Source organism: Tamandua tetradactyla, chromosome 5, assembly GCF_023851605.1.
Source record: "Tamandua tetradactyla isolate mTamTet1 chromosome 5, mTamTet1.pri, whole genome shotgun sequence".
Classification (NCBI taxonomy): Eukaryota; Metazoa; Chordata; class Mammalia; order Pilosa; family Myrmecophagidae; genus Tamandua; species Tamandua tetradactyla.
Window position 1 is genome coordinate 146,186,606 of NC_135331.1, and position 51,571 is coordinate 146,238,176.

General features: G+C 42.2%; 1 protein-coding gene across 4 annotated transcripts; it reads right to left on the reverse strand.

Moving 5' to 3' along the window:
- Positions 1–856: 856 nt before the first annotated feature.
- GABRR1 (gamma-aminobutyric acid type A receptor subunit rho1) lies at positions 857–41,534 on the reverse strand. Of its 4 annotated transcripts, none has more exons than XM_077159280.1 (10): positions 41,413–41,534; positions 27,632–27,682; positions 25,517–25,623; positions 24,711–24,778; positions 23,486–23,709; positions 11,471–11,553; positions 8,612–8,752; positions 6,567–6,719; positions 2,296–2,492; positions 857–1,150 (listed from the first exon to the last, which is right to left on the reverse strand). In XM_077159280.1, the coding sequence occupies exons 1-10, from the start codon at positions 41,532–41,534 to the stop codon at positions 857–859; spliced, it is 1,440 nt and encodes a 479-aa protein (XP_077015395.1). The 4 variants fall into 4 exon arrangements, with proteins under 4 accessions (XP_077015395.1, XP_077015394.1, XP_077015397.1 ...); XM_077159279.1 differs by having other exon boundaries at positions 27,632–27,685; XM_077159282.1 differs by lacking the exon at positions 27,632–27,682.
- Positions 41,535–51,571: the final 10,037 nt, after the last annotated feature.

Sequence of the window (51,571 nt, forward strand, 5' to 3'; positions counted from 1 at the left end):
AGGAAGTCCCCTGGAAGTTATTCTTATGCATTATATAGATATCCCCTTTTTAGTTTATGGTGTGTTAGAGAGGCTAGAGGGAAGTACCTGAAACTGTAGAGCTGTGTTCCAGTAGCCATGTTTCTTGAAGATGTTTGTATAGTGATATAGCTTTCACAATGTGACTATGTGATTGTGAAAACCTTGTGTCTGATGCTTTTATCTACAGTATGGACAGATGAGTAAAAAATATGGATAAGAGATAAACAAATAATAGGGGAAAGAAAGCTCAAAATAAATTGAGTAGATGGAAATAGTAGTGGTCAATGAAAGGGAGTGGTAAGGGGTATGGCATGTATGAATTTTTTCTTTGCTCTTTCTTTTGCTGGAGAGACGCAAATGTTCAAAAAAATGATCATGGTGATGAATACACAATAACTGATGATACTGAGAGCTGTTGATCATAACCATATCAAGAATGTTTGGATGTTTGTTTGTTGGTTTTAATAAAAATATGTCTTTGAAATTCATTCATATGTAAGCATCTAGCATCTAAAAAAGGCTGAACTACATACGGCGTGCTCACAACACTGGCAGTGTGCTTTTCCAGGCAATCTGGAACTATCACCAGTTGCTATGGTGGCACATTCCTGCAGCACCCCATATAATGCTGTGCATGCAATCAATGGTTACTAAGTGCAAATTAAAACAGTGAATGTATTGTTAATATCGCTATGGATGGCTGGAGAAGGGATAGTAAAACCATGGGTGGGTACTGGGAAATTTTTTTTAACTGTAACCCAAATTATTTTTCATCATACAAGTATTTCTATAGTACATGCCATAAAAATTATGAAACTTACAGAATTACTGGCATCTATGAAAAAATAGACCAGTATATTAAGTTGAATAAAATGTATGCTGCTGGAAAAATTATCCTGGAGTATTTATCAATGGCATGGGTGTCGATCCTCATGCTCACATAGTTACTTCTCTGACTCTTTCTGGGTGGGGAGCTCCTCTCTGAGGCTAGGGTCAGCTCTACCATCATCCTGTCTGGCTTCTCGCCGTTCTCCGGCAGGTAATTTCCCAGGTCGTTCATTTCCCCATCGCTGTAGCTGCCATCCAGCATGACACCGCGGGGCTGAGGTGATCCACATGTGCAGGGGAGCTGCAACACAAGTGGGGACAGCAGCTTGGCCTCATTTCTGAAGCCCTTCAAAACAACTGCATAGGGGAGGGTGTTGTCTTCTTTGGGTTTCTTTTTTTTTTTGAAAGGAAGGAAAGGAGGAAGAAAGGGAAACATTTTTAAACATTTTCTTGTTTTATTATATTTTGTTTGTTTGTTTGTTTTTTACATGGGCTGGGGCCGGGAATCGAACCAGGGTCCTCCGGCACGGCAGGCAAGCACTCTTGCCCGCTGAGCCACCGCGGCCCGCCTTCTTTGGGTTTCTTTTATTCCCAGTTAGGGGTGGGGGTAAAAACAATGGGGGTATCACTGCAAACACTGTAAAAGAACAGATACCCATTTTTAAGATCTACATATGGACTCCTGGGAAGCAGCACAATTCATACCAGAAAACAAATGTCTATAGTTCAATAATTGCCTTGTTCTCCATGAAATCATAATCTAATATGACCCCCGATAAAAATGTTTACAGGTAAAACTACTCTGATAGAGAGATAGAGAGTATGTATGTAGGCATGTGTGCATGTGTATGTTGTGTCACGGGGGTGGGAGATGGGAAGGTGCAGCATTGTGGGGATACATTACCACTATGTAGTTAGAGTTTTCTGGAAGAGAAATCCATTGAGCTGCAGACTAGAGGAAGGAAGGAAGGTCAGGTGGACGGGAAGATAATCTGGGAATCAAAATGGGAGACCCACGGGGCCACATACGAAGGCACATTTCCTAGAATGGATTCTAGGAACATTCCCCAGCATGGTTGTGCTTCCATGGAGGGTTCTTTCACATAAATAACATGCTCCACCATGTTGACCTGTCATTTGTTTTTATCCTGGGAGTCCCTCATAAAGCTATCAACACTACCAAGTTTAAAGGAACCATGTCCACGATGACCTGACCTAGCAGCTCCTGGTATATGACAGGTGTTAAATAAACACTTCAGTGAATGAAAGATGTAGCCCAGAGTACGTCTCATGGTGTTTTAAGATATATTATTCTGTCTGCTCTTCAAAACAACCCTGTGAAGCAGGTGGATGAGATTTTACAGAGAAGCTCTAACCTGCCTGAGGGTCCAGAGCTAGACCAGGCTCCACCCCTGACCAGAAACTTTAAGCTCATGGGAAAATCACCTTCTCCCTCAGCTTCCGCTCCTTCCATTCCTGCACCGTGGTCAGGTAGTTGACGGCCGCGTACTCCAGCACCGAGAGGAACACAAACACGAAGCTGACCCAGAGGTAGATGTCCACGGCCTTGATGTAGGAGACGCGGGGCATGGAGGCGTTCACGCCCGTGATGATGGTGGACATGGTCAGCACCGTGGTGATACCTGCAGCAAGCACGGCGAGAGATCAGCATTTGCTTGTCTTTTGCCAAACACATTGGACGGCTTCATGTTTCTGCTTCTTTGTCCCTACTGCTCCCCCTGCCCAGAATGTCAACTCTGACACTCTCTTTAGTAAACACCTTCTCATCTTTCAAGATTCAGCTTCTGGGAAGCTTTTCTTGTTCCCCCACCCCTCATCCCCACTCTTGCCCTCCCATCTGTATACTTGTGTATACATCAGAACAGCTGTATCACTTTATCCTCTGAAAAGAACCTCAGACATTTTGGCATTAAAACATTTGTTTCTGCCCTGATAAATCCCAGAGTGATTTGAACTGTGAATAAAAAAGTATCTGCAAAGTCCCCTTCAGGGAATGGTGAGAAAGAGGGAAAATTCAACTTCCCCAAGTTGAATTCTTGATATTCTCACAAGCAGTGTGGACAACCAAAGCTATGGGCTGAGCCCCCAATATTGGGGTTTGTTCATATGAAACTTAACCCCACAAAGGATAGGTCAAGTCTACTTAAATATAAGCCTAAGAGACACCCCCAAGAGAACCTCTTTTGTTGCTCAGATGTGGCTTCTCTCTCCAACCAACACAACAAGCAAACTCACCACCCTCCTCTGTCTACATGGGACATGATTCCCAGGGGTGTGGACCAACGTGGAACAGAAATCCTAGAATGAGCTGGGACTCAGCATCAAGGGATTGAGAAAATCTTCTCGACCAAAAGGGGGAAGAGTGAAATGAGACAAAATGAAGTGTCAATGGCTGAGAGATTCTAAACAGAGTCAAGAGGTTATCCTGGAGGTTATTCTTATGTATTAAGTAGATATCACCTTGTTAGTCAGAATGTAATGGAGAGGCTGGAGGGAACTGCCTGAAAATGTAGAGCTGTGTTCCAGTAGCCATGTTTCTTGAAGATGATTGTATAATAATATAGCTTTCACAATGTGACTGTGTGATTGTGAAAACCTTGTTTCTGATGTTCCTTTTATCTACCTTGTCAACAGAGGAGTAGAACATATGGAATAAAAATAAATTATAGGGAGAACAAATGTTAAAATAAATTTAGTTTGAAATGCTAGTGATCAATGAAAGAGAGGGGTATGGGGTATGGTATGTATGAATTTTTTTCTGTTTTCTTTTTATTTCTTTTTCTGAATAGATGCAAATGTTTCAAGAAATGATCATGATGATGAATATGCAACTATGTGATGATATTGTGAATTACTGATTATATAGGTAGAACAGAATGATCAAAAGTTAAGAACATTTGTGTTTGGTGTTTTTTGGTATTTAAAAAAAATTTTTAATGAAGAAAACATTTATTCCACTTCAATTTTTTTTAAAAAAGATTGCATTTATGAGCAAGTATATATGTTTATTGTAACTACTGCTCCATCAAGGGAAATAAAGTACATAAAGTTATTTTAATATAGGTGTCCTTGCTGCTGTTGTAGAGTTCTGTAGTCCTGAGACTGTATTACCAGCTGGCAGAGCCTATTCTGGCAGCCACCCCTGTGCTGGGCCTGGCTGCCCATTCAGCAATGTCAACTTGAGGACCTAGAGATCGTTTTTACCAAGGATGATGATGTCAACCTCATTTATAGGAGACAGTTTTTTAAAACCAGAATGCATATTCATTTAACACAGTAACTGTTAAAGCTATAGAACTACTGTTAAAGAAGGGACAGGGCATCTGTCAATGGAAATTTGCCCAGGATTTCAAATTAAGCTCAGAACATTTTCTTGGCAAACATCACATCACAGGGGATTGGGGTCGTCTTAAGGGCCAGGGAAAATCCAGTTTCACTAAAACCTGATGAGTCACTTTCTGTGGTGGATTGACTCCTGCCCCCCACAAAGACATGTTCAAGTTCTGACCTCTGGGAAGGGGTGGGAGTGTGTGTGTGTGTGTGTGTGTGTGTGTGAGAGAGAGAGAGAGAGAGAGAGAGAGAGAGATCTCATTTGTAAAGAGCACCTTCAAAAATCCTATTTGAATTCCTATTTGAATTTAAATCCTATTTGAATTCCTGTTTGGATTAAAATCCTATCTGAATTTAAATTCAATTAGAGTGGCTCTTAGCCTAGTATGGCTGAAATCCTTATAAACAGAGGAAATTGAGATACAGGCAGGAGAAACCCGAGGAGCAACCCAAGGACACAGACCACCATATGATGGAGGGTACAGAAGGCCTTCACCAGAATGCTACAGACTTCAGGAGAAGTAGGACCTTGTGGATTCCTTGACATTATACTTCTAGCTTCCGAAACCACAAGACAAAAAACTCCTATCTTTAAGCCACCCTGTCATGTGGTCTTTGTCATAGGAGCCCTGGCAGACTACAGCACCCTCTTCCCTGAGCCCCCTGGCCTGTCTGACCAGTGGTGGTGGTGTGACTAAGTTGGTGTGATATTCAAGATGGGGAAGAAAGCTGATGGCCAATAGCCATCAGTCAAATGCTCAGTGATTCTCAGAATTGCTGAGAGATATCTTAGAGCAGCTAGAAGTAAAATCCTAAAACTGTGGAATTGTAACCCATACCAAACTCTGCAGTCTGTTCTACAACTAATTATTATGCTGTGCTTTGAAATTTATTGGTTTTTTGCATAATGCTATTTTTCACAAAAAAGAAAAAAAAAGCCAATTGTGATGATAAAAATTATTTATTCCTTCTAGTCTTCAGTGTTCTGGAGCAGCTAGAAGGAAAAATCTGAGATGATGGTATGGTAGCCCATGACAAACTCTGGGATCTATCCTGTAACTACTTGGTGAAGAGTGCTTTGAAAACTATTGCTTTTTTCTTTCTTTGCTTTGTATCTATGTTATATTATACGATTTTAAAAGTTAAAAATAAAACTAACAGTACTTATTTAAATGAAGGATTATAAACAATTTTATGCTCTCTTTCAAAATCAATTTTGTGATCCCAGTTTTTTTATAAAGAGACTATATTTCCTTATTATAAAGACTATATATCCTTATTTTATCAGTAAAATAATTTAATAAAAGCTTTACCTTAAAAAAGAAAAGAATTACTGAGAGAGCTTTTTAAAATGCAGATTCCTGGGTCTTCCTCAAGGATTCTGATATCATAGCTCTCGACGGGGCCCAGGACTCTTTATTTTAAACAATTTCTCTGGGAGATTCTGTCACAAGGATCCCTCGGGCCACCTTTCAAGAAACTCTATTATAGAATGAGATTTCCTTAGGCAGATGGGCAGAGAAAGCGTCCACAGAACTGGATTGCCCATACCAGAACAATGCTCTACCAGGACCAAAATGGACTGTTTCAATGGGCATTCGTGAGGACCCGGAGTCAGTTTTACTACACAGATTCTTTATAATGGGATTTTACCTGTGAGTACATATGGGTTTTTTCTAAGTTATAATGCTAAATGAGCTATAGGGCCAATTTTTTTGGGGGGGGGAGTTTTATCTGGAAAGAATTACCTGTATTTTCAGATGCCTGGTATGATATATATGTGTATGTGAGAAGTTCCTTACTGTGCTGTTTGAAATCTGTGGTCCTTTAATCCACATTCAATATTGTTGGGTGGGAGCTTTTTGATTGGTTCCATGGAAGTTGTAACCCACCCAACTGTGGGTAGTAACTTTTGATTAGATGGTTTCCATGGAGATGTGTCTCCACCCATTCAAGGTGGGGTTGCTCACGGGAGCCCTTTAAGAGGGAACCATTTTGGAAAGAGCTTTAGAGTCAATGCAGCCAGACATTTTGAGATGAAGAAGGAAAACGCTTCTTGAAACAAGAAGCTTCTTGAAACAAGAAGCTTCATAAAACAAGAAGCCTGGAGAGAAAGCTAGCAGTCATCTCCATGTTTGCCATGTGGCTTTCCGGTTGAGAGAGAAACCCTGAACTTCATTGGCCTTCTTGACCCAAGGTATCTTTCCCTGGATGCCTTAGATTGGACATTTCTATAGTTTTGCTTTAATTTGGACATTTTCACAGTCTTAGAACTGTAAACTTGCAACTTAATAAATTCCCCTTTTTAAAAGCCGTTCTGTTTCTGGTATATCGCATTCTGGCAGCTTGCAAACTAGAACACTTACCTAGGGGAACCCTGGCGGGCACAGCTCTACGATCGATCCAGAAGGACACCCAGGACAGCATGACCATCAGGGTGGCGGGGAAGTAGGTCTGGAGCAAGAAGAAGAAGATGTGGCGACGCAAGGTGAAGTTAATGTACAGACGGTTGTACCAGCCTGGGGGACACAAGGAAGAAAAGACAGTACATGACATAATTATGCAGTGCAGCATTTTATCCAGGGAATCATATGTCTTAGATCCTTCCATTCCTCCATAGAGTGGAAGTGAGAAAAATCATCAGACACAGTGATTATGTGATAAGCACACCACCCGGATGAATCCATTTCAGGAACTCTTTGGCTTCTGTTCTATGCAAAGGCAGCCCCTTGAGAAAGTCATTTAAACTCTTGCTACTGAAAGTATGGTCTGGGGCTCAGCAGCATCACTATCACCTGAGAGGTTGTTAGAAATGCAGACTCTGGGCCCCCACCCAGAACCTGCTGGATCAAAATCTCCTTTTTAACAGTATTCCTCCACATGGCTCGTACACATGTTAAATTTCGAGAAGCACTGATTTAAACAACCCCTTTGGATTTCATTGTGAGGGAAAATAAGTTAAAATAACAAGCTAAGCACAAACTGCATTTACGCACAGAGTGAATTGTGACAGGTCTAGCTATGCCTTAGCTGTGCCCTTGTGTTCTTTGCAAAGGAAAAAATGCCTAAAGGAGATGAAAGGAATGGGAGAATGATGAAAGGAAAAGGCAGAATATTCTTGAGATGACTAGGAGAGGAAATGGGAACTTGGAGACATCAACGGATAACTTGGATTCCTGGGTAATTAAAATGAAAGGGACATGCCTGTTGGTACTAGAAAGTGATTAAAAAGGGAATGTCAGAATGCTAAGGGCCAAAGGAATGGGGGTCTCCGGATGAAACAAAACTGAAAGGTGATGTATAGAGAAGATGAGTTGTGTTGGATTGTCGTGATATGTTTCGAGTAGAACCATGCTCTCTGTTATAGATTAGGGAGAGCATAGTGTACTTAAAAGGTTAAACTACCCTGTGTAGTCAATCATGCAATGATTTAGTGATAAAAACTGCATAATGATTTAAGCAAAGTCATTCTGAATAGTGACGGTCAAAAGGAGGCAAGGGGTGGGGAAAATTAACTACAGCTGTTTAGCACAAGTAGCTAACTGGAAGGAGTCCATAGAGCACACCCTCAAGCAACAGGGGTCACAACATGCTCAGATTTTTTTATTTACAAGGCAACAATACTGCCTACAAGAAAATGACTGATTGTTCCTGCAGTGAGGCTTAGAAGAGGGCACTAAAGAGGAGATACCCACACAGTATGGCAAGAGGGAATTAGTCAAGAGTGGAGCAGCCCCAGGGGGGCTGGCTGGAGGCAGGAAGAGTATCAGTGGAGAATAACACTCCTGAAGTCATTTCTTGGCTGTAGAGGAGAGGGCTCTAGTAATCATATCAGGGATAAGATGATTGTCTCAAACCTACTCACATGGCTTATGTATGAATCCTGACTAATACTTTCTAGGTTATCACTTCTGATGCTTTGGCAGTATCATAAAACCACTTCCATCCAATGCTCATCTCCCTTAGACTTCGTTTAAGATTCCCATCTTTGACAGATGAGTCAAAAATATGGATTAAAAAATAAATAAATAATAGGGGGTACAAAGGGTAAAATAAATTGTGTAGATGGAAATACTAGTGGTCAATGAGAGGGAGGGGTAAGGGATGTGGTATGTATGGGTTTTTTCTCTTTTCTTTTTAATTCTTTTTCTGAATGATGCAAATGTTCTAAAAAATGATCATGTTGATGAGTACAGAAATATGTGATGATACTGTGAGCCATTGATTGTCACATGTATGGAATTTTTGTATGTGAAGATTTCTCAATTAAAAAAAAAAAGATTCCCATCTTTGAGTTCAGATTCATGTGGGTAACAGGCTTCAGTCCCTTGGGGACCAATCCACACTTTTCTTAAAAGAATACAGCCAAGCCAATGACTGCCCCAAATCTCAGCCCCCACCCCAGGCTCGCCTGTGCTGCTGTAGAAGGCCAGTTTAGTGGTGGTGTGGAATTCTTGAATGAGGAACTGAGAGAGTGAGATCCGCTCATCTGTCTTTAAGGAATCATTGCCTTTTTTCCAGTACAGCATGAGGTCATCTTCTGTGTAGGCATCTGAGAAGACAGGAGACACCATCAAACTCCAACTGGTGGGAAGACAGGCTATGTGGAAGCCGATCCTGATCAGCCTTGCATGCAATTGGGACTGTATTAGGACAGACTGAATAAACAAACTGCACTCTAAACAAGGCAAAATAAAATCTGAAAAGACAAATCTAATTTTTCCCAGCCTTCCAAAAGTTATCAGAGCAAATGATTTAGCTCAAGCCTAAATACTCGATAATTACTGTAAAAGTGCTCACTCCACCATTCAGCCTGGATTTATTGGATTAAACACAAATGAAATTTCTATTTTCACAGTCAAAAGTGGTTGAGTATTGGCAATTTCATATGATTCAGACTTGAAAGCCAGGATCATTTACTTTCTTTCTTCATTCAAAGTGCAATGACCTATCAATTTAATGCAAATACTTTTAAATACTATTGGATGATAAACACTGCATTCTATCCAGAAAGAACCCATAAAGAAGCAGGAGCAGACCTCCAGTTGTTCCTGAAAGTGAGGTCATTGTCCCATGAAAATCACCCTTTCTGGGCTACCACTTCCCACAGCCCCACCCGCTTTGGGCGAGCACATATGTCTATTCATGTGCACAGTTATTCCTCCAGCTGATCAAAGTTACCTACAGCCTGGACAGAATTGAAATAATGCCTAACTGAGTTCCCAGCCTGGTCTGCTCATGTATAAGCAGTTCTTTCCAGACCTACCGGACTCTTCTCTTATTTTATTCCAGTCTTCTAGCTCTTGACCTGAGTGATGGTTAATTTTTTGGGTCAACCTCGCTGAGTTATAGTCCTCATTATATTATTCAATCAAACACTAATCTAGTATTGCCGAAAGGTATTTTGTAATTGTGATTAACATCTATAATCAGTTGGCTTTAAGTAAAGGAAATTATCCTGGATAATCTGCAGGGGTCTCATCCAATCAGCTGAATGGCCATAAGAACAGAACTGAGATTTCCTTTAGGAAGAAGAAATTCCACCTGTGGACTGCAGTATCAGCTTCTGCCTGAGTTTCCAAGCTGCCTTTTATAACAGTCTGCACTACGGATTTCAAACTTTCCTAGACAATCCCACAATTATGTAAGTCAAGCCCTTGAATTAAATCCCTTATATAAATATGAATATAAATATGATTATAAATACATACACCTATGTCTGTATCTATGTGCTTGTGTCTTTGTGTCTGGGTATACTCACACACACATATACACACACAACACATAATCTGCTGATTCTGTTTCTCTGGTGGATGCCTGACTGTTACAACCTGGGAAAAACTCCAGTACAGAGGCACAAGCTGCCTGGTTGTAGCAGAAAAAACAGGTTTTAAAGCTAACAAATTTAGCATTTCATTCTGGCTCTGTCATATCTTATCTCTGTGTCCTCAAGCAAGTGATATACTCTTGGGTGGCTGTCTGGCCATTGTATAGTAGGGATGTCCCTTTATATGATAGAGATAACAGTGGCCTCACAGGAATTTTGTGAGGATTGACCGAGACAGCAGATGTAAAGCTCTGTGCAGTAAGGAGTCACTCCCGTGCTCCTGGGTTACCGTATACCTTTTCCGCACCTTCAGTTCCCTAGGAAGCTGCCTTTTTAGCCCCGCAATGCATGCTGGTGTGCCCGCCCTCCTGGGCTCTGGAGGACAGGAGCTGGGTCACCTGACCCACCGCCCCAAGCCCAGCCCGGCTGACAAGGGCACCCGGGACCAGTGAGATCCCTCACTAGCACTGTGGCATCTTCAGGGAAGGGGCAGTGGGTGTGCTGTTTTGGGAGGAGTACAGGAGCAGGAGCTTTGGGGGAGCCCAGATGATGCCCATCAGAAGAAGCAGTTTAGCAGAGAGGAGAGTGGAGCAGATGTGCAGAGACGTGAGCAGCTCGTCCCTGACACCGCCTGGGCCTTGATCTTCCTGAGGCCTACATTTTTTTTAGGTTGCCATGTGTGTGCAAGTGTCCCAAGGCACTTTGATTGTACCTGAGAATCTCAACCACCATGTGCACTCTCAGAGGCAGTTCTCTAAGGCAACTGTTGCTAAATTTGTTTTTGCTAAGAAATCCTTTCTTTGACAAAAAATTTTACTCAGTAGACCAATAAACCTGATAAAAAACAGGGTACTCTCGATGGACAATGTTTGTGAGTGCTGGGCTGGGGCCTTGGAAGGCAGACCTGCATTTGCTTCGCCCACCTACTCCCCTCCTCCAAGCAGCTGCTACAGGGAACTAGGAGAAAACGCCACAGAGCATAATTTGAAAAACACTGCTATAGGGCATTAAAAGGTCAGCTATGGGAATTGAGGGTTGTCATCCCAAATTTGCTCATGATTTTTAAAATTACCCTAGACCTAGATTTAATTGAAGAAATCACTTTAAAAGTATAGGCATGAAATAAACAATAGAGGGGAATGGGGCATATGGGAAGTTTAGGGTGTTCTTTTTTACTTTTACTTATTTTTTGGAGTAATGAAAATATTCAAAAATCGATTGCGATGATGAATGCACAATCCAATGATGATACTGTGAACCACTGATTGTGTACTCTGGATGATTATATGGTATGTAAATATACACTATACCTCAATTTTAAAAATCTAAAAAAAAAGATCCAGCAGCATGAATGGAGTACAAATGTTATTCTTGCTACTAAGTATTAGAGACAGAATTACTAAGAGCTGGTTACTGCTGTCTGGGACAAGGCAGTATACTCACAGCTTTCAATTTCCAGCGAGCATGTTTGTGTGTCCAGGGGAAATCTGCTGAAGTCCATGTTGCACATTGCAGTCACTGTAACCCTAGGAGCAAAAAGACAAAATCCCAGCTTTCAGAGCCTGCAAAATACAAGTGCAAAATGATAAAGCAAATAGAAGAGACCTCTGCTGCCTTCCAATTTTATAATTTCTTCCCTCTTCTGATTCATAGGCAATGTGTCAGGATTTCGACCAGTAGTTTATGAAGTGATAAATTCATTGAATACTTTTGTGTATCTATGTTTAACCTGGGGTCAGTAGTGAGGCATTTTAAAGAAGCAATGGTTTCAGTCCATACAGCAATGTAAAATAACAAAATTATCTCATAGTTAAGGAAGTCTTTTGTTTCTTAAAAGAAGCCAGAGGAACATAGACTGTTTTCCTGTTTTAGACAAATTCAAGTTCTTTTCTTTTAATGACTTGATTGATATTCAAGAATTTGTTTATAATGTTTCAGAAATAAAGCTAACAAAGCACTTATGCCAGTTGCCAAATTCAGCGCCTTTGTTTTTACATAGAATGTTGATATTTTTGCATTAATAATGCTATTTACTAGCAGGCAGAGGTGCTTTTAGTGGAGAATACCATGGAGACCACATGGAAAAACACTGGAAGGTCTTATTGTACCAAAGTGCAAGAACGTGTTGGCCCCTGATGGTTTTGTTTCATAGTTTCATACAGGAAAATAGGCTCCTAGAAAAGAACAAGCAAATACAGACCATAATCATAAAAGAAAGTCCTCCTGTCCTGTGGGAGCCGCACAGCAAAATATGATTAAAGGCTGTTGGCTAGCGACTATACCATTTTTCCTCCAGCCACACACAATTTACATGTATCAAGTTGTGAAAATTATTTGGATAATTCCCCTTGAAACAGAATTATCTGGAGCCAAATATTGGCTCCATTTTTCCCATTTTCAGTGTGAAATGATTGCATCCCGCACGGATTGCTTGTGAAGAGGTCGTGAACTGCTGGCAGGCTGGGTAGAGTCTTATCTTCTCAGGAATTCCTGATCAACAGGGTGTTTGGGGTGGGGATGGGGTGGCCATGGCAGTCAGGTCGGCACGTGGCCTTCAGATATCATTTGGCTTGGACTCCCGAGGGGGTGACCTTCCATGGTTATTGGTATATCACCAGTGTAACTGCCCCAATGACATCATCAGCAAGAAAGAAGCTAGGAGCTAAGTTTGAGGACACTGGGAGCTAAATTTGGGGACATGAAATGTCAAATGCAGGAAGATTTTTGCTAAGAACAAGAGGATTGAATCTCTCTTCTCTTTTCATTAGATGTTACAGAAACAGAGATAGAGGCAGGTAGGGCAGGGCAGTTCTACTTTGGCTAAGTGGCTTTGCTATCTCTGGGCCTGCTAGAGGCTGGTTGTCTCCTGAGTTCTTTATTCCCGCTGCTGGGCACTTCCAGGCTGTATGTCTCCATTTCCCAGCAGCAACTCCCCACCCACTCGTAATTCACCCACCATCCACGCCACATGGACTCACATATTGCCTGTTCTGAACAAACCTGGGAACACAGACTGACCCTGGCCACAGCAGAAACTTCTCTTGGCTCCCTAAGGTAGTTAGAAAGCTCATCTCTCCCCCTCTAGCCCTCTAGCTGCAAGGTATCCCACAACTGCTGGCACACAAATACCAAGCTCTTCAGGTGGTCCAGTGAAGCCCTATCTCTGGGATGTGATTTTAGGACATGGTCCCCTTTCTCTCCTTCCTGCATCTCAGGGCTCAGGCTCACACATGGCCATAACTCTCTCCTAAGAAAAATCTCACAGATCTTTTCTTCTTCCAGCCCTCATTGACTCTTTCCAACAGTCATTGATTCTTCCATATCTTGAAGTTGACTAGGAGTTCAAGTGTTGTGGAATTGGTTTTTGAGCATTTCCTTAGTAAAATCTACCTGGCATAAAGAAGAATTTCACTTGGAATTTTACTTTATTGTAGGTGCTCAGTATATTTCCGTTTCAGCATCCTGTTACCTGTCCTTCCCTTTCCTCTCCACCCACTCCCTGGGTGTGCACCTCTATTTACATCTGAGTCATTTGGTCCCATGTCTCTCTCCGCCCCCTTCCTGCAACCCCTCTCAGGGCAGTGACTTTATATCATTCATTATCATGTCCTCAGATGATGGCAAAGGTTTTCATTTGCATCACAGCAGGAACCACCCTGGTGCCTAGAAGTTTCTTAATAAAAATCTACTAAGTCAACCAATGAGTGAATGAGATGGGAGGGCACTTATTAGAATATATTTTAAGAGCTGATCAGGTGCTGACAGGCTTGGTAATGCCTAAGTGCTCCATGTTCTTCCCAAAATAAATCTCAAGGTCATAATCACAGTAACCTTGGCCTCTTTTCTTGTCGGCTTGTTTTTTTCCATTGAATAGCAGATAAACCCAAGATTTTATTTGTAATGAAAAATCAGACTATCTGTTTTTAGGCACAAGAATTGAATGGAACTGTTTCCCCTGGTGGGTGAGGCTTACTGATGATTTTTGTCCTGAATACATAGGAGGTTTTCCACTCCCTTGTTTCCTCTGTTCTGCCTTCGGTGGTCATGTCCAGTGGTGTGCTGGAGTAGATTTCTCCTGGCTCATCAGAGCTGATTGTTATATTTTCAGGAATTTTGCAAGCCAGTTGTTAAAAACAGCCATTATTAGAAATTAAATCATATCGACTTGCAACTAAATAAGTTACATGAAAAGCAAAAATAATACCCAGAGCTCATCACTTTCTAATTATTTAGAAATAATCAGTACACTTTACTATATAGTATACTTTACAATGAATCTATGCTCTTGAGGTTAATTACCTCTACTGTACGTGTGTGGTAGAAATGTTATCTGATGGTGAGCTGCTGCACGTCTTCCCCTCTCCATGTTCACTGACATCATGTTGGTGGCTTGAAATTGCCCACAATGGGAGTATTTGCACTACAGAATTGTTAAATGTTACAGATCAGGGCTTGATTTATTGTTTTGTTTACAATCTAGACTTAAGAAAATGATTGTACAGCCTTAAGAAAGCAGATTAAACTTCAAAGTATGCCATGTCTATAGTCATTGCACAGTGAATAGTATTAAAAATTGAGCACACACAGGACTTCCTGGAAGATGGCGGCTTAGTAAGACGCGCGGATCTTAGTTTCTTCTCCAGGACACCTACTAGGGGAGTAGAAACGATACAGAAAGCGCCCAAAGCCACAACAGAGATAAAAAAGACAGCGTACCCCATCCTGGAACGGCTGGCTGGCTGAGAGAAGCAGCTCGGGTGAGATCGCCGAGGCGCGCGGGCCTTACCGGGCGGGGCGGCAAGCGGCCGGAGTTACTCCCTTCCCCCTTCCCGGGCCGGCTGGGAGAATTGGAGAGGTGGTCCCCTGAAACCAAGGCGACTGGCACCCACACCACGCGCAGCCCCCGGACCAACTGAGAGAATTGGATCGGAAACCCCCAGGCCGCGGAGAAAGGTGACGGGTGGGGGAGGCCCCTTCCAAACCCGTGACTCCCGGGGAACGTGCACTCTCTCGGGCGGGCCGCTGCCGCTGGCACCCTCCCGCCACGCTTGTTGCCCAGGGCCGACTAGGAAATTCGGACGGGCTCTTTCCCTGGCTGCGGCGACCAGCAACCCTCCCTGCGTTCGGACCCCGGGCCGGCTCAAGCCGTTTCGGCTAGCGAACCCCCAGGACGGCGAGAGTTTTCCAAAGTTTAAGGTCCCACAGCACCTTTTACTGGTGGGACCCGCAGACAAACGGGTGCCACGAGCGCCACCTACTGGGCAGGATAAGAAAAACAGAACCCAGAGATTTCACAGAAAAATATTACAACCTTGCTGGGTCCAACACCAAGAGAAATCTGAATAAATGCCCAGACGCCAGCAGCAGAAGATAACTGTCCACGCTCAAAAGATTGAGAATATGGCTCAGTCAAAGGAACAAACCAATAGCTCAAATGAGACACAAGAGCTGAGACAACTAATGCTGAATATACGAACAGAAATGGAAAACCTCTTCAAAAATGAAATCGATAAATTGAGGGAGGACATGAAGAGGACATGGGCTGAACATAAAGAAGAAATAGAAAAACTGAAAAAACAAATCGCAAAAATTGAGCACACAATTTTCTAGTATTTAATCTATTACTCAATTCAGCAAAAAAGTCATGTCTGACGAATGTGTGAAGCTCCTACATAGTTCTTTGCTGTTTCGCTTTCATCTTATCCATTAGCAGAAATGAAAATATCAATCAACATTTATGTGAGATCTATGTTTGTTTCTCAATCAGGTGGGCAAACAAGTGTTCATAAACATTTTATTTATAGACTGATTTTGTTGGCAATAGAATTATCAAAACTGATAGTGGGCTTTATAAGAAATAGCAAATTCTGAATGTATGGAACTTATAATACAGAGTATTGAATATTTCATTTCACTTGTAAATCATGTACTATGCATCCTTTATTTCAGTAATGTTTATAATAGACTTACAAATGTCTATACCTGCATATTTTTTTCCAAGACAGCCAGCTGTTAAACATTTACTAACACATCACCAGTCATTTTGCCTTATGGTTTAGGAGTCTTGGCAGTGCTATTGAGTTGGGTTGTTTTGTTGGTAGTTTTTGAGTCTTAAGGTACCTTGACTACCTGCCTCAGAAGTAAAGACTCCAGGGAGAATTAACCCAAAGTGGCTTGGGGAAAGGATTGCATATCCTCAACCCACCTGGTTCTTCCTGTGGGAGTAGGCATTTCAAGCCATGGAGATGAAAAACCCATATCCCCACTCTAAGTCTGGTACCTAATTGCTTAGGTTCCAAGTCAGGATGAGCACTGAGGAATCATTATAAATATTCCTTTGAGGGAGGGAAGAAATCCAGTTGTAACATTGCTGGAGATGTAGAGGGATGTTGGCCCATCTCTAACTCAATGGATGCACTGTGCAGCTGTGCAGGCATCCCCTCCTTACACAAATGGTGTGGGGATTCCTCTTTACCAGTCAACATGTAAACCAAAACAAAGTCTGTAGGACTGAAATGCACCATCTGTACAGCACAATGAGGAGAATATCACAGCGAGTAACCAGGTCCCTTCTCTGTGAAGGCCAGCAGATCTTCTGCACACCCTCTTAAGGTCAGCTCAAAAGAGCAGCAGAGGTTCTCCAGAAATCAGGTGTCTGGAAGAGGCGGTTCTCCGGAAGTTAGAATAGCTACTGGGGGAGTGGAGACGATACAGAGCAGCTCCCAGAGCCACGACAGAGATCAAACGGATGGCGTACCCCATCCTGGAATGGCTAACTGTCTGGGAGAACCAGCTCTGGTGAGATCGCGGAGGGGCACAGGCTTTCCCGGGTGGGACGGCAAGCGACCGGAGTCCCTCCCTTCCACCTTCCCAGGCCAGCTGGTAGAATTGGACAGGCGGTCCCCTTAGGCCGCGGCGGCTGGCGCCCCCACCACATGAGGACCCCGGACCAACTGAGAGAGTTGGGTCGGAAATCCTCAGACCGCGGAGAACGGTGACCGGGGGGTCCCTTCCAAACACCTGACTCCCCGGTCCGGCTGGGAACGGTGCACTCTCCCGGGCTGTGGCGGCTGGTGCCCTCCCGCCACGCTTGGCACCCCGGGCCGACTAGGAAATTCGGTCAGGTGCTCTCCCGGGCTGTGGCGGCCGGCGACCCTCCCCGCGTTTGGACCCCCGGGCCGGCTGGCACTCTTCCAAGTCTCTTCGGCTGGCAAACCTCCCCCATGGCGAGAGTTTTCCAAAGTTAAAGGACCCACAGCACCTTTTACTAGTGGAACCCGCAGACAAACGTGTGCCACGAGCGCCACCTACTGGGCAGGATAAGAAAAACAGAACCCAGAGATTTCACAGAAAAATCTTTCAACCTGTTGGGTCCAACACCCAGGGAAATCTGACTAAATGCCCAGATGCCAGCAGAAGATAACGGATCATGCTCAGAAAATTGAAAATATGGCCCAGTCAAAGGAACAAACCAATAATTCAAATGAGATACAGGAGCTGAAACAACTAATGCTGAATATACGAACAGAAATGGAAAACCTCTTCAAAAACGAAATCGATAAATTGAGGGAGGACATGAAGAAGACATGGGCTGAACAGAAAGAAGAAATAGAAAAACTGAAAAAACAAATCAGAGTTTATGGAAGTGAAGGATAAAGCAGAAAAGATGGAGAAAGCAATGGATACCTACAATGATAGATTTAAAGAGACAGAATATAGAATTAGTGATTTGGAAGATGGAACATCTGAATTTCAAAATAAACAGAAACTATAGGGAAAATAATGGAAAAATTTGAACAGGGGATCAGGGAACTCAAGGACAATATGAACCGCACAAATATACGTGTTGTGGGTGTCCCAGAAGGAGAAGAGAAGGGAAAAGGAGGAGAAAAACTAATGGAAGAAATTATCACTGAAAATTTCCCAACTCTTATGAAAGACCTAAAATTACAGATCCAAGAAGTGCAGTGCACCCCAAAGAGATTAGACCCAAATAGGAGTTCTCCAAGACACTTGCTAGTTAGAATGTCAGAGGTCAAAGAGAAAGAGAGGATCTTGAAAGCAGCAAGAGAAAAACAATCCATCACATACAAGGGAAACCCAATAAGACTATGTGTGGATTTCTCAGCAGAAACCATGGAAGCTAGAAGACAGTGGGATGATATATTTAAATTACTAAAAGAGAAAAACTGCCAACCAAGACTCCTATATCCAGCAAAATTGTCCTTCAAAAATGAGGGAGAAATTAAAACATTCTCAGACAAAAAGTCACTGAGAGAATTTGTGACCAAGAGACCAGCTCTGCAAGAAATACTAAAGGGAGCACTAGAGTAAGATATGAAAAGACAGAAGAGAGAGGTATGGAGAAAAGTGTAGAAAGAAGGAAAGTCAGATATGATATATATAATACAAAAGGCAAAATGGTAGAGGAAAATATTATCCAAACAGTAATAACACTAAATGTTAATGGACTGAATTTCCCAATCAAAAGACATAGATTGGCAGAATGGATTAAAAAACAGGATCCTTCTATATGCTGTCTACAGGAAACACATCTTAGACCCAAAGATAAACATAGGTTGAAAGTGAAAGGTTGGGAAAAGATATTTCATGCAAATAACAACCAGAAAAGAGCAGGAGTGGCTATACTAATATCCAACAAATTAGACTTCAAATGTAAAACAGTTAAAAGAGACAAAAAAGGACACTATCTACTAATAAAAGGAACAATTAAACAAGAAGACATAACAATCATAAATATTTATGCACCAAACCAGAATGCCCCAAAATACGTGAGGAATACACTGCAAACACTGAAAAGGGGAATAGACACATATACCATAATAGTTGGAGACTTCAATTCACCACTCTCATCAATGGACAGAACATCTAGACAGAGGATCAATAAAGAAATAGAGAATCTGAATATTACTATAAATGAGCTAGACTTAACAGACATTTATAGGACATCACATCCCACAACAGCAGGATACACCTTTTTCTCAAGTGCTAATGGATCATTCTCAAAGATAGACCATATGCTGGGTCACAAAGCAAGTCTTAACAAATTTAAAAAGATTGAAATCATACACAACACTTTCTCAGATCATAAAGAAATGAAGTTGGAAATCAATAATAGGCGGGGTGCCAGAAAATTCACAAATACATGGAGGCTCAACAACACACTCTTAAACAACAAGTGGGTCAAAGAAGAAATTGCAAGAGAAATTAGTAAATACCTAGAGGCGAATGAAAACGAAAACACAACATATCAAAACTTATGGGACGCAGCAAAGGCAGTGCTAAGAGGGAAATTTATTGCCCTAAATGCCTTTATCAGAAGAGAAGAAAAGGCAAAAATGCAGGAATTAACAGTCCACTTGGAAGAACTGGAGAAAGAACAGCAAACTAATCCCAAAGCAAGCAAAAGGAAAGAAATAACAAAGATTAGAGCAGAAATAAATGAAATTGAAAACATGAGAACAATAGAGAAAATCAATAAGACCAGAAGTTGGTTCTATGAGAAACTCAATAAGATTGATGGGCCCTTAGCAAGATTGACAAAAAGAAGAAGAGAGAGGATGCAAATAAATAAGATCAGAAATGGAAAAGGAGACATAACTACTGACCTCACAGAAATAAAGGAGGTAATAACAAGATACTATGAACAACTTTACGCTAATAAATACAACAATTTAGATGAAATGGACGGGTTCCTGGAAAGACATGAACAAGCAACTTTGACTCAAGAAGAAATAGATGACCTCAACAAACCAATCACAAGTAAAGAGATTGAATTAGTCATTCAAAAATTCCCTAAAAAGAAAAGTCCAGGACCACACGGCTTCACATGTGAATTCTATCTAACATTCCAGAAAGAATTAGTACCAACTCTCCTCAAACTCTTCAAAATAATCGAAGTGGAGGGAAAACTACCTAATTCATTCTATGAAGCCAACATCACCCTCATACCAAAACCAGGCAAAGATATTACAAAAAAAGAAAACTACAGACCAATCTCTCTAATGAATACAGATGCAAAAATTCTCAATAAAATTCTAGCAAATCGTATCCAACAACACATTAAAAGAATTATACATCATGACCAAGTAGGATTCATCCCAGGTATGCAAGGATGGTTCACTATAAGAAAATCAATTAATGTAATACACCACATCAACAAATCAAAGCAGAAAAATCACATGATCATCTCAATTGATGCAGAGAAGGCATTTGACAAGATTCAACATCCTTTCCTGTTGAAAACACTTCAAAAGATAGGAATACAAGGGAACTTCCTTAAAAATAATAGAGGGAATATATGAAAAACCCACAGCTAATATCATCCTCAATGGGGAAAAATTGAAAACTTTCCCCCTAAGATCAGGAACAAGACAAGGATGTCCACTATCACCACTATTATTCAACATTCTGTTGGATGTTCTAGCCAAAGCAATTAGACAAGAAAAAGAAATACAAGGCATCAAAATTGGAAAGGAAGAAGTAAAACTATCACTGTTTGCAGACGATATGATACTATACGTAGAAAACCCAGAAAAATCCACAACAAAATTACTAGAGCTAATAAATGAGTATAGCAAAGTAGCAGGCTATAAGATCAACACTCAAAAATCTGTAGCTTTTCTATACACTAGTAATGAACAAGCTGAGGGGGAAATCAAGAAACGAATCCCATTTACAATCGCAAGTAAAAGAATAAAATACCTAGGAATAAATTTAACCAAAGAGACAAAAAACCTATATAAAGAAAACTACAAAAAACTGCTAAAAGAAATCACAGAAGACCTAAATAGATGGAAGGGCATACCGAGTTCATGGATTGGAAGACTAAACATAATTAAGATGTCAATCCTACCTAAACTGACCTACAGATTCAATGCAATACCAATCAAAATCCCAAGAACTTATTTTTCAGAATTAGAAAAACCTGTAAGCAAATTTATCTGGAAGGGCAGGTTGCCCCGAATTGCTAAAAGTATCTTGAGGGAAAAAAACGAAGCTGGAGGTCTCACGTTGCCGGACTTTAAGGCATATTATGAAGCCACAGTGGTCAAAACAGCATGGTATTGGCATAAAGATAGATATATCGACCAATGGAATCGAATAGAGTGCTCAGATATAGACCCTCTCATCTATGGACATTTGATCTTTGATAAGGCAGTCAAGCCAACTCACCTGGGACAGAACAGTCTCTTCAATAAATGGTGCCTAGAGAACTGGATATCCATATGCAAAAGAATGAAAGAAGACCCGTATCTCACACCCTATACAAAAGTTAACTCAAAATGGATCAAAGATCTAAACATTAGGTCTAAGACCATAAAACAGTTAGAGGATAATGTAGGGAGATATCTTATGAAACTTACAATTGGAGGCGGTTTTATGGACCTTAAACCTAAAGCAAGAGCACTGAAGAAGGAAATAAATAAATGGGAGCTCCTCAAAATTAAACACTTTTGTGCATCAAAGAACTTCATCAAGAAAGTAGAAAGACAGCCTACACAATGGGAGATAATATTTGGAAATGACATATCAGATAAAGGTCTAGTATCCAGAATTTATAAAGAGATCGTTCAACTCAACAACAAAAAGACAGCCAACCCAATTACAAAATGGGAAAAAGACTTGAACAGACACCTACCAGAAGAGGAAATACGGATGGCCAAGAGGCACATGAAGAGATGCTCAATGTCCCTGGCCATTAGAGAAATGCAAATCAAAACCACAATGAGATATCATCTCACACCCACCAGAATGGCCATTATCAACAAAACAGAAAATGACAAGTGCTGGAGAGGATGCGGAGAAAGAGGTACACTTATCCACTGTTGGTGGGAATGTCAAATGGTGCAACCACTGTGGAAGGCACTTTGGCGGTTCCTCAAAAAGCTGAATATAGAATTGCCATACGACCCAGCAATACCATTGCTAGGTATCTACTCAAAGGACTTAAGGGCAAAGACACAGACGGACATTTGCACACCAATGTTTATAGCAGCGTTATTTACAATTGCAAAGAGATGGAAACAGCCAAAATGTCCATCAACAGAAGAATGGCTAAACAAACTGTGGTATATACATACGATGGAATATTATGCAGCTTTAAGACAAGATAAACTTATGAAGCATGTAATAACATGGATGGATCTAGAGAACATTATGCTGAGTGAGTCCAGTCAAAAACTAAAGGACAAATACTGTATGGCCCCACTGATGTGAACGGCCATTCGAGAATAAACTTGGAATATGTCATTGCTAACAGAGTCCAGCAGGAGTTAGAAACAGGGTAAGATAATGGGTAATTGGAGCTGAAGGGATACAGACTGTGCAACAGGACTAGATACAAAAGCTCAAAAATGGACAGCACAATAATACCTAAGTGTAAAGTAACCATGTTAAAACACTGAATGAAGCTGCATCTGAGCTATAGATTTTTGTTTTGTTTTGTTTTGTTTTACTATTATTATTACTTTTATTTCTTTTCTCTATATTAACATTCTATATCTTTTTCTGTTGTGTTGCTAGTTCTTCTAAACCGATGCAAATGTACTAAGAAATGATGATCATGCATCTATGTGATGATGTTAAGAATTACTGATTGCATATTTAGAACGGTATGATTTCTAAATGTTGGGTTAATTTCTTTTTTTTCCGTTAATTAATAAAAAAAAAGAGCAGGAGACGTTTCTAGAGCTGGCCATGCAGTGAAAGCCACGTTGTGCTGCTTGTGCTTAAGGAAAGCCTCTCCAGTTCACAGCTTAATGAGCAATTAAGCATTTTTAAGGCATCTGAGCTTGTGAGAAGGAAAACATTTAATTCTTTATACTTCAAAGTGATGCTCAGTATCCCATTTAAATTCTATAAACTTGCCCAGGTTCCCCATCGTTTCTCAAACAGGACACCATGGTAAAAAAGGATGGAAAACACAGCTATAACTGACCAGGTAGAGTAAAAGCAACTTTTTTTTAACCAAGTTCTAAAACGTACTCCAAAAATGTGAATCAGAGAGATTGGAGAAAGCTAGTCTTGAGAAGAATGTTTTATATATTTCTGACTCCTACTAGAGAAATAAACATTTTTATCAAGTAAACTTTAAAAAGATTGAAATATAACATACAAGACAGAGCATAAAACATAAGTATCAGCTTGAGAAATGTCCCCAAATGTATTTTCAAGACTGACATTTCTTTACATTTTTTACTTTACGTGCCAAGTTAGTTTTCCTTGATGTTTAGATGAGAAGTCAGCAGCTACTGAAAAAGTGGAAGCTGGATGGATTAATATTCCAAGCCAAAAAGCATAATTGGTTGTGGAACCAATTATCGTCTTGGCTAAGACAGTGACCTACCTTTCTTTGTGCGCTTTAGGTATAGAAAACCTCTCAGGAAAGAAAAATGCACCAAAGGCGGGCCGGGAAAGGGCCCCCCGGGGCCTCACCTGAGGCTGTAGAGCACCTTTCCGTCAGGCTGGACCCGCAGCATGACGTTGTCTGTGGTGGTGTCGTGGATGAAGGAGCGCTTGGAGTGCACGAAAAACATGTCCGGGACCCAGATCTTCTTCACCAGCCGGCCGTCGAACGTCATGCTGAGGTTGTTGGTGCTGGGGAAAGACAGCCTCTCGTCCTTCCAGTAGTGCCTCAGGTACAGGGTCATCGTAAAGTCCTGGGGCAGAGATGGGGACCCGACACCCAGACAACCCACTGGGAGTCAACAGGAGATGCAATGCCCCGTGGAGCCCGTCACCCTGCTGGGGAATGAAACTCAGCCAAATGAGTCCTGTCCCTAATGGCCTTGTTTCCAAGGGTTAGTTACTCTTCCTTCGAGAGAGGGACTCAGCAAGAGGAGTGGAGCAGACACTGTGTCCCCAGTTCTCACCCAACCCTCTGGTCATTTGCAGATGCTACTGCCAGCACCTGTGAGCCTGAGGGCTCGCCAAGTCCCCACACAGGGCAACCTGAAGCACCAGAGGTTCATGCTACAAGGATCATGGAGGGGTGATGCATAAATACCCCTGCTCCCTTGCCCCTCCCAGAGTTCCCCCATGGGACTGAGCTCCAAAGTAGTAACTAGTTTGATAATACAGCCCTTTTTGCTTCCTTCCTTTCCCCATCTGACTTCTCTGTGGCCTTCAGTGTTTCCTGGGATCACCTCTGAAATAAACTATTTGTGCTAGAATGCTTGTCTTGGGTCTGCTTCTTGGAGAACCCAAACTAAGTTAAGGCCCTAAAAAGTCCTGTAGGTCAGGGAGTTGTTGAATATTCCATTTCGGATCTGAACCCATCAAAAAGAAAGAAAAGGGACACTCTTGCTTCTTTTACATTTCCACAGCCAGCCACAGAATTCTCCGCAGGAAGATGTGCCTGGCTGTATGGCAGCTGCAACCTTGCACCTTGTTGTTTGAGAAATTTTCCCCAGGGTAATATGTCCTGATGGCAAGAGCCTAGGTGACAGGGGAGGAGAGCAGATTAAGTTTGTCACACAGCTCTATTCCCTACTAATTGGGTGGCTGTGGGCAAGCATCTTAACCATTCTATAAAATGAGAGTAGGAATTCCCACCTCCCCGGGCAGTTGTGAGATGGAGCGAATCCAGGTGAGCACGTCTGGGTCAGCACAGGCCCAGTAGGAATCCCCTGCCCGCAGCCACGGTCAGAGAAGCACTTACCATGTCAACCTCTGAGATGCTGTCCAAGCTTTCCACCTGCACATCCACGCCAACAGGAATGGCCGGACCTGGGACGGGGCAGGATGAGGACATTTATTCTTCTGACTTAAACTGTTACTATGGAAGAAGTAGGGAAAGGGAGCGTTTTCCCCGGAACCCTGGGGTCATGCCAGATTTGAAGGTTTGGGGTTCCCACACGCCGACCTGAAGTCAATCAGAGATAAAAGGCAGAATACAGACTGGCTCCCTGGTATACACCAGCAAAGCTTAAAAAAAAAAAGAAAAAGAAAATTGTCTGAAACATCCAGGTGGTTCTGAAATGATGCAATTCTTTGGTAATGCCTGTTCAATTAAACGTATGATGAAGACATAGGTCAAAGGGTGAGCCCTCCCAGCTCCCAGATGAGAACAAATTTAGTCCAAGGTTGTTTTATCCTCCCAGAGCATTTTCAGTAGTCAGCTTTGGCTGCAGCTGCCTCATCTTCCTCTTGCCTGCCCTACTGCCAGCTGCTGACCTCGCTGATCCTGAGCCATCCTTGTTAAGGACGTGTGGACAGCTGGGGCAGGACCAGCCTGGCCACCAGCCAGCAGTGCCTCCTGAGAGCGCACCGAGCAGGGCCCAGGTTGGGACAAAGCAGGCGCTCAGGAGATGCTGTGGACTTGGTGCCTTGTCCACCAAAGACAGCCGTGGCAGACCTGGTCAGGGGAGGGCAAAACCGTGTGGTCCCTTTTCTCGATTTCCTGCTCACACACTGACAGAAGGGCCTAAGAAAAGAAGACGGGCTTCAAGGGTGCATGTCCCCTACCTCCAAAGCCGGGCCTCATGCTGAAATCATGGTCATCTATCCTCAGAAGGTGCTCAGATTTTGTCAGTGGTGATTTGGTGATATCAGGGTTTCGTTTTAGAATTGGACTGCTGGGGAATAAAAAACACGAAACAGGTTGATTGCATACTCTAACCAAGCCAGATTTTAAAACATAAATTTACATTCAGGCTTGATCTTGACAGGTGTGAATGGGAGTGTTCTTTCTTCTTTTAAGCTACTGGGTATCCCTTTTTCCTTTCTCCAGGGAAGGAGAAAGGAAATTTCCTTTCCTATTTCCTGTCTGGATAATGAACTGACCCAGAAAGTCCAAGTCAGAGGCTCTCAGCCATGACCACTCATTAAAATCACCCAAGGAACTTTAAAATACCAATGTCCAGGCACCACTCCAAAGATTCAGATTTGAATGTTCTAGGGGTAAGATCTGGAAATCAGGATTTGTAACAGCTTGCCAGATGATTTTAATCTGTGATCGAGGCTGAGAACTGTGATCCTGAGCCTAATTAAGGTCTCAGCCCTTTTGGGGGGGTTAGTGCTAGACGGCAGAGCCAGTGGTCTGGGTGGCCCACCCTGAGACCAGGATGGACTTGCCTTCCCATTGGATGCCAACCATCCTGCGTCCATGGGAGGCAACTTCTTGTGCTGTTTCTTTTGAATTGCAGCTAGGGCCATTCTTTATTATAAATAGGCAATATATTCACAGGTTTCAACAGTTAAAACAAAAAGAAAGAAATCCAGTGAAAAGCCAGTCTCCCACATCTGCCTTCATGCACCCCCATTCCCTCATCAATAGGGACCTCTCTTATTGGTTTCTTCTATCCATCCAAGTAAATACATATCCAAGGAAATATAAATTTATATTTTCAGCTTCCAATTTTTAAAATAAAGCTGAACTATGTGGACTCTCCTACATCCTGCTTTTATTTATTCATTTATTTACTTAATATGCCTTGGATTTTTTTCCATCGGAGGTATCTTGAGCCACTTGAGTCCTTTTCGCACTAGCATGGCATTCCATCCCGTGGATGCACCATGGCTCACTTGAGCAGGCTTCTATTGGCAGACATTTGATTTACTTCCAGTCTTTCTCTGTTATAAAACGTGCAATGACTTCTATATCTTCAAGTCACTACCATCTTTAGAAGCCAGGGAGATAATTAAACTTCCTTCTTACTCATCCTTATACCAACATCAAGTATGTTCTCTCCGGGGTCAGTAACTTCTCCCCACCTCCTCACCACCACATTCTTACATACTTCTCTAGTCTAGTCTCAGCTAGGCTTGCTAAAACCCAGATCCCTGAGCCCACACCAACCCAACCAATGCAATTTCTGATCCCCCGGTGTGGGGCAAGTCCCAAGAATTTGCTGTTCTAACAAGTTCCCCGGTGAGACTGCTGCAGCTAGTCAGGTTTGACACTTGGAGAACCACAGCCCTGGTGCATTTATCCTCAATAGAGTTCCCTCGCTTACAACTAGCTCAGTCCACCTTTCACCCTTCCCCATCTTCTTTGCTGAAGAAATCATTTAGCACTGGGGGGCCCAGGAAATGCAACTGGGAGACAGAAAAGCAGGGCTCCCACCTCATCTGTGACTGCTCGTGTCATGCCTGTAGGCAGCTTGTTTCCCCAAGACTCCTTTCCTTAAAAAGTTCTGTGACCTGACGGGGGTGTGAGGATTCAGTGAAAGAATGGGGGTAGAAGCACTTTTCAGACTGTGAAGTGGCACACAGATGGAAGGAACCTATGGCATCAGGGAGCCGTCAAGGATGTTTCCTTCTAAAAGGAGGAAATAACTGCTGGTAGAAAAGGAAGGGGCTCAGAGAAAGAACCTGAATTAGTGAGTCCAGAGCTGCTACCAGACATGAGGGAGCAAGAGGAGGGTCTTCAGGAGCAGGCCAGTCCCCACGGCTGAGGACGTCCTCTCTCCCACCCAGCTCCCTCCAGGAGCCCCACCTCCCTTCCCTTTTAGGTTTTCCTCCCTTTGTCTCCCACCCTCCACTTCCTACTTAGTTGGGGGGTGGAGGGGCTGCTAAAATCACTACAGTGAAGTGTGGGGAAGAAACATCCCTCAGGAAGGAGTGTGCTTATGGCCATACCTGCCTTGCTTGTGGGTATCTCCATGAGCTTCTTGTTTCTGTCTTTGAGGCCTACTATAAAAATAAAAAAATTAAGATGTTCTAGAGACCTTCTAAGTACTCAGACCAGCCCTCACCCTCCAGGTTTACTTCGAATCAAACCACAAAAAAAAATATGAAAAAAAACCCAAAACCATGAAACTTCAATGTGTTATTTTAGCCCTTTGATGAGCATTTTGCAAGTACCCACAGGAGCAGGAATTAGAGGATTAATTACTTATAAGGGCTGATTTGGAGACATCTGGCCTAATATATCTCTTCTACTGGTTTACTCAAGCCCGAAATTGCCACCATTCTTTAAGAGAGTTCTCAAGGCTGTGCACCTTTTAACTTGGATCCACCATACAACTGTACCTACAGAGAGCAGCACTTTGGGCAGTCACTGGGGCATCCCTGCTGTCTGGCTTCTGGTTCAGTCAAATGGGTGGCACTGGTAAGAGGTGAGAGAGCCGGAGGAGAGAGAGGTTGGATGTTTAGTCCTCTATTCTCTCCCTGCTTTGATGCCAGGTATTGGCAATGGCTGTGTCACTCTGTGAACATAGTGCTCACTGGCTTGTCCCTCTTCCACAATCCAGCTTTCAATCACCCTTCAATAATATTGTAGCCAGTTTATGTATGTAGCAGAGAAGCTTAGCCTACCTATAGGTATGCCTAAGAGTCCCCTCCAGAGGACCTGTTTTGTTGCTCAGATGTGGCCTTTCTCTCTCTAAGCCCAACTCTGCAAGTGAAACCATTGCCCTCCCCACTACATGGGACATGATAACCAGGGATGAAAGACCCCCTGACAGCATGGGAGATGACTCCAAGGAATGAGTCTAGCCCTGGTACCACTGATCAACAATGTCATCCTGACCAAAAGGGGGAAAAGAAGTGTAACAAATAAGGTACCAGTGGCTGAGAGAGTTCAACTAGAGTTGAGAGGCTTCACTGGAAGTCATTCTTACACATGCTTCAGTTAGGCATTACTACTATCATAACCTGCCAACCCCCAACTAAAACCATTCCTGACAATCCTAAGGAATACCTAGGGCATTATTACAAGATTCTACAAAGGTTCCATGCACTAGGATAACTCTCCAAAACCTACAGCCTCCAGATGGGTCCCTGGACCAGATAAGTCCTGAAACCTAGAGGGCCCAGCCCCTCCAGATCATCAGCTAGTTCCATCTCCCTACTCCATATTATTGACAGCCCCTTCCAACATGAAAAGTTAGAATGGCCATAGCCCAAATACCCCTAAAGAGTGGGAGAAAGATCAAAGGTGATGGTGGAGCTATACAGAGGTCAGGTTTAGCAAACGAGTATGAGTACTGAATCATTATACTGGTATTTCTTTTAGCCTTCACTACCTTAGAACAGGTAGAAATAAAAACCTAAAATTGTGAAATTGTAACCCACACCAAACTCTGAAATCTGCTTTACAGCTAATTGTTGAGATGTACTTTGAAATGTATTGCTTTTATGTACATATGTTATGTAAAGAAAAACGGAGAAGATAGGACTTAACAAATGAGTCCGACTGCTGAATCATTGTATTGATATTTCTGTTGTTCTCCAGTGTCTTGGAGTAGCTAGAAGAAAAAACGAAAAATCATGGAACCATGCCCCATACCAAACCTTAAAATCTGTTCTATAACTATTTGTTAGAATGTACTTGGAAATTTATTGATTTTTTTGTATGTGTTATATTTCACAGTTAAAAAAAACTTTAAAAATGTTTTAAAAATAATAATGCCTTTCAGACAAAGTATTCATGGCTTTGGATTGTTCTTTGTCCTTGGGGGGCATCAGTAGGCTTGGCTGGCCCCCCGCACCCTGCCCACAGCTCTGCGGTTGGCCTTGTATTCAGTTATCATCAGTTAGGCCCTTCTGAGTGCAATTCTGTTTTCTGCCGGGACTTGACTGATGTGTAGGGATCAGGCCCAGCCACATGGGGCAGAGGCAGGCGTGAGGTCTGTGGAACCGGGTTACAGAAGTGGGAAAGAGCTAAGCGTGGAGGGAGGTTCCTCGTGGGGCTGACGGGCCATCGGAGTCGAGACCCGGCCAGCAGAGCCCTCTTCGTGTCCAGCATCTTACACAGCTCGGGGCCCGGTGCACTCCTGGCAGGCGCTGGCTCGGCAAGGGAAGAAGGGCTCAGCCCCCTTCAAGGGCACCTGCACAGGGGAGCGGAGAGACCAAAAGAGGGGGCAGGAATGGAAAACACTCTCGGCCCTGTTCTTACTTTGGCCCTGGGCCGGTCTGAAAGAGAACTGGGCACAGACTGAAAGGAAGATGGTCAAATTTTGAGATGCCACTGCCTTTGCCTTCAAGAGGCTTAGAGTCTGTCCTGGAGAAGATTGATAATTAGGACCCTGTCATGGTTAGGGACAGGTGCCAACTTGGCCAAGTTGTGGTACCTGTTCATCTGATTGGGCAAGTGCTGGCCTGTCTGTTGCAATGAGGACATTTCATAGGATTAGGTCATGATCACATCAGCTACATCCACAGCTGATTCCATTTGTAATCAGCCAAAGGGCAGTGTCTTCTGCAATTAGTGATGCTAAATGCAATCATGGGAAACCTTTTAAGGAGGACTCAGAGGAGACAGGCTCCATTCCTGCTTTGGCTGGTGAGCCTCTCCTGTGGAGTTCATCCAGGCCATCCATTGGAGTCATCGGCTTTGCAGCCTGCCCTGTGGATTTTGGACTCTGCATTCCTACGGTCACGTGAGACACTTTCATAAATTTTATATTTGCAAGTGTTCCCCGTTGATTCTGTTTCTCTAGAGAACCCTAACTAATACAGACCCTTAAAGACCTTTTCATTGGTGTTATTTGCTACTTCAAAATAATTTTTCTGCTTATATGTTCATGTTAAAAATTCAGAAAATAGATTTAGGCATAAAGGAGAAGATGCAAACCACTCAGAAATAACTACTGCCAGGCTGTATATATCTGCACAGTACCCTAAGAGAAAGAGAGAAGAAAAACTGTAGCTTGCTTTCTCACTCAGGTAATAATATATCATGGAATATTTTTTATGTCACTGGCATTTTTTTACCATTTTACCATCACTTTTATTATTCTTGAAATGTAGTGTTACCCACCGCAAATAACAGGAATGACTGACACGCTTGAGTAATTACTATCTGCCAGATCCACTGCCAGGAATTCAGGTTAGATGGGGAAGGTCTGAGCTATCTCTTCCCTAACACAGAAGCTAGCATAGACCTTGCACAACATTGGTGCCCAGTAAATGCTTATTGAATGAACCTCAGGAAGCTATGGGGAAGGGTTAAACATGTCCCAAATTATGATGATATAGGATGACATTTGAGTCAGCTTTTTGTACCAAGCATCCATTTTAACACCATTTTTATTTTATTCTATTGGACAGGATGAAAAGTTCCAGCCTAGGAAGCTTATTGCTACTTGCTGGTTATAGTTCCCAGTCAATTTGTGTGTGAACTACATTTTCCCAATGGAGTCTCAGAACTCTCTTGGAGGTTAGCTAGATCAGGGATGGGGCTCATTCAGCTAACAGCAGAGCATCTGCCAAATTATACCTCTCTTAACTGATTATTTCATCACTGAGAAGACTGAGAACTTATTTTTGACAAGAGAGCAAGACTGGCTGATGAAAATGATTTCACTTTCTTGGCTTTTAATAGTAGCCAATGAAATAAATACTTGCATGTAATCCAAAACACCCTAGTGTCATTCCTGATTCCACCCCTTTGTTCACACACTCATCTGGGGCCACAGAGAACAGTTGGGCAGGTCACTAACTGCACAAAGGCCCTGCTGGGGGACAGGTGGGACTGACAGTGAGCCCCAGCTCCTCTGTGTCCATAAGGGCACCTTTCTCTAATATGCACAAAGACCCTGAATAGGCCAGCTGCAGCCCTGCCCACCCCAGTCAGCCAGTCCTGGCTGAACCTTCTCAAAACCTCTCTCACTAGTCCAGCTTCTCTGTTCCCACTACCTGGTACCATCATTATTTCTCAAACAGGAGGCAGCAGGCTTCCATGACTCTGGTCTCATCCTTTACTAATCTAACCATCACATCAACACCATGGAATGAAAATCACAACCATACCACTCCCCCACCTTAAAACCCTTCACCCTCAAAGTAAACGCCATAAAAAGCAGGCCTGTAAGACTCAAAAAAGGCTCCTGCCCACCCTCCCAGCCCCAGTACCCATTCACTCCACCTCCACTTCCTGTTAATCTCTCTGCCTTTTCTCCTGCTGTCCCATCAGTTTGGAAGGTCCTTTCTATCATTCTTCATACCCCTTCTTACCCAAACAACTCTGTGAACTCCCAGGTCAAATAACACCTTCTTTGGAAGATTTCCTGGACTTTCCTCTTTCCCACTGAATTCAACACTTCCTACTTTACACTAGAACCTGGGCTGCCCAGACTGGAGGTGGGTTTTCTGATTGTCCCACTCACTTCACTGGGAGCAGTATAAAGGAGGGAATTCTGTCTCATCTATCTGTGTCATCCCAGCTTGTGGCAGTATATAGAGGTCAAAAATATGTGCAAAAGAGGGAAAGAGAAGCACAAATCCTTCTGCAAGAAATGTACTAAGGAGCCAAAAATGTGCCCAAGTCTTGAGGCAAGACTCAAGAAACATGCCAAACAATGGATTTTATACCAAAAGCAGAACAACAAAAGAAAATTAGATAAATTGGACACCAAAATTTAAAACTTTTGCCTATCAAGGAACATTATTAGGAAAGTGAAAAACAACCTACAGAATAGGAGAAACTATTGGCAAACCAATGTCTGCTAAGGGTTTAGTATCCAGAATATATAAAGAACTCCTACCACTCAGCAACTAAATGATTAACAACCAATTAAAAAAAATGGGAAAAGAACTTGAAGAGACTCTCCAAAGAAGAAATGACCCAAAAAGCACATGACAAGATGGTCAACATTATTGGTCATCAGGGAAATGCAAATCGAAACCACAAGGCGATACCACTTCACACTCACTAGAAAGGCTATTAGAAAAATGGAAAATAAGAAGTGTTGGTGAGGATGCAGGGAAATAGGAACCCGCATATGTTGGTGGTGGTAATGTAAAGTGGTGCAGCTGCAGTGGGAAAAGTTTGTTCGTTCCTCAGAAAGTTAAACTAAGAACTACCATATGACCCAGCAATCCCATCTCCAGGTCTGTACCCAAAAGATTTGAAAGCAGGGACTCAAACGGATACTTACAAGCCTATGTTCATAATGGCATTAATCGCAAAAGCCAGAAGGTGGAAGTAACCCAAGTGTCCTTTCCCAGAGGTCTAGACAGATAAAATGTGGAGCAGGCTTCACATGTGAATTCTATCAAACATTCCAGAAAGAATTAGTACCTACTCTCCTCAAACTCTTCAACATAATCGAAGTGGAGGGAAAACTACCTAATTCATTCTATGAAGCCAACATCACCCTCATACCAAAACCAGGCAAAGATATTACAAAAAAAGAAAACTACAGACCAATCTCTCTAATGAATACAGATGCAAAAATCCTCAATAAAATTCTAGCAAATCGTATCCAACAACACATTAAAAGAATTATACATCATGACCAAGTAGGATTCATCCCAGGTATGCAAGGATGGTTCAACATAAGAAAATCAATTAATGTAATACACCATATCAACAAATCAAAGCAGAAAAATCACATGATCATCTCAATTGATGCAGAGAAGGCATTTGACAAGATTCAACATCCTTTCCTGCTGAAAACACTTCAAAAGATAGGAATACAAGGGAACTTCCTTAAAATGATAGAGGGAATATATGAAAAACCCACAGCTAATATCATCCTCAATGGGGAAAAATTGAAAACTTTCCCCCTAAGATCAGGAACAAGACAAGGATGTCCACTATCACCACTATTATTCAACATTGTGTTGGAAGTTCTAGCCAGAGCAATTAGGCAAGAAAAAGAAATACAAGTCATCAAAATTGGAAAGGAAGAAGTAAAACTATCACTGTTTGCAGACGATATGATACTATACGTAGAAAACCCAGAAAAATCCACAACAAAATTACTAGAGCTAATAAATGAGTACAGCAAAGTAGCAGGCTACAAGATCAACATTCAAAAATCTGTAGCTTTTCTATACACTAGTAATGAACAAGCTGAGGGGGAAATCAAGAAACGAATCCCATTTACAATCGCAACTAAAAGAATAAAATACCTAGGAATAAATTTAACCAAAGAGACAAAAAATCTATATAAAGAAAACTACAAAAAACTGCTAAAAGAAATCACAGAAGACCTAAATAGATGGAAGGGCATACCGTGTTCATGGATTGGAAGACTAAATATAATTAAGATGTCAATCCTACCTAAACTCATCTACAGATTCAATGCAATACCAATCAAAATCCCAACAACTTATTTTTCAGAATTAGAAAAACCAATAAGCAAATTTATCTGGAAGGGCAGGTTGCCCCGAATTGCTAAAAACATCTTGAGGAAAAAAAACGAAGCTGGAGGCTTAGCGATGCCGGACTTTAAGGCATATTATGAAGCCACAGTGGTCAAAACAGCATGGTATTGGCATAAAGATAGATATATCGACCAATGGAATCGAATAGAGTGCTCAGATATAGACCCTCTCATCTATGGACATTGATCTTTGATAAGGCAGTCAAGCCAACTCACCTGGGACAAAACAGTCTCTTCAATAAATGGTGCCTAGAGAACTGGATATCCATAAGTAAAAGAATGAAAGAAGACCCGTATCTCACACCTTATACAAAAATTAACTCAAAATGGATCAAAGATCTAAACATTAGGTCTAAGACCATAAAACAGTTAGAGGAAAATGTAGGGAGATATCTTACGAATCTTACAACTGGAGGCGGTTTTATGGACCTTAAACCTAAAGCAAGAGCACTAAAGAAAGAAATAAATAAATGGGAACTCCTCAAAATTAAACACTTTTGTGCATCAAAGAACTTCATCAAGAAAGTAGAAAGACAGCCTACACAATGGGAGACAATATTTGGAAATGACATATCAGATAAAGGTCTAGTATCCAGAATTTATAAAGAGATTGTTCAACTCAACAACAAAAAGACAGCCAACCCAATTACAAAATGGGAAAAAGACTTGAACAGACACCTACCAGAAGAGGAAATACGGATGGCCAAGAGGCACATGAAGAGATGCTCAATGTCCCTGGCCATTAGAGAAATGCAAATCAAAACCACAATGAGATATCATCTCACACCCACCAGAATGGCCATTATCAACAAAACAGAAAATGACAAGTGCTGGAGAGGATGCGGAGAAAGAGGCACACTTATCCACTGTTGGTGGGAATGTCAAATGGTGCAACCACTGTGGAAGGCAGTTTGGCGGTTCCTCAAAAAGCTGAATATAGAGTTGCCATACGACCCAGCAATACCATTGCTAGGTATCTACTCAAAGGACTTAAGGGCAAAGACACAAACGGACATTTGCACACCAATGTTTATAGCAGCGTTATTTACAATTGCAAAGAGATGGAAACAGCCAAAATCTCCATCAACAGAAGAGTAGCTAAACAAACTGTGGTATATACATACGATGGATATTATGCAGGTTTAAGACAAGATAAACTTATGAACCATGTAATAACATGGATGGACCTAGAGAATATTATGCTGAGTGAATCCAGCCAAAAACTAAAGGACAAATACTGTATGGTCCCACTGATGTGAACGGACATTCGAGAATAAACTTGGAATATGTCATTGGTAACAGAGTTCAGCAGGAGTTAGAAACAGGGTAAGACAATGGGTAATTGAAGCTGAAGGGATACAGACTGTGCAACAGGACTAGATACAAAAACTCAAAAATGGACAGCACAATAATACCTAATTGTAAAGTAATCATGTTAAAACACTGAATGAAGCTGCATCTGAGCTATAGGGTTTTTTTTGTTTTTGTTTGCTTGTTTGTTTGTTTGTTGTTGTTGTTTTATTATTATTACTACTTTTATTTCTTTTCTTTATATTAACATTTTATATCTTTTTCTGTTGTGTTGCTAGTTCCTCTAAACCAATGCAAATGTACTAAGAAACAATGATCATGCATCTATGTGATGATGTTAAGAATTACTGAGTGCATATGTAGAACGGTATGATTTCTAAATGTTGTGTTAATTTCTTTTTTTTTTCTTTCCGTTAATAAAAAAATAAAAAATAAAAAAAATAAAAATAAAATTTAAAAAAAAATGTGGAGCAGGCATACAATGGGATGTTACTCAGCAAAAAAAGTTCTGCTGCATGCTTAAGCCTTGAAGACCTCATGCTGAGTGAAATCAGCAAGACACAAAGGGACAAAGACTGTAGGATTTCACTTATATGACATATTTAAAACAGGCAAATTCATCGAGGAAAAGCAGAGCAGTGGTTACCAAGGCTGGAGTGGGGTGGGAATGGGGAATTAATTGCTTACCGAGTACAGATTCTATTTGGGAAGATGGAAAATGTTCTGGAAGCGTATAGAGGTGGAAGTTACACGACGTTGTTAATGTACGTCACATCACTGAAGTTTACACATAAAAATGGTTAAAATGATTTTTATGTTATGTCTATTTTGCCGCAATTAAGAAAAGCAGACAAGAAAGACAGATGCGAAAGACAACGAGCAGGGCATTTTTTTAAAGTTGTATTCTAAGGCAGGAGCATGAGACAGAGGGAAACATATGCTTAAAAGATGGGGCAATGTTAATAGCTGAGTACAACAAGGCTGAGATTCTGCTAACAGAAACAAATTTTTCTTTGATATTCTCCATCAAAGAGAATGGTTTTCAAATCGGCGAGGGCAAAATAGAATTAGTGGCTGCCCAGGGTAGTGGAAAAAACAGCATGAGATCATCTACCTCCGTGATTCTCAACTCTGATTACACATTGGAATCACCTGGGGAGCTTAAAAAAAACTCCCAGGTCACAGCGCTGATCAATTAAATCAGAACCTCTGAGGCTCGGGCCCAGCAATCACAGTTTCTTAACTTCCTCAGGTGACTCCAGTGTTCGGCCAAAGTTAAAAACCACTGTTCTTATTGTTTTTAATGGCATGCAGGTCTACAGATCCAGATGAATTACATCTCAAGAAATTTAAAGATCCTGGAGCAGAGAAAACCTGGAAAATAGGAGAGAGGCCTTGCATTTCTGACAGTCTATAAAAATTATTTGATTCACCTCCTTCTTCCCCACTAAACTGTTCACACCTCGAGGGAAGGTGCCAGGTCTGTTTTGCTCATCATCACCCCCTTAGCCCTGGGTACAGTTCCCGGTGCATAAGAGGCTGTCATTCTGTACTTGTGGAATGATGAATGAATGAGATATGGGTATAACAGGGATCCGGATTCACTCTTTATTCCATACCCAGCATTTCTTGAACATCTACCCTACACCAGAAATTGTGCTTCAGTCTGAGAAGACAAGGAGAAATGATCAAGAAGAAGAGAAGGAGAGGAAAAAATGCCAAGGCTGGGTGATTAGAGCTCCAAGAGGGTAGAGTTCAGGGGGCTCGGGTAGCTCAGAGGTAAGTCACCCAGCTCAGAGGCAAGGGGTGGGGAGGGCCAAGGGAAGGCTTCTTGGAGGAGGTGGCATCTCTGTGAAATATTGAAGGAAGAAAAGAAATGAGTGAGAAAGAAGAAGGAGAAGGATGTTTGGGACACAGGGAGCAACATCCCCAGAGTCCTTAGGAAACCGTAAGAATGAAGAGCAGATTGTAATTAGGTAGAGAGACAAGAACCAAGAAGTAAAGGGGGGGATTCAAAAGTTCAAGCAGTTTGGGGTGTTTAAAAAAAGACAAAGTTGTGGAAGTAGATAGCAGTGATGGTTGTACAATGTCGTGAAGGCAATTAGTGCTGTTGAATTGCACATTTAAGCTAGTTAAAATTACAAATTTTATGTATTTTAGCACAACAAACTTTTTTTTAAGTACAGTCAAACATCTGAAGAATGAATGAATGAGATGAAGGAAGAGCACTACTAACATAAGAGAAAAACAGATTTCTCAAGAGAAAATCAAATTTCCAGGTGATTCGAACCATTGGAAAGACCCAATCCGTAATCCAATGGCTTCACTTTGTCAGGACAGGGATTCAACAACAATATCTCAGGCATCTTTACTGCCTCTTTCTTGGCTTCTCCCCTTTAAGCATTTGAACCTGCCACAGTCTCTCCTGTCCTAAAACCTTTCCGGTCTCTCCTGGTTGTTTTCACCCAGTCTCAGCCTTTCAGGTCACAGCGGAAATTCTGTAAGAATCATCGATGCTCACTCCATTTCCTCCTCCCCTCTCCTGTCTTCAAGCCACCGGCACCACTTCTTCTTGCTTCAAGCCACCAGCACCACTTCTTCTTGCGGAGTTCACTGACGGCCTCTGAAATGCTGTCTTTGTGATTCACTTCTCAGTCCTCTCCCTGACTGATTCTGACCTCTGGGGGATCTGACCTGCTGACCACTCCATCCTCTGAAAACCCATGACACCTCACTGTGGACAGCTCACGAGCCTGTCAGCATCCTGAGGGTGCACACTGGAGCTCATTTAGTCGTTGGTGGATCCCCCTGGGCCCAGGGCGATGCCTGCCCTGCAATGAGCATTTGATAAATGGTTCTCTTAGCATCCTTGACACCTCTCCATTCCCTTCCTACATTTATTTCTTAGCTCATTCATTTCTTTGCACACTCTCCCAGGGCCACCTCAACCGCCACCGTCTCTGAAGATGTCCTTTACCTCTACATCTCTAGGCCCAATTGCCCTGCTGAGCTGCACATCCTCCTGCCACCTGGTCGACTCTGCAGTCTCGCACACGCATGGAGGCCAGCATGTTTTGATCGAACTTGTCATCTTTCTCCCCAAACTTGCTCCTCCTTTTTGTCCTGGCGCCACTATCTACGCAGTCTGCAGTCCAAGTACCTGCTGGACATTCATCCTTAACTTCTCACCCATGCTTAAGCTAACCAAATTCTAGGTCTGATGATTCACTCCGTAAATGCTCTCAGATCTATCTCCCTCACCCTGTTCACTCACGCTATTATGATCTAATTTCAGCTCTCACAATTTCTCCTGTGGACTGAGGTATAGACTACAGGTTATTGTCTCTGTCCCCACTTCAGCACCCTTCCCACCCACCTGCCACACGGCCACTAGCATGATCTCTCTGCAATGAAAAATCATTGAACCGGACCCTCTTTACTTTCAGAATAAACCTGAATTCTTCCTCATGACAAAGAAAGTACGATAATGATGCTTCAGGCTTGTGGTAGGATCCATTTGCCCTCCCAGAGCATGAAGTGGCCTGTGGTAGAGACAGGTTATGTCTCCATTCTTCAGGGGAGGAAAGGAGAAAGGGGGGAAATTAATTCACTGTAGAAACATTGCCTGAAGCCCTGGCATTCTGATCTGAACCCAGTAAGAAACCTGGACGTGCCTCCATGGAGATTTTGGGGGAAAGCACATGAATTATGTGCCAGGGCTGGGACTAGGGTGAGGCAAGACAGGGGTCTAGGGGGCAAAATATAAGGAGACATTTACTTGCAGTATCCTAAGGTTGAGCATCTCTTTAAATTTTGCACCCTGGTCCTGGGCCCTATTGTGTGCATGTGTTTACCTTGCTTCCTACTTTATTAAAATAATTTATTAAATTGTCAGCAGATTCTGGATCAGAATAAGTGAACTCTTTACAAGTTTAAGTTACATAAAAATAAAAATGTAACCTGGCTAATGGGGTTAGAAACTGGGTCCACTACTCTGGAAAGCAGTTTGGCCAAAATTATCTGGATCTTTAAGTGTTCTCATGGCATTTGACCCAGTAATTTTACTTCTAGGACTCTGTCCAAAGTGAATAATCATGTATACAGACACCTATTCTTTATGTACAAAGATATTCATTCAGAATATTTACTGTAACAAAAAGGAAGCAACTAAATATCCAGAAATAGAGGGAAACTTGTTTAAATGGTGGTATAGTATGTGTTATTATGCAACCGTTTGAATGATAATTCCATACATTTTTAAAACTAAGTAAACATGCTGACTGTATCATGGTAAAAAAAAAAATCAGGTTATAAAACTGTATGTATAGAATAATCCCAAAGTATTTAATTTTCAAAATATGTTTGGTAAAAAAGACTGGGTGGAAATCTACAAAAATATTAACAAGGTTATTTCTGTGTTTGGGAGTTATGGGGGAGAGTTATAGCTTTAAATTTTTTTCCCCATGGATTTTTATAAGTTAAATAATGGTCATAGATGTCTTTTATAGTAAAAAAAAAAGATATAATATAATAAGAAAGAAAGTTCTTTTAAGGAGGAGTTTTAGAAAAAAGCCTGTCTCCCTTCTGGGATTTCTCTTAATCATTGGCATTTAGTAATAGATTGCAACTCTAACTCTGGCTGGGGGGAGAGGCTGAGAAGTTTTTTATGACAATCAATAGGATTTGTTAGTTGCTTTTAATTCTTATGAGCATCTTCAGTTTAAATCATCTCTATGGCTGCACCGCCTCACAAATCCCATTTCTCTTTACCCAAGCAGCTGCTGATCCTGACTTTAACACAGTGTATGGCTTATGCACAGCAGTTTTCCTTGGTGCCCCAGGACTCGCCGCTGTGACCACTGGATGGGTTTTTCAGCTCCTGGTATTGTGATGTTGCTAGAACAGCTTGAAACAAATACTGTGAGCCGTGGGTGGTTGCTTAAACCATGGGTGGACTGTTCAGACTTCTGGTAAACCCAGAAGCGGAGCTGCTGAGCAGCAAGACACCTGACCCTCCTACTATCCCCAAACAAGGAAGCTGGACTTCCTTTCACATTAATTGGTATTTCCGAACTCTAGTCATATTTACATCCAGAAATAAAGAAATCCGAGGCTTAATTTGGGTCTTGGGCTAGTACTGCCGTGTTGTAGGAAAAGAATTCAGGAACAAGAATTAAGAATGCCCTTAGTGACTCTATGTCCTCATTGGTAAAGTGAGGGGGGTGGATTAGGTTGTCTCAAGATGTCATTTCATATTGACTAATGTTGGGCAAGCAGGTGGGCAGGCATACACACACACTGTCAGTGCTGCCATCAGAGCAGTCCGGTGAGGCTGAGCCGAGGGGCTGGAGGGACTTGGCTCTCTGTCTAAGATCCCTCTCAGGGGGCTGGTAGGGACAGGGTGGCACATACCCGCCTTGGCAACTGGCAAACAGCTCATCTGCAGGCAGTTGTATCCCGGCACCTTCCCAATTTACAATTTGAACAATCTGATCATACTTCTAGCCATACACCTTGAAGAAGGCTTCTTTTGTTTTCTTTGAAAAGATTTTAAAATGGACCCACAGATCCAGGAGAAATAATCCGAACCAACAGCCTTATTCTCACTAATAAGAGGTCCCATGGTTATTTCAGAATTTGCAGATCTGTCCTAATCCTAGCATACAGGCATCAAGTAATCACCCTTGGTTTAAAAAAAAGAAGAAGAAAGTGCATATATTCTTTTTCCAGGCATTTACCTTTCATTCAGGACAATTCATAAGGAATTCAGGAATATGCAATAATAGCACTGTATCTAATCTCACATTATTTTAAAAGAAAACATAATTCTAACTATCTAGTAGCAGGAAAGTGGGAAAACAAAGGGAAAATTAGGAAAAAGGCATCCACATAAAACATCATATACTGAAAAAGACGTTCAATTTCCAATACCGAATATAAGCTAGTTTGCACACCCTCTTTCCTTAAATCCTCTACCTCTAAATGTCCACTCACCTGCCCTTCTTAGCCATCTCGTACACTTCTCTTCCTTGCCAGGGCACTCTGCTTTCAGTGACCAAAACCCATCCCCACCACAAAAGGAAGATGCCAAATTTCATGTTCTGAAAAGCCAACATGGATTTCGAATCCAAACAGTTCTCTTAAGAAACAACAAAAAGAAAAAGGATGTTCTGTTTCTCCCTTAAGACATTTTTGGTCTATCCATTATCATGCAAAAAAAAAAAAAAATCAACCCAGAGTATGTAATCTGGAGAGCAAGAGAAAGCAATTTCCACTAAACCTACAAATCCTCCTACGTCAGATTGTCAGGGATTTTCTGAACTGAGGTTGAATTCCTGTGTCCCTGTTGAATAATTATTTTGGCTGGTCTAAATTAGTTTATGGTCAAACATGATGAATATGCTGGTAAAGGGCATGTATCTTCTGATCAGATGAATAGAAGAAAGAAAAAAGGGACCAAAGCAATTTCCAGAATGAGAAATGTCCGGGGTGCTGAATTGCTTCAGATGTCACGTTAATGGGCTCCTCCCTGGATCTATTTTAAGCTTCCAGCCATTATTATTTGCTTTAGCTGAGGACTGGATTTGGCCAGCTGCCTACCCCCATCCCGTCTTCCTGTGACCGAGTCTGTGGCACGTCGGGGCTCAGTACCTGGGCTGGTTGTTTGTACGTCTGAGGTTAGGAGGATGACTGCGGAAAGGGCTTTTTGTATTTGTTTTGCACAGAGACAGACAAATCTCCTTGTCACTGGCATTATTCTCATGACTTCTCATCACACTTATCACACTTAAAAATTATCAGTAATAAATTAACTACAAACCCTAAGGCTCTATTTTTATTTTATTTTTATTTGATTCTTGCCTAAAGACTCTACTACAATCTACAGGGCAGAGTTTGTGTTTTCAACAAAAAGACAGTGTCAGAGTCTTGTGGAAAAGGACCTCTGCAAGTACTTCAAACTATTGAATTTTCAAACCTCAGCTGCCATCGCTTTGATAACTTTCAGACCACACCAGTGGACTGAGTCAGGATTGCCAGGACTCGTCTTACTTGAAAAGCAGATGGTTTTGTGTGGGTGTTAACCCATGACCCAGGATATTAAGAATTAATTACTTAGGACTAAGCAAATTGATACAGAAAGTTTTATTGTGATTATTTACTTGGAATGTGTGTTGATTTGTTTTAATGTCCTATTTCCTGGATATATAAAGAAGTCCTTTCTGTTTCTTCTTACGTTACTTGTATCTACAATGGCTCATAATTGTGCTGTTGTAAACTAAACTAAAACATTTTTAAATGCTATTTGATTCTCACTGACATTCTCTCTCCTCCGAATTCAGAAACCCAGTCTCTGTACTTTTTGTGGCCATATAGTTGTTGGCAAAGTTTCAGCTAACAACCTGTCCTCTTTTTTACCAGAGTATAATTGTCTGAATCTTTTATGCAATCATTTCTTGCCTGAATGTTTGAGAATGATGCTCATTTAATTGGGTATGACAGCTCATTTTAACAAACAGAGGTTGGCTGTCCTTACACAGCCATGCCTGCAGTGCTGTCCCAGGAAAACTGGGGGGGTTAGAGGTCCAGCTTCTGGGTGATAACAAACATTACTTCCAAGCAGGTCGCTGGGGCATTTTGGAAACCTCAAGAAGAGAGAAATTCACCCAAATTTATAGATACTGCAGGTGAAACCAGCTGGAGTGAGATTCCTGGGCTTGGTTTCCTGGCCTCAGGACCGCAAATAATAGAGGTTTTCAAAAGTCTAAGCTGAGATTCCATATGACAATTTCCAGACAGAGGTTAATTTGAAATTGTTCCAAAATGTGTGGCTCTAGGGAGTTGCGCCTGCGGACGTGGCTGGAATGCGGAGAATGTGGTTCTTTCAGGAGGCTCAACAACCTTCAGGGACTTTGGATGTTGACTACAGAGAGATTGCAAAAGAGTAGTGGATGCCGGATTAAAATTTTGCAAAGAGCTCGGTGGTGGCAGAATAAAGCTAAACCTGTAGAGGTGACGACGCACCGTGTGTGGTTTGGAGGCTCCACACTCGCCTCAGCTCCCGAGTTCTTTCACGTTTGTCATACCAGGAGAGACTAAGAAGAATGCCGCCCTAGCGTTTGCCGCCACAATCCTGTCTTTGGAGTCATGTCATAGTGTTTGCCTTGAAATAATCATTTAGTCATGTCATGTGAGTGGAACCGTGTCCTTCAGAAATCAGAGAAGGTTGCAGTTCCTGTAAATAATGACATTCGGTATCACTGTCTGTGGAGTGAGCCGTCATCACATGGTGCCTGAGGCACAACTTAGAATCATTTCAATAAAAGCCAGGTATGTGCCGCCCGTATTATGTCCAGTCCTTCTTCTTTCACTCTTTCCCTTTTAATTCCCCTCATTTTCTTTCCTTTTCCCCACCTAAGCTTCTAGCTGACAAATATAATTCTAAAGGAATTCAAATGTCACATCAAAAATTGTTAGAAAAATATATTAAAAAATGGCACTAAATAGTTTGTCCCTAGGAGAGTTGTAAACCCTTTCCCTCCCAGCCTATTTTTGTAAGTAAATGTTACTTGAAATACAAATGGATGTTTATATTTCCTATCATTTTGTATCTTATGGTGTTTGATATAACTGGCTGATCTTACGCACAAATAATATCGATGTCATAGAGGGCTGTAATAAAAGTTTCTTATTGTGAGGCATGTTCTGATATGTTTATAGACAAAAGTAAAAAGAGCAAACCATTTTGGGCCTCATATTTGCTAGAAAATGATTACACTTTATTTGGAGTGACACGAAATTTAAACACTAAACAATGTTTTATGAGAATTATTACAGATAATCTATCTTTTAGTTTTACTGTTTGAACTTTATGGAACTGTTTTAAAGAAGATGATGGTTTGTCGTTGGGGAGTGTTGGATGAAATTCTACCTTGCACCATTGTAATAAAAACTGTTAGAATCTTTATAAATAAATAAATTAAAGGTATGGCTCTAGATTTGCAAAGCAGACCTCTAAACCTAATGAGACCAGCCTTTTTTTTTTTTGGCATGGGCAGGCACCGGGAATCAAACCTGGGTCTCCGGCATGGCAGGCAAGAACTCTATCTGCTGAGCCACCGTCACACTGCCCCAGCCTTTTTTATAATCGAAAATAATCTTTCTTTGAAATTATTTCTAATCACAAGGAGAGGGTAGACTGCCAGGAAAATTTATCAAAGACTTTGGAATGGATAAAAAAGATAACTGGGTGTCCTTTTAATAGAATGCTGGACCTTGTCTAGTGGATCCTCCAAGGATTACCTGTTCTTACAGGGGTGTGCACCTTTGATTGTCTTTGACTAGGCTACTTTACAACTCTGTAAAGGTAGACCGTTACCTGTAGAAAACTGACAGCGATACAAATATTTTATCCCTGTTCACGACAATACAAATTAATATTGTCCAGTAGGGAAGATAAATCTTTGTAAGTCAATTTGAACCCTGTTGTAACAACTTACTGGTCCTCTCGCTAATTATTGAGTTAAGCAAAATCTTTGTCATATGTTTATGATTATATGAGAGCCATGATTATGTCTTCTTATTAAAAAGTTTCCTTTAACAGCACTTTCAATAAATAGATGTTGAAAATAAGTTAATATACAGCAATGAAAGCAGAATATGTGTCTCCAGAAGTCGATGTAAGCCATACATGGTTAGATACTTTATCTCAATGATTTGCTTATCTGAAGAACCGAAGTGGCAAAGGGGAGATAGTCTGGAGCTGGCCGTGCATCAAAGCTTCTGGACAATAAGGGTGGGAGGAGTGCACTAAGCAGCTCTTCGATACCCATATTGGAAAATGTCTTTCTTTCTTTTTCAGAGGACCAGAGACTAGTTCCAGGTCCCGAAGCCTGGGTGTGACTGAGGAGAGCACATCCAGCCGGTCCCCAAAGCCCATTTCCTGCCCTCTCTCAGTAGTTTCACAGACAGCTGGCTCCGTGGGTCTGAGTTAGCTTGATGGAAGGACAAGCTGGCATTAGCTGCCTTGCTCCAGGACCTCTGCCGTCCCAGACCTCCCTCCACCAGGAAGCTCCACGGTAGGGGCTGCAAAAGTCCTTTCTGCGTTTAGCCCAATCCAGCCAGCGTAGCCCAAAGATCCCTCACAGGAGACCACGTGAGCTCAGAAAACCACGTGCTATTTCCCTGCTGGTAGGTATTTTTAACAAACCTTATTTTCATTAACACCATGTGGGGCTACTGCAGAGTTTGTTTGTGTCCTCTTCACAGGACAAGCGCACAGGAGGAAGTTCAGCCTGAAAGAACCATAGAGCTAAAATCCAAATTCAGGAAGGCAGAGGAGTTAGGAAACAGGGTTCAGGGACTATTGAGGATCCAGACTACCAATTTGAAGTCAATATGTCCAGACCAATTTAAAAAACCATTGTGTTTTGGCCAACCCCCACCCCCACCCCCTTTTCCTATATTCAGTACATCGGTCTCCTCTTTCTTCTCATCCACTTTTTTTATTCCTCATTCATCACAACCTCCCTTACATTCATGCGGGGTCCCCAGGGTAATAATTCTTAAGCAGAGAAAGGACCAGGCAGTAGCTGACTCTAATTTACTTTCTCTTTGCCTTGTTTGGGCTCCTCAAGTGTTCCTTTGCCTCTGCCCTTAGGAGCCAACCCAGCAACGAGGACCTCGGGGGCTGATGGGGGAACCTCAACTACCACACAAGTGGTACTCCCAGACAATGGCCCCAGGCCCCCATCAAGTGTTTCCATGCTACACATCCTCCAGTTACAAGCAACCAATTTTCCTTCTGGCTCTGAGCTCAGTGTGTAAACATGGGCATCCGGCACTGGGGTGGGTCTCACCCTACTTTTTGCCACGAGAGCTGGACTGTGCAAATTATGGTTCTCTTTTGCCAGCCAACTGGATGCAAGGCTCTGCCTTTAGAGAGCACTGGACAGTGTCTTTAAAGCTGGAGAAGAGACTTCTTCCTTCTCTTTTTGTTTCTTAACTTGGCAGCAACAGGCTCAGTGCAGCTTATCCCTACAGTGTTCCCCAAAGCAGCTATGGTTCTCATGGTTTGAAGAGCAGCCCCCAAAAGTTTCTTTTTCCCCACAGTGGGGGCACCTTGTTCTCGAAGCAGCTCACCGTATAGGAGGTCTTGTAGCAAACAGCCCCCCCCCCTTTCTTTTTCTTATTCGGCTGCCTTCTCTGTAGAAAACCCCAGAACCCCTCTCCTGACCTCTAGGAACGTAGGAGACTGCAGGCAAGTGAGATAAGACACATTCCTGGGATACAGACCCCACTCCTGACCTCCAAGAATGGATGAAACTACAGGCAATAAAGATAAGATGCATTCCTGGGATAGGGACCCCTCCCCTAACAGCTCATCTGCTTCTGTAACCTGCTTAAACTGACCTTAAACTGACCGATTGTCTTTCCTTTAATGTTGCCATTTGCCATATTAAGCTTACCCCATTTCTAGCATGTAATAATGTCTATAAAAGCCAATTTTGCCTTTTGTTCGGGGCTCAGACTTTCGAGGTGACTCGGCTGAGCCCCGTGCGCACAAGCCAATAAATCACTTGCTTCCCGAAACTGCGGACCTTACTCTCTGCGGCTCTAATTTCGTGGAACGTTCCCGGGGGGCCTGTGGCCTCGTTCCTGGTTTTCCCACAGTCTGACTCTCATAGTGTAGCGCGAAAACCAGGAACGAGGCCGCAGGCCTCCAGGAACGTTCTGTGAAGTTAGAACAGGCTGAGACTAAAGATCCGCAGTTTCGGGAAGTAGGTTTTATTAGCTCGTGCACACGAGGGCCCAGCTGAGTCACCTCAAAAGTCTGAGCCCCGAACAAAAGGCAACCTTAGCTTTTATAGACTTTTTGACATGTTAAAGACAAGGTACACAATTGGCTGATTTAAATTGAGAACCGTTGAGGGGCCCCCACCCCAGGAATGTCTTCTTTTGCCTACGTGCATCTTTACCAGTTTCTGAAGGCTGGGGGAGGGGGTTTCTGTACCAGGGAATGTGCCTTATCTCACTTGCCTGCAAGGAGAGGGGGTTTGGGGATTTTCCACAGAGAGCACAGCTAAACCAGAAAGACGGAAAGGCCTGCCTGCTACAATAGCAGGACCCTTCTCTAAGTTTCTAAGTTCCTTCCCTGTTCACATTTCCCTCAGCCCTAAAGGGCTGCTCTCTGAAGTTGCTCCCTCTGCATGCCTTGGGATCTTTTTCTACCCTTTTTAAGAGTCACCTTTGACCTAGTCAACAACCCTTCCTATCAAATGTTCCCAGTTTGGATGGTGGGTCTGGTTTCTGCCTCTTACCTGACGGATGCACTCCCTGTATTATTCTCCAGAGCGCAGCCAGAGGAATATTTTATTTGGATCCCACTGTTGTCTGTCTGAGCAGGGTGAAAAATAAGTTCCTGGCTATAAGGTAAATACCCTGCTGATACATTTCCATGGTTTCCCTTTGCACTTTGGATAAAAGCTAAATGTTTTATCCTGACCTTGAGACCTACCCAGCTTCCCAAGTATATCTGGCTGCCTTCCCCAGTGCGCTCCAGACGCTGTGCTTGACGAGACAGTGTCCTGGGCTACTCAAACTCAGCGCGGCTGCGTGGAACTCTGCTCTCCACTTTGTACTTTGTGGAGGTCTCAACCAAATGTTGCCTCTTCAGAAAAGTCCTCCCTGGCCACCTTACCTATGGAGATTTGTGGCTGTTATTCAGTGACACTTCGACCTGCTCTTTTCCTCAGAAGCATTTCTAACCACCTAAGATATTAGCCAGCAATGAGGCAGATCTGTTTTGCTCACCACTTAGATCCTTGCCTGGCTCACTGTAGGTGCCTAATAAAAGTTTAGTGGATAAATGAATAAACCTATTAAATGCCCAGTGCTTTTATTTCCTTGAAGCAGGATAAAATAGGACAGCTGTAAGTCTCTGGTTTTCTAGTCAGCTCGGAAAGAGTTAACAGACAGCTCCAAGTCCATTGTTTCTTATCTAGCTCCCAAGGAGCTGATATGGAGCTGCAAACTTCCTGTTACAAAAATTTCCCTAAAGCCCCCAAATCTCCCCAAGCCATTGTAACTTCCCCAAACCATAAAAGTTCGTAAAATTCTGGGCTCAAAACAAACTCTTAATTAATAATAGGAAGCATAGGGTCAAAAAGATTGTTAACCATTTACCCAAAGACCTAGTTTAGGTATGTGACAACAAACCATGAATTTTGCTAGCTTTCTCCTCCAAGAACAAAGAAGACACCTAGTATTCAAAGGTTACCATGGAAACCTACCACTAGTCAAACTTTCCTGAAAAACAAGCTGGCCCACTCCACCCACTGTGAGTCCCTCCCTTGGGCACACCCCGGCTAGCCTCTCTAATGTGTACTCTCTTTTTAATAAACTTTACCGCTTATGCCTACTGGTCCTCTCTTGCCTCTAAATTCTTTTTGTTGCATGAACAGAGGGACAAGGCTTTAAGCCTCCTGGAACATTGCATAGAAATAGAATAAACCAGGCTGAGGCTCCGAAGTTTCAGGAAGCAGGTTTTATTTTCTATGACCATAGGGCTCAGCCGAGTAGCCTCTGAAAGTCTGAGCCCCGAACAAAAGACAATCTGAGTTTTTATAGACAGGATGACATGTTAAAGACAAGGTAAACAATTGGCTAATGTAAACTGAAAACAGCCCAAAGCTGAACCATTAAGGGAGGGGTCCCCACCCCAGGAATGTCTTTTCTTCCCTACTTACAGCTTCACCAGTTCCTGAAGGCTAGGGGAGGGGGTTTCTATCCCAGGAATGTGTCTTATCTCGGTTGCCTGCAGTTTTATCTGTTCCTGAAGGTCAGGAGAGGGGGTTTGGGGATTTTCCACAGAGAGCACAGCTGAACCAGAAAGCGGGGAGGCCTGCCTGCTGCACTTTTCATTTTGAGACTACGGAACCTGGATCGGGGCTCAGCTGGCACTATTGCCAGCAGGGCACCAGTTACGTCCTGAAGAAGGAAATGTAGGAATACGTTAAATCTTTCCTCAGCTTAATATTGAAGTATTTCAAACTATAGGAAACAATTTCAGATGCCCATGTATTAATGCATTTTAAGGACAATTTCAACAACGTTTGAAATAAAAATGATTTCTGATTAGCATTGATTTAATCTTTGTAAACACGGTCTGTGATTGTAATTGTTTTCTCACCTTGAAAAGTCCATACAAACCCAGATTGTCATGTGAAGCTCCAGTTCCCAGGCTCATCTCCTCCATGAAATAAACCTCTCCTGACAGCAACAGCCCACTGAAGTGCTCTTTCTCTGCATACCGATAGCGCTTATTCTGTACTACAAGAACTTTTTGTATTGAATTATCTGTTGCCTAAAACAGCTGGCTACTTGCTTCAAATATACTGTATTGTCTTCTCTTTCTAGGGACAGTGGAAACTTCATCACGGTATCCTATTTATCTTTCACAAAGCTTTGTACACTGTTTGGGGATTTTCACAAGGCTTTGTAACTGTTGCTTGATAAATTATAATTCTTTCGATCCATTATTTTTCACAATTATAGCCAAATAATATAAGTATCTCATGACTGCTTGGACCAATTGTCTAGTGATTCTCTGAGCAATCTATTAAAGCTTGGCCAATTTCTTCTTGAGGAGTAGGGCACTTTTGTCTCCTTCCAGTGAAGCAACCCCTTCTTCCTACTTTGGCAAGCTCTCTCTGCCAGGAACCACAAGTGGTTTTTAAAATGTGGTCTCTGGTTTAAATTAATTAGAGGTTGTAACCATGAACTAGTAATGATGAGTCAGTAAGAAAAAGCACACACACACAACCCCTCTGAGAGAGAAAGAAAGAAGCAAGACTTTATTCAAGAGAGATTTCTATTTGTTCAAACCACCATGGTTTGCTAATTTAGATTATTTGAATTTTTCCCTCCATCAGGCTAAAACCAGAGCTGAGAGGGGCATCATGAAATACATGGTGTTTCCAGTTCTGCCGTGGACATCTTGGGTGACTTCGGACATGTGGTTTTGCCTCTCTGTCCTGTAGTCCCTTCACGTGGCGATAATCCCTCTAAGTTATAAATCTACCTAGTCCTGGGAATAAATAATAAAATTCTGTAGAGTGCTCAGTCAACGGAAGAGAATAACATCATGGAAATAATATGTAACAATACCCTCAACAAGTGACCCATGAAAAACCAGCAGACAGTTTAAAGCGAAAAGAAATTTTAAAAATAATGGTTCTCAACCATGCCCATTGGGGAAACTGAAGGCAGTCCATCAATCCATATTTCATATAGGTACTGGATCTGCCAAGCAGATTTTACTTGCAAAGAATAGAGGCTTAAACTAAAAGGCTTGACTCAAACTGGCTTAAACAACATGGAAATGTATTATCTCACAAAATAAATCCAGGCTACAGCAATATTTTATTTAATCATTCAGTGGTGTCCTCAAAGGTGTTTTCCAGGTTTTTTCCCAACCCCATGCCCCCCATTTTTTTTCATCCTTGGTGCACCCTCTTTTTCCTCATGCCAACTCTCATGGTTGCAGCGTGGCTGCCAACAGTAACAAGTTTCTTCCTATGTATTCCATTGGGGAAGAAAGAGAGAGAGAGAGGGAAGACCTTCTTCCCAGAGCAGGGGAAGCTCTGAATGGCTAAATTAGGTCACATGTAAGGTTGATTGGCTAAATTAGGTCACATGTCCATCCCTGGGTCAATTGCATTTGCCAGGGAAAAACCATGCTCCGATTGGCTTAGATTGATCAAGACTCAACTGGATCTGAGGATGGGGATGGGGCAGACACTTGAACAGAGCTGGGGCTCTAATTCAGGAAGGAAGCCCAGGAGGCGTATGCTGGGGCAGCCACCAGTGGCATCATCCACCACAAGTGTGAAATCCGGAGATTGAATACACAACGTGCCTTTGCTACTGTGTCCAAACAACTAGTTGCTCTTGAGATTAATAAACTGCAAATCTATTTGGAAAGTGTAGCTGAATTCATGTTGGCCTTTACCTTGTATTTTCTCCACAAAGACTTACTAAAATTGTGACTACAACCTGAAGGAGAGAGAGAGAAGGGAGGAGGGGTAGGAAGGAGTGAATGCAGGAGGAAGAGAGAATTAGGGAATGGAGGGAGGGAGGAAGAAAAGCTCTCCCT

What these genes read in the sequence shown, in the direction of transcription:
- GABRR1 (XM_077159279.1), bottom strand. Translation starts at nt 41,534, where the DNA reads ATGTTGGCTTTTCAGAACATGAAATTTGGCATCTTCCTTTTGTGGTGG. An exon ending in GATACCCACAAGCAAGGCAG is followed by an intron (nt 25,624 to 27,631) that starts GTATGGCCATAA and finishes ATTCCCCAGCAG; the next exon opens with TCCAATTCTAAAACGAAACC. An exon ending in GCCCGCCAGGGTTCCCCTAG is followed by an intron (nt 2,493 to 6,566) that starts GTAAGTGTTCTA and finishes TGCTTGCTGCAG; the next exon opens with GTATCACCACGGTGCTGACC.